This window comes from Cimex lectularius, unplaced genomic scaffold, assembly GCF_000648675.2.
Source record: "Cimex lectularius strain Harlan isolate CLEC.00 unplaced genomic scaffold, Clec_2.1 scaffold102, whole genome shotgun sequence".
Taxonomy (NCBI): domain Eukaryota; kingdom Metazoa; phylum Arthropoda; class Insecta; order Hemiptera; family Cimicidae; genus Cimex; species Cimex lectularius.
Window position 1 is genome coordinate 1,077,092 of NW_019394228.1, and position 71,443 is coordinate 1,148,534.

The following is a 71,443-nucleotide window of genomic DNA, read 5'->3' on the forward strand; positions in this document are numbered from 1 at the left end:
TATTAACTCCATAAATATTAATGATGATTGAGTTTAAAATTTTGCAGATTTTCGCTACGAAAACGTTAAGTTTGGTCGATTAAACATGGTTAAATATGTAACTGCAGTGAAATTTTTGTTGGAATTCCAGATGAGTCGGTTGATTTATTAATGGGGTTCACTGCACTGGGAAAGAGATTTTTCAATGGTCTAAAATCATCAAGAATGCATCACGTTGTCCGAAAGAAAAAATAGTTCAATTTCCCATTCAGCCCTTTTACCTCTCTCTGGATCGAGCTCACATGATCGAATTTAGTTTGGTCTATATTTTATGACGGCCTTTAACTCGGCTGGCCAAAGTTTGTAAATATCGCCTCATCTATTTTAAGGTGGTGCCGTGAATAGCAAACCTGGTATGGCCGGCAGAGGCTAAGAGGAGCGCGTTTATTTTTACACTGAAAATATATTTTAAAAAAATCAATGAATTAAAGGGTCTTCCCTGGCGGACTTGACCTTATTTGAAATTCTGTTCGTGTACAATACTGAAATGATTATTTTATAAATGTCTTCGGTTAAAAAAAACATCAGCTCTCATTAGGTTATCTTTAAAGCTCTAGAACTAAGAATATGAAGAAGGAAAGGAAGGAACCGCGGTATCCCAGTGGTCGGTTTGATTCCCACCGAGGCTCCTGGCTTTTCTGACACCTCCCCAGAAAAAAAATTCTTCACCGTACCATTGTAAACAAATAAAATTGGTAAAAACGTAGGTCCATTAAGAAATTAATGTATTGAAAAAAATTAGCTATATTTGAAAGTAGAACTTGAGCTAAAACATTTGTTTCATTTTTTTAAAATTGAATTCTTTCGAATAAATGTGTGGTATTTATGAACTTGAATAATTTTGAATAAATGTATAAAAAATCTTAGCTCTTATGTTTAACTTTATTAAACTTGTTGCTGATGAAGATATGGTAACTTTTATACTTGTGTAAAATTATTAGCTACTTACAAGACCATATTATTGAAATGGAAAGTTAATTCCAGTTACAGTTTAAAATTATATATAATTAAATTTAAAAAAAAATGATTCTTCTATTTTTTTTTTTTGACTGGGGCTTCCGACATCTAGGTCATTTCTGCCCCCCAACTATGTCTATATTCTATTTACACTTTTAAACATCATCATTCATAAAAATAAATACATTCATACATATAATCCATACTCATTCTATCATATAATAATATAATCCATACACTCATTCTGTTTGATCGGTGGAGGAATATCATGTACTATACTCAAACTAATCTAGATTGAGGTCGATGGAGTACTTTTATAAATATTCGGCCATCGACCCCGAACACACACCCATACGATCTCAACGTTTGAGGGGCGATGATGACGTTAAATTTCACCCTCACCCCTCGCCATTCACGCTAATAAATACATGCACTCAGACAAAACATATAGACACACAACACATAAGACATACTATATNTTTGAAATTACAAAAGTGTACAGAATTTTACTTGTAACAATTTTCCTCAGAGCTAATAATGATATATATAAAATAATTATTCAGAAATCGTGAGATGCGGCCTTTTGTGATGTAGGTTTCAGAAAAACATTTTCTTTATCGTGCCAACGTTTCGATCTTTATTGAGATCATCTTCAGGGCCTGGGATTGCCTGCATTTCAACAAATAATCATTAACAAACGGTCACTAAACATCTCACATTAATTGAAATAATTATAATGCCACCAAACCGCATCTCACGATTTCTGAATAATTATCGACTAACGGTCACTAAACATCTCACATATAAAACAAATATTTTATAGTCCCATTATATTATACTTTAAACAAACTAGACTTTATTTACCAACCCTATGGTTTTACATTTATTAATAAGTACGTTTCAATTTTCATTTTATCATCGCTATTGACCACATTTACGTCATATTTAAAAATAATTCGCAAAATAACTGAAATTTTATGAATGATTCTTCTATATAGAACAACTATTTTATAGGCCAAATATATTATATTTTAAACAAACTAGAATTTATTTAACAACCCTTTGATTTTATATTTATTAGTGTGTCAGTTTTAATTTTCATGTTATCATCGTTAATGACCATATTTATGTCATATTTAAAAATATTTCGCAAATAAGCTGAAATTTTATGAATGATTCTTCTATTATTTTGAGATTTTTCAAAATATAAAACAATTTTTTATAGTCCAATTATATTATACTTTAAACAAAGTAGAGTTTATTTAACAAACCTTTGGTTTTATATTTATTAGTACGTAAGTGTTAATTTCATTTTATCACACATATATTGTTATTGATGACATTTATGTCATATTCAAAAATAATTCGCAGATAAACCGAAATTTTATGAACGATTCTNTAATAACTGAAATCGAAGAGGCTAGTCTAAAACTGCTATCCACAGTTGTACGAAACTCGACGGACACTGCAAATGGTGAGTTAATTTGCTTTAATTAATAATGGCACCGTTGTCCTTATTGACAGGATGACCAGGTGGGAATCAGATCAATAAACTGTAACAAGCAAGTTATCTGATACAGCACAATCTGTACATTGAGAGGCGTGTTCACTGTCCCTTTAATTTCATGGGTAACATGTTTCAGATTATCACCAAACATTAGGCCAACCGTAATATTTATTGAATTAGTTCGGAAATTTTTTTATAAGAGTTCATTTTCACGCCGTTCCGACGTGCTTTGCGGTTGGGGAAGGAGGAAGGGAATATTACTTTATCCTCATGGCTGTTCTTTCTAACAAGTTGACAGTCATGCATAGAAAATGGCCTTAGAGCTCCTGTATGTTCTGCCTGCCCAGTCAGTTATGGTCCCTAAGTCACCCAACTTAACCGGTAAATATTATCCCCCTTATACTTCCCGATTTGCGCGACGGCTACGAATTTGAATCATGTCCGCCGGGATTTCCTGTCGTGGAAAACATTGATTTCCGAAAAAGTTATGACATTACACTTTTTTTGAAAATATATTTAACTGACAATAATTATTTTTAAGTCTATCCTACCCATAAAATTCCAGCAACATAAAAATAAATATTCAGATAACTAACTTTTATCAGTCCTATTAATCGTCTGTAATCAGAATACGAATCGGAGAAAAACAATGCATGAATTTTAAAGCATTTTCAAATTAAAAGGTTTTGTGAAGGAACAGTAAAAGGTTTTTCTTCCTTGGTACTGGGTGAAGAACGTGATGAAAAACTATTAGTGGGTTTGAAATTACAAAAGTGTACAGAATTTTACTTGTAACAATTTTCCTCAGAGCTAATAATGATATATATAAAATAATTATTCAGAAATCGTGAGATGCGGCNTAATCACCACACAGATATATTTAAACAAAAATAACATATACAGAGGACATTCAATTTACATGCCTAAATTTCATACCATTTTGTAAGAGTTTTAATGTTTTAAGGAAGAGTTGATTTGTAATTTAAAATTGTTATTTTGATTTTAAAGACGTTTAGTTTGAAGTTAAAAATGTTTAATTTGAAATTTATTGTCAAAACTAAAGGTAAAGTTTGTTCTTTAAATTGCTTAGTGTCTTGAGACTCCTCTTTACAGCTCATGACCAGCGAGGTCGCTATAAGAAAAACGTTACAACGACCCAGTTGATTAATTTTCTTTGTCTTAATTTCCCCTTAACCTAGCCCTTTATTTTTTCTAAAACAAAGGTTTTTAAGCCGATTTTGTCATATATATAACTCAATTTTGTGTTACGACATTAAGAGTACCTCTCAATTTCTGCACTTATTCGTGGGGTATTTTTTTATTTCACAAACTATAATATATAAAACCTTTTTCTTTTATCACAGTTCACAAACATAAACAATCTAAATAAATGAACAAACATAATAATTACAACCATTTAAATTGTGTTTCAACGGCTTGGTGAAGGGGATTAAAAAGGAACTGAGGGTTTTTCAAACATTTGCCATTTTATTTTTCTAAATTACTCAGACGGCATAGTTTTATTTAATTACGAAAAGCGCTTTAGATTACAGTTACACAGAAATGAAACTGGTATAATAAACTGGGCTCAGCGTACGATAGCTTTTTATCCGTCAAATGAACACATTTTACTTCAAATTAACTTTTTTAAATTTCAAATTACATTTTTAATTTTGAAATCAACCTTTATTCCACTTCAAATTCACCTTTTTTTAAAGTACCTTCGTTTAAAGCATTAAAAACATAGAAAATGATATAAAATAATATACGCAGGTTAAATAAAATTACTGTCTGTTTGCAATTCCTTAAAGGTATAAAAAATCGGACACTGAGAAGACAGTTTTAATAATGTGATTACAATTAAAAATTTTAAAAAACTTTATAAAACGATTCTGTTTATAAATTGAATGAAAAAACTATAAATTGTGTTCTAACTAAAATTTTTGCAAGAAAATTAGTTACAATTAAAATTGAACGTTATATCAAATTAAATATAAAACGAAATGATTCGCTTATTCATTCTAGTTTTTTAATGGAGGAATTGCTTACTTGGAATTACTATATTGTATACTGTATTTTAAGTTTTTTTAAACATTTTTTAGAAAGGGTTAATTTGAAATTAAAAAGGATTATAAAAATTTAAAAATGATTTATTTGAGTTTAAAAAGAGTTAATTTTAAATTTAAATGGTTATTTAAAAGTTATAAGAGGTAATTTGGCAGAAAAAAGCTATATAATTACATTTCTTTGATACATATTAATATCATTTTAAATCAAGCGTTAATCTTATAAATAGGTGGTAAATAGAAATAGGTGGTGGACTAGAATTGTACCTCTGCTTTACACCTATTTATTTACAGAAAAATGGAGCTATACCAACACTTTTAACAATTACCACCGATCTTGTATTGTTATATTGATTTTTTAGTGCTTTCACAAATTACATAAACTCTACCAATAAATATATAAATAATGATATGACTAGCAAAAGGTTCTTGATTTAGCTAACTTTTAATTGACAAGCTTTTGAAATTAGAAAAAATGGTCGATTTTTTAAAACTAGAAACGTTGTTTACTCTTGCCTGAACTATATATTATTTTTACAGGTCCTTAAATATAATTAATCGAAAACATGTACGTAATGAATATGAAATTTTTTTACCAAAATCGGTTCAAACCATTTAGAAGAAAGTGAACTTCATAAAATACATTTTTCAATTCTGCTTTACACGGTTATATTTTATACCATGGCCTAAACTTTTAATGACTTAAAGAAAGGGTTAATTTAAATTGAATATGGTTCATTTGAAATTAAAAAGGCTTAATTTGCAGTAAAAAGGTTTAATTTGAAATTAAAAAGGCTTAATTTGAAGTAAAAAAGGGTTAGTTAGAAGTTAAAATGTTTAATTTGACGGAAAATAGCAACATACCGCATATAGGCAACTCAAGTATTTTACTTTCAACCGTGCCTTCTACTTTTATGTGCTTTAATTTTATCAAGAATTGAATTGATTTATGACTTACCACTTACAAATAGAACTTGCAAAATCCCTCCCAGTTTTTATAAAGATACAACGGTTTTTTAACAATTCAACAAACGCTGATAAAAATCGACATTTGTTAGATATTTAACGTGCGATTTGATAATGTAGAAATAGGAAAGACATTTGTTTTTATATTTAAGTATTAACCTACAGGTTAATTATCTTATTAAAAAAACAACATAAAGAGGACTTAATTGAATCAAGTACAACCCCATATCTGAATCCTATGACAACAATACCCGGTTAAAAGAATTGAATTGTATGTTTGTAACTTAGATCGAAATGGAATATTTTTGTTATTCCTAAAGGAGATTTTAGGAAAATNCGGAACAGCGATCTGTGCCCGCTGCCGTGCCTCAAGACTACGCACAGGTCCGATGATATGAGTATAATTTGTTTATTCAAAAGCTCGGATTAATTTTCGCTTATATAAAAATAATAATTATGATTTAAACTTTTCTTTTTGATTACTCATTTTTAGTGTGCCAAGAAAAAAAATCAAGACTATGATGAAAAAACGTGTATTTTCAATATGGTTAAAAAAAATTTCTGTCAACCCAACTCTCGTTATGGTTTTATAAAATAACGAATTTATGATCCAAACGGTCTATTATTTTCTTTGTGTACTTTAGAAATTAAGACGGTGTCGCCTGTCCCTGGAGAAACGGTTAACAATATTTCGAGATGAAATAAACCACCCGCTTGAGGTTTGCACTTGAAACTTTCGGACCTCGTAAGACGCTAAGAAAAATTAATTACAGCCTGTTAAACTTTGAAGTAAAGGGAATTCCGTGTTAATGGCGGGTTAAGGAAAGGTCAAATGAAAAGTTGGTTAATATTATTAAATCCGACCTCGATGAACACTTGAACACCTTGATAATCAAAATTGTGAAGATTTTAATAGGAAATTAGACTGTGGAGGTTGGGTCGCATCCAAAACCTAGAGATAAAATTTAATTACTGCGATTGGCTACTGACGAAACAAACTGCGTCATGAAAATGATAATTAATGAGAATTTAATATTTTTAAACGTCATATTTGTATTTCCTACATAAAATCGTGTTTTACAACTCCCAATTTATCCTAACATTAAGTTAAATACTGCAAAAGTATAAACTCAAAAATCAAACATAATTTTTCGAATTTTTTCCGCTCTAGAGAACAAATATAATTGTTTGGGTTCGTTCCTGAATGTAGCCCAGGATTTTGAAGCTGTCTGAACCCAAGGGTTTTTTTTTTCGATCGAGGGTTCGCAACAGCAGAGATCATATAAACCCTCGGGGTGCCGGTGTTTTTGAAATAAACCTATCTGCAAGTATGACAGGTTTGAATTAGGGATGAGCATCTATGGTCAGTCTTTAGAAAACATCGATGGTAGGCGATCGATATTCGTTGTTTTCAACATCGATGTTTTTTGACCATCGATGGTAGACTGTCGGTGTTGTATAAACTTTGCTTTTTCAGTTATTCCTATGTTCCACTTTTGTGAATAGGGGATGACGCATATTCTTCTGATATGAAATTGACCTATCCGAGGTCTGGAGATTTCAATTTGTTGCCTTATTGGTACATCTGTTCATCAGGCACGCTGGATTCGAACCCGGGACCTAAACCTNTCGTTATATTAATTACATGTTATTTTAATGTAAACCAAATTAAGCGAGATCAAAAATTCATAAGTTTTTATAAACATTGTTTAATTATGATGGTTTGGAATAACTTTATTTAAAACAATTAAGGTTAACAAACAATTTATTAGATGGTTGTTCTCATAAAATTTAACTAACAATTTATTACAAAGTTTTGCTCAAAATAGTGCATTAAGAACAAAAGATGCGTTGCGATTGTGATAGTGATTATTGTGATAAACGCTTTGGACTGTACGCGACGTGTGCTTGCGTCGGATAGATGTGCACACCCCACCAAAACGTGGCAAGGCGTTGGGTAGCATCGGATAGCGTCGCATGGGATAGCATCGGGTAAGTTCCCGGCTTAAACCGTTGTGGCCACCGTCACCCCGGCAGGTATTATTTTTTTTTTTAAGCTTAAGTGTGGTCTCCCTTAAATTTTTTTTAAAATCCTTCTATCCCGGATTTTAATGCGCACGTTTAATCGTTCATTTTTTATTTTCATCAAAATTCCTTTTGTTTCAAAAAAATAAAAATAAATAAACATGTACAAAAAATTAAGTCTCTACACGCCCATATAAGCTGCTAGTCCTTTACCTCTCTTTAGGCACACATTTACTTTAGGAGACAAAATTTTTAAAGTTATTTTTTCTATAACCAATAGGCTTTGTGAATATCGTGATTATTTACTTTTCCTCGATTTTTTTTCTAGAAAATTTTGACGGACTCATGAACATCTATGAATTGTTTTTCTTTTATCAAATTTAAAATAAACAATGATAATTATTGTCATCTTCATTTCATACCAGAGATGTATTTCGTAAGTCGAAAAAGTGAAAATACAATTAATCAAAAGACGAACTACTCTGAGGATTAATAGCTACTTGGCGATTTTAATCCGCAGCCACCCTCGACCTTTCGGCGAATGTGGTCTTGCCATTAAGTGTCCTTGAACTTCGTCTTAAGCAACTGAATTATTACTTACTCCTCGAGAAGGGACTTTTCGGATGCGAAAGGGACCAAGTTCCGAGAAGCGGATGAGCCGGAAACCCTTGAAATTTTGATGAATTCTGTTTTCGCTTTGATTTATAGCGTCAGGTGTCACCTGTCTTCGAACCCAGGTTTTAATATTATTTATTAATCATTTTATGTGATTTTTGCCTTACCATTTAGTAATGGCATTGGGAAAGCTTTTCAATCTGTTTTAGAACTGGATTTGGTTTTTCTCATGTTATTTTTGATCACAAGCCTGATCCCCTAAAAGAAAACCTGATATAATTTTTATTTATTTAAACCACTAGGGTTTCCTTGAATTATTGAGCTTAATAAAAAAAAAACATTGATAAGAAATAATCTATGTAATAATTTATTTATCGGTAATGTTGATTATATATATTTTTTTCCATAAGACTGACATTTAGGTAATCAAAATCTCTAATAATCTGATCAGAAAATGCTAAAATCCTTTTTGAGAGAAAAACGTCCTACTATCCTTTTTAGAGAGTAAAAGACCGCTCGATAAAGTATAAAAAAGTGTTATGATCAAATCCTTTTGATTTATTTCATCAAATAGTATATTGCAAAATGTCTTCCTTTGGTACACAATCCAATTTTGAAATGAAACCCATTACGAACTATCTGATCAAATTTTTTTGTTTGTTTTTAGAATCTTTGATACTATTGATATCGGTATTACATCTCTTGAAATAGAGGTATTGCTTTTAGGTAGAAAAAAAAGCCAGATCGACGGCAAGGGGGAAAAAGCGAACTTTATTCAAATACGATCCCGTAGAATGTTGCCTTATGCTTTATTAATACGATAAAAATCTTATACTTATGCCTTTAGGAACAGAGGGGTGGCATACAAATAACTAAATGCATATAGAGTAAGTGATACTGAGATCTAACCCTCTTTCCAAACCCCGGACCTTCCCCTGTATATAAAATTCAATCCTGTAAATCGATATCTAGAAGTATTTTCCAAATAGGAGTTTGATATACTGATTAGAATATGAAGTGGAAACTGTTCTTTCTTTCTTTCGACTTTATACGAGTATGTAGGTGAATAAATCTGACTCAATTCGATATTGTGTTCGCTGATAGATATGAAACGATCTAATAAAATTATTGAACTTATTTGATAACACGTCACTCACTATTTGCACTTACAAGACGATGCGAAGAACGATTTTCAAGGTTTTTTTTTTCAGTCAAATTTACCCTTTTTAACTTCACTTAAACTTTGTTTAATTTTAAATTAACCCTTTTTAAATTCAAATAAACATTTTTAACTTCAAATTAATATCTTTCAATTAATTTAGTTGAGATAAAACCTTAGAAAAGTTTAATCAATTGGAAGATATTGATAATATTAATAACAATATTAATTGGTCAAGCAGACCACGAAACTAGTGAATTTAATAAGTTAAATTGAGGTATATCTTCACTAAAGCTAGTTAGGAAGTTAGTGTCCGAGTGGATCGAAGTCACGATAGCTCAAGTGGTAGAGTANATCTTTTAAGCATTAAAAATATTTAGGAGATGGTATGAAATAAAAGTATGCAAACTAAAATTCTTGTGTATTTGTCAATTTTTATAAAATATAATTATTAGCTAAATAGATAAAAATACAAAATAATTTTATATTTAAAAATAAATCACGAATAATATGGTAATGATTTGTTTTTATTTTAAATTTTGTATTTCCTTTAATTTCAATTTTAATTAATTTGCATGTGCGATGTTATGAAGGCAGTTTATATATCGAAAATTTATGGTTTCAAATGTAACAATGTAAAGTAAAATTACTGTATATTTTCTAATTATTTTTAACATAAACTAATTGGGCTCGTAGAAGACCAGATGACAATTAATTACATGTAAAATTAAAAATTATACAACAGTAAATATAGAAACCAATCACTCTTCTTGCAAATTGAAGAATTTTTAAATAAAAAATAATTGAGTTCATGAAATCCATACGAAAATTAATTACAAATGAAATTAATACGTACATAAAATTAAATATGAAAGTAAGTTTCTTCTACTGTTTAATTTTTTAATAAAAAATTATTTCACTCTAGTATAAAGAAAAAATAATGACAAACATGAATGTACGATGTAATACCATCATCATATCTTGACAAAACGACATTAAAAAATGTTTGTAGCAAGAACCAAAGTTGATGTTCTTCTTTGCACCCATAGAAATTTCTGAAAAAAATATTTTGGTAAATTCAAAAAAGTATTTTGTTTTCTAAATATTTTAGCCTTCACCGTCATTTTTTTTCCAATCGCAATAATGGTGAAAACTTTGTAAAGACCACCGATCCGTATGAATTGTTATATTAGTTTAAAACAGTTAAACACACACTGAATGGCATTTTCCTAGCCTTCAAGAATAAATCACAACGGGAAATATAAAGTAAGAGGGTTGAGTAATTTTTGGAATTCCTATTTTTTTTTTACTTGCCTATATTTAAATATATTTATTACATAATAAACAGATCAAAAGAAGAAATACGCTGTTTTCCAATAGTTGTAACAACCCATATATGTTTGAGCTCATAATTGACCTATTTAATTCTTTCAATTAATTATACTTTTTATCTAAAGCATTGGATGAAATGAAAAAATTATTGTCACGAGCGGGATTCGAACCCACGACCTTCGGCTCAATACGCCGCTCCTCCATTTGAGCTATCGTGCCAAAATAGTGGTTAGAGCAGCTGCGTATTGAGCGGAAAATCATGAGTTCGAATCCAGCTCGTGGCAGTAACTTTTTCATCAAAACCAAGACTTTCAGAAAGTATAATTGAATGTTGTAACAATGTTCAATTTAGATAAAATACAGTGCAGTTACGAATTGTTAACTTTGAACTGCCTGACCCCGTAAAATGTCTATTTTTTGTTTGCTATAAAAATTTATATTAAGGGCTTTAAAGGATGCCTAAAATGAATGAAAACTTTTTAGTCATCATTTACTGACATCTGCTTTTGCTTTTAGTCACATTTTATATATTTAATCTCATTTAATACGATACATATTATTGTCTTAACCTAGCTAACATAATAAATCGACCAATATGTAATGGCTTTGAAATATATGCAAACCAAAGGGACAAAACGATATTTGAAAAAACTTTTTAAATTACTAATTATTCAGAAATCGTGAGATGCGGTCTGGTGTGATAGGTTTCAGAAAAACATTTTCTTTATCGTGCCAACGTTTCGATCTTTATTGAGACCATCTTCAGGGCTCAATAAAGATCGAAACGTTGGCACGATAAGGAAAATGTTTTTCTGAAACCTACATCACACTAGACCGCAACTCACGATTTCTAAATAAATATCGATTAACGGTCACTAATCACCACACATGACCAGATAGATGAACGATTCACTAATTATCTTTCATTGAGTTTATCGAGATCCTGCTAATTTTATGTTCGTTTTGAAGGAATCCAAGTCACTGTGATTGATCAACAAATGGACAGATTGATGAACTATGCACCTAATTACTTTCATCGGGTTCATTGCGGATTTCTTGCTGAGTACTTTTGAAGGAGCCCAAGTCACTGTGATTGATCAACTGAGAAACGATTAGTAGGAAATGGCTTTTTGAGCGATCTTTCTCATATCAATCCTTCATTGTTCTTAAGGAACTTTTATCATGTAGTTTTGAAATAAACCTATCTCTGTAAAAGTATTTAATAATAATAATATTTAATACCTATATTTATTAGTAATTAATCCAGAGTCATTTTACGAGATAATTGAATAAAAACAGAGACAACGATCCGATCATAACTTTACAGTTCGTTCGAAATCCTCCAGAGCGGGTCGTTTCCAACTATTGAAATTTGCATGTTCGATCCATCGATTCCAACTCGAACCTGTGCGATACACCAAACGACCGTTAGGATTGAAAGTGTTACTCGGTTGAATTAAACACAACAACAGTCGTTTTGTGAATATGCGTTAAAATTCAATAATCCGCGAACAGTTTTTAATCTTTTCGCACACGTTTTGTTACATTTGATATTTACACGATGGATGATAAAGAGGGATATGGCGAAAACGAGCCTGACGACTGCGATAGCCCGTCGGATCGGTGGTCTTTCGCGTCAAATTGTGATAAATTCATGTCTATCAAATTCAAAAGGTAAATCTTCCTTTTTAACCCTCCTCAAATACGTATTAAAAACCAAAAAAAATCATTGCCACTTTGTCAAAAGTTTGTTTTTGATGTTGATGCAAACATTCCAACTTTTGAAAACAATTCCACATTCAAAGAAAACCCGTCAAAAGATCCCAACGCTATAATGTATAACTATTGCCATTTATATTTTTATGTACATATACATTGTGCCTACTGTTATGCATTCTTTAAATTGTCCTTTATATAAATATACACCGATATTTTTTCAAAAATGAAACCACAAAATGAATTTTCTAATGGTAACTGATTTTAAGATAATGCGTCTGTTTATTATTATTTTTATAACCCTTGCCAATTTCTTACATGTTTACATAGTTTTTTTAGGCAAGAGAAATTGGTTTTTGAATAAATATCTCATATGTAAATTGCTAAATAAAGGCTCAGTGAGGCTCAAATAGAATATTTTATAATTGGAATGTTGGTGGAAAGATTTCAACTCACCACAACTCAAAAATCACTGTTAGCATATTTCAGAACATCACCGCATAACAAAAGCATAATATTAGCCATACCACCTTTGTAGTCCATCACTAATTTTAAGGGGATGAGAGAGTGTAATATTTTTAAGCCTAGCCAGCTTCTTATTTCTCTACTTAGTTTATTTTATTTTTTTTTTTATGAAGGTTCTCAACAGCAGAGTTTGTATCAATCCTTGGAGTGCGAGTGTTTTTTAAAAAGCCCATTTTTAAGTATGTCGGGTTTGAATGCAGGGATGAGCACCATGTTAACATCTAAATAATTCATCTCATTCATTCAATCTAATAATTGTCAGGAGAAATTGGTTTTTGAGCAAAGATCTCAGAAAAGTATAGGCAAAAAAGCGCAGTAAGACTCAAATAAAAATGTTGATAGAAAGATTTCAACTCAGCCACAATTCAAAAATCAGTGTTAGAACAAATCGTTCCCACATTTCACAGAATATCATTGCATAACATAAACATAATATTAGCCATATCTTAGTAGTCCATCACTAATTTTAAAGAGATGAGAGAGTGTTTAATATTTTTTAACCCTAGCCAGCTTCCTACTTGTCTATTTAGTTTATTTTATTTATTTGGGGTGCCGGTTTTTTTTTTTTTTTTTTTTTTTTTATGAAATTTTTAATTTAGCCATGTGACAATGGATTCAAACCCGGGACCTTTACATTGCAGGGATGAGCACCATGTTAACACCTAAACCATTGCTGCCACCGGCGCCCCAACTTAGTTTATTGGCAGAAAAATTGTTTTTTGCGCAAATATCTCCGATAAGTATAGCCACAAAAATGCACTGGGAGACTTAATAAAAAAATTTATGCTTGGAATGTTGGTGTACGGATTTCAGTCAGCTACAACTCAAAATCTCTGTTGGCTTAATTCATTCCCCAGATTTCCATGATATCACCACATAAAAAGTTCAGAATATTATATAATATTAGCTATAGCATTCAATTAATTTGAGTATGTTCAAGTGGTAGAGTAGCGGTGTATCAAGCCGAAGGTCATGGGTTCGAATCCCGCTCGTGACACTGACTTTTTTATCTCAACTAAAAACCATAATTAATTGAATGATATTAATTGACCAAGTGGACCACGAAAAATAGTGAATTTAATTAGCCATAGCTTTGTATTTAGTCAATAATTTTACAAGAGTGAGACAGAATTTAATTTTTTTTAACTATAGCCAATTCTTATATCTATCTAATATGTTTAGTTTATTGGCAGAATAAATTAGTGTGTGAGCAAAAATTTCAAACTTAATATTGTCAAACAAGACTCAGTGAGATTCAATACAACATTCGATGGTTGAAATGTTGGCGAAAAGGTATCGGCTCACCTACAACTAAAAAATCAGTGTTGGTACAAATCATTCATGCTGCAGCAACCACAAAAAAGTTTGAAAATACTACATAATATTAGCCACAGCTTTGTAGTTAGTCATTCATTTTAAAAAGATTAGACAATGTTTAATGTTGCTGTAGCCTTGGCCAGCTTTTTACTTATTTACTTAGTTTATTGGCAGGAGAAATTAGTGTTTGAATAAAGATCTCAGTCATGACATAAAAAAGGCTCAGTGAGATTTAAATAAAACAATTTATGCTTGGAATGTTGTTGGAAAGATTTCATCTCAGTTACAACTAAAAAATCAGTGTTGGCACAATTCATTCCCCAGATTTCCACGATATCACCGCATAAAAAGTTCAACACACTATGTAATATTAGCCTTTGTAGTTAGTCAATAATTTTACAAGGGTGTGTTCGTGCATAATATTTTTTAACCTTAGCCAATTTTTTATATCTATCTTGTTGCTTAGTTTATTAGCTGGAGAAATTCGTTTGAATAATGATTTCAGACATATATCGCCAAAAAAAGACTCAGTGAGACTCAAATGTAGCATTTAACAGTTGGAATGTTGGTGAAAAGATTTCAACTCAGCCATAACTCAAAAAATCAATATTGACACAAATTTACTGACCGACCTTCCTTCAGACTACCTCATTTTATACAATCGAGAACTAAAAACTGAAGCAGAAAATCTTTTTCAATTGAAATCTAAATTCATTATACCTTCAAGTACAATGTTTCCATGAGTTATTTCATAATCAATTAAATTGACAAGTTAAACTTGTATTGTTTTGTAGATTTAAAAAAATAAATAACATTTAAAACAAAAAATGCTTGTTTGGTCATTCAGATCATTTTGGTGTGTCTATTCTCACTGTTCTGTCAGATGTGCTTTGTCTTCTGCCCATATTCAGTGGTGGATCTCACAAAACAAGTTAAAAGGCCAAATGGCCAGAAACAATCATTCATCAACAAAAATTTAAACAAATTAAAGAAGCAAATCTTAGCTAAATTATAAACCAATGCACTTATAATTAGATTTAAAAATGTACTTGGATAATTAGGGGCTTTTACATTGTTTAATATTTTCTTTGTCTATAACTATTTTATAAAGTAATAACATAAAAGTTGATATTATTTTACAAAATTAAGTATGGCATTGTTTAATCACGTATCAAATTGCTTTTTTTTTTTTTTTTTTCTAATTGTTGAATGTGTTTTTTGTTTTAGCCGTTTGGGACGGAGAAGACTTGGTGAAAATCCGTTGAATTCGAATAGAGGATTGAAATCCAGTATTAGGAGTTGGCAAATTAATGCACCCATTCAGTCTATTGAAAATTATCAAACTCCTTCACTGACACATCCTCAGAGTCAGCATAAACAAGATAATGTTTTAGACAATTCATACCAAATGCTCGGTATCCAAAGCAATAAACCAAAAGATGACATTTGTTCAATTTCTGAAAGGCTGACTGATCAGAAAAAATCCAGTTTGCAAAAGTATCTTACAGGAGCTTCGCCTTTCAGATCATTGGATAACTTACAGCTTAATTCAGAATCAGATCATCTCAGTAAGAACAACCATAAATATTTTCCTACAAAAAATGATATGGACATTTCTTACATTAACAATTCTTTCACTAGCTTGAATAAAAACGTTCCAATGAATTCCAGTGTAAAGCAAGATGTAACAAATAATTCTTCATCTTCAGATCTTGGTAACGACTCATTTGTCACCGCACACATTAATGTTAGCCAACCTGTGGACGCCCAAGAAAAACCAAGTGGATTTGATTGTATTGCTATAAAAACACCAGGGAAGCAGTTGGCCTCTTTCAAAATAATGAATTCACCCATAGATCCATTGGCAGGTATATTTCCCGATGATGTAGATAGTGTAAAAGCAGATGAGACGCCAAAGAGACAGACTGAAAATGGAGACTTAAATGGCCAAAAACTATCATCTCTCACTATAAATAATGTTAAAGAGCAGGAATTATCTACAAAAAATAAGGGTATCGAAGGGTATAGATCTAATTCTTTTAAGGAAATTCCAAATCAAATTACCCAAATCAAAACAGACACTTGCACTGATGAAAAGAAACCTGTTCATAACGGTGATTATGTTTTTAAAAGGCCTAATTCTCTTTTTAATGAATGTATGTCAAAAATCCCAACTGAGCAGAAACAGGAGAATTGTTTTAAATCAAATCCAAGTATATTTCAACAAGAAAGAAAAATGCCTATTTATGGTCAATCTGCATCAGATATGTCAAATAAAGACCTTTTAAAAATCAAATCTAATACAGAGATTGATTCTAAGATTCAATCAGTTTCAAGAGAACTCACAGATAATCAAAGCAAAACAGAAAGAAACGGTCCTAAGACGTTAGAACGATCTAACAGTCATTATGACAGTTCAAATCCAAACCATGCAAAACCGCAGTATTGCTATCAAAATTCAACAAACGGGAGCAACCATGCTTCATTTCCAGACGCCAATACACCTCACAAGCTTGATTTTCCTTATCAAAGATTTAATTCTACCCCTAAAACAGTGGTGTCGACGAACATGAACAATACAAATGAAGCGACTGTCATTCATCAAACTCAAGAAGTACAAAAACCTGCAATTCAGCAGACAAGTACCCCTTATCATGCCATGCTTTCCCAAATTAATAAAACAAAAAAGGAAACAAAAGAAGATATTTACATCAATAATATACCTTACAGGGTTCTGACATTATTAGGAAAAGGAGGCTCTAGCAAAGTGTACCAGGTATGATTTTTATTTACAATAATAATGTTAAACACATCCTCCCCTACAGACTACCGTCCCATTTCCATCCTCTCAAACCTGTCTAAGCCCCTAGAAAGATTAGTCCAAGCACAAGTCTCCAGGCACCTTGAACAGTCCCATCTTCTCAACCCCCTCCAATCTGGCTTCCGCCAAGGTTATTGCACCCAATCAGCACTAATAAAAATTACCAGTGACCTCCACTTAGCAATGGACCAACGGAAAGTTACTATACTTGTCCTTCTTGATTTTTCTAAAGCCTTCGATTCTGTCCCTCACTCTTCTCTCCTCTCTAAACTCGAATCTTTTTCCTTCTCCGCCAGCACCATCCGTTGGTTCCACTCCTACCTTACCAATCGCCACCAAGCTGTTTCCCTTCCCAATGGCCTTACCTCTTCCTTCCTCCCTCTAAAATCTGGGGTGCCCCAAGGCTCTAGCATCTCTCCTATCCTTTTTTCCATTTATATCAATGATCTGCCCGACTCCATCCAGTCCTGTAACTACCGATGACTCCCAAATAAACATATCCTTCCACCCTTCTGATCTTCACTCGGCCACCTCAAGATCCAAAAAGACCTAAACTCCATCACCGAATGGGCCCATAAAAATTCCCGTCCTCAATCTGGACTAATCCACAATAAATTTGTTATTTTTGTTTAATATTCTCGTAATTTTTTCTTCTGTCCTGCCTTATTGGTATACATTGTGCCAAGATTTCTTTTTTTTACTTTTAGAAGGAACTTCCTTTATTTATTTCATGTAAATTATTCTTAGGGGACACCAGTCCCAGAATAAAGTTATTTTTCCTCTTCTTCAAAAACACATTTTTTTAATATATTTTTTTTTTAATTTTTAGGTATTAGGACCAAACAGTAATTTACTTGCTATAAAGTGTGTTAACTTGGCTACAGCTGAAGAATTCATAGCTAAAGGATATTTAAATGAAATCGAGCTGCTTTCAAAACTTCAGGGATGCCCCAGTGTGATTCGTATGTTCGATCAGTAAGTGTTTAATTAAAACATAGCTATTCCTAAACGGCATGGATGAATTTTAATTGAAATTTTAGCGAGTTCGTTCAAGTGTCCAAAATGCTCTACGTCGTGATGGAAATAGGCGACATTGATTTTTCAAAGCTTATAAAAAATATTAACGAAACCAAAAAAGTATCGATGCCTATGATATTTTACTATTGGACTGAAATATTGCACGCTGTCAAAGCAATTCACGAACAAGGTAAATTTATCCAACCTTTTTCTTAAATTTTTCTTATAATAAATAAATATAAATTTTTTATGTATTTATTTTAATTTTTTTAAGGAATTATTCACTCGGATTTAAAACCTGCAAATTTCTTACTCGTGAATGGTAGATTGAAACTAATCGATTTTGGAATCGCTTCGTCCCTCCAAGGAGATATGACTAGTGTTTTAAAAGATGTCACTACGGGAACTTTTAACTACATTAGCCCAGAAGCCATAACAACATCTGGCGAAGGGGCGGGTTATAAGGTAACTATTAGATTAATTAGTGATAGATTTTGTCCTTTTACATCTGTGTGTACAAGAATGAAGATTAAGATAATATGGTATGGCCTTAATTATCCTGAGATAATCTAGGTGTTTTTGTTTTTTTCCAACCTACACTCAATATTAGACATTTCATGATATCCAGTGGTTAGCCTATGGGTTATTTGGACACACCTATCACTGAAGGCGGTAATTATCCAGGGATAATTGAGCTATTTATTATTTATGATTTTATGTTCGATGAAAAATTAAAGAAATGTGTAGAAAAAATTATAATAAAAATTCCTTAATTATGTAACATTATAATGCATACATCAAAATTGGATATAAATGTGTGGTGATTAGTGACCGTTAGTCGAGAATTATTCAGAAATCGTGAGATGCGGTCTGGTGTGATGTAGGTTTCAGAAAAACATTTTCTTTATCGTGCCAATGTTTCAATCTTTATTGAGATCTTCAGGGCATGGGATTTACAAACATTGTTTAAATTTAACAAATACATACAGGAAAAAAGTGATTTTATACAATGCAAAAAAATATATTTTTTTATATTCAATCCAAAGTATTTCTACTCACTCAAAGTGTTTGTTTTCTGCATAAGTGTGCCATTCTTGGATGTAAAGTCAAAAATGTCTTCTTTTTTCTTCACGATATTGTGGTTTGCTCACCTATCTCAAACTCAATAGGCAATTTTTTTATAATTTTACATAATTTCTTTTTTGCGACATTTTGGCTGGCAACTCAAAATCAGGTACAAAGCTGGTCACCTAGATTTTTCTTCAATAAAAATCCTGGTGGGATATTCGTTGAAACAAGACTTTAATATCACTGTTGCCTGTGCTACCTTTTATCGCTTGCTCAAACAATAACTAAAAAAAATACAAAACCAAACACAACTCAAGCCTCTTTGGAAAGGTTGGTTAGGCATGGAACAGCAATGCTAACGCCTAAGGAAAAAGTGAGAAGGGGCTCAAGAAAGAGCTCAAATACCTTCAGGCAGTCCACTTTCTAAGGTTGGAAATAAAGAAGGGCCAATTCCACGATTTAACATTTGGGTCGCAGTGAAAGAAAATTTGGACTATAGTTACTAGTAACCCAGGTAAGAGGAAAACATTAAAAACAAGAAAAAAAAAGTTTAATTGGATCCCTGCATCGTGAAGGTTCTACTGTATATAAATTTGTAATAGAGATTGTCAATAAACCATTAAATAAGTTTAGCACAGCTACACAAGGTTACACTTGCTTTTGGGTCATAGCCCGCTTATGTGTTCAGTATTTAAAAAAAGTTTTCTCATTCTTAATTGAATGCTGTCTATCTATGGTTGCCCCACTAGTTAAGTATTAGAGGACTTGAGTGTGAATCAAATCAATGAAGAGAATGTGAACAAGATAGTAAAATAGAAGAAAAACAGAATGGAGAATATTGTAGAGAATTAAATACAGTCGACTCTTGACAATTCGAAACCCAAGAGACCACAAAAATAATTGACTTATAAATAGGTTCGAATTATCAAAAAAAAAAAAAAAACAGCAAATTATTAAAAGTTGACATGCATTTTTACAAGTTATTTATAAGTTTAGTTTGTATTGTAAATGTATAACATGGTAAAAATTTGTGAACCTGTTTGGGTTTCAATGTGGCCTGGTGTCCTTTGTCTAAATGTTTTTCAAAAGTGTTTCAATTTCCAAATACATGACAAACTCTGATTGCTAAACTAACTAGATTAAATTCAAAGAAACTTTAGGTCGTAAGAAAGTAAACAATAAAAGAATTTTGCAAAGAAAAAGTTCAATGTAGTAGTTCAATTTTTATATATACAATCTCTTTCTTCCCCTGATACAAAAAATATTTCGCATTCAAAATGCATAGAATTTTTTTCAATTCACCAAAGTGACCTGCTGAGGAGTTAGTACTATCAAGAAATTCAAATTATCAGGTTTCATATTAACAAGTCGACTAGCTTAAAGCTTAAAAGTAGAAAAACAAAATCATAGAATATGATCCAATTGCGGAACGAAGCAATAAGTGCCTCACAACTGCTAACTCAAGCAAAAGACGCTCTCCAACAAAATTTCCAACAGTTGAAAAACCATACACAGTAGCCTTCTATAACATCTTTCTTTGAGAAAGCTGAATGATCAAACTTCACTGATTCATCACCATCTTCTAACTGAAATTTAGCGAATTTAATTTATTTCATAAATTTTATCTTGTTTAGGCCCCTAATAATTTTATCTCATTTGTTTCAACATGCACAGATGCATACCTGTTGATGTATGTACATATTGTTTTCCTGAACAGTGGAAGTTGTGTGGCACCGTACATTGTATTTTTCTTATTAAAAAAAAAAACCTTGAAATATTTGCATATAAGTTCATATAAAACTTGACGATAGGCACATGTACGGAAATTGTCTGGTATGCTTATAAAAGAAAATGCTTTGAATCCTGAAATTCAAGAAGTTTCTTATTAGCCGCAGTGATATTTGGTACATATCCTCTTGTTCTTTAATGTTATCTTCCTTCTTTAAAGAAATTTATTTAAAAGTAAATAGTTCTTAAAATGTATAAGGTTTATTATTCTTTCTTTCAGATAACTTACAAATCTGACATTTGGTCTCTTGGATGCATTTTGTACAACTTGCTGTACGGCCGGACTCCGTTTTCACATTTAACACAAGCTTGGGCTAAACTTCAAGCGATCGCGGATCCAAACATAAAGATCTCATACCCGAAACTGCCCACAGAACCGCCGCTAACTTTAATGCTGTCTCTTCGACTCTGCCTTTTGAAAGATCCAAAGGCGAGGCCCACCGCAAGTGATCTCTTGCAAATATCCGAATATTCTCCATTTTCTGAGAAATCCCTTGGAAAATACATCCGCCAATCGATGTCCGAACATCTAATGCAGGTAATCTATCACATTTTACTTGTATTTTATATTTTAATCACAATTGATTTACTGAAATCTTTTTTGTCCTTTTGTTAGGTGTTGCCCAATCTAAGCAAGACTATATCGGAGATGGTCCATTTAATCGAAGAAGACAGAACATAACATTATTTTTATGTGGTTCTCTATATAAAAAAATTGTAAATATACCTTGTAAAACTTTTTATTCAAAATTTTAAGGACTGGAAATAGTTCATTAAACTAAACAAATATCTAGGTTTATTATTCACAGTAATAAACTGATAGCCAGGCTTATTATCCACTAGTTATAAGCCGATCAGTTAAATTTGTAGATATATTTATAAACAAATACTTTTATATATATATTCTTTTATATGAGATTCTTGTTAATCAAAAGATTAATTTTATTTTACTTTAATTTGTAGGAATTTATTTTCATATGAAATATTTTTGTTTTCTCCTCCCCAAAACAAAAAATAATTTAATATAAATAAATTCTCAACTGTGATAGTTCTTGTACATTTGAGTTTTATGTAAAAGGGATATTTTTAAAAAGAATTGCTTAACAAAAAAAAATTATATTGCTGTTATTTACAAAAGATATTTTTTAATATTACACTAGCCTTGAAATAATATTAATACAAACATATGTACAAATAACAATTCAATTTTAATTTATACCCATTTGGCGGTTTTAAAAATGATTTCTGCAAATGGGACAAGTTGATTTGTTGCTTGTTGTGAACCATTTGTACTGGAGAAAAAAAATAAATAATGGATTATTGAAACTGAAAAATATTGTTTAAATTTGATAAGAGTACATACCAAGCAGAACGAATGGAATTTCTTTTTGCACGTCTGGCAGCTTAGTTTTGGAAGCTGTTGGGTGGTGTTGTGTAAAATTGAAAAACAAATATAACATTCCTCGATGCCGTCGAATTTTTTATCCAAATTACTTTTCCATAACATCAGCCCATCCCAAATTGAACCGTTCTGCGGATAAAAAATATAAATTAAACTTTTGTATTCGTTTTGATTTGTTTATTTGATACCTGATGAGTGAGAAATATCGAAAGTTGCATTATGAATTTGGTCTGGCTGGAGGCAGTAAGGCCCTTTGGAATATCCACTTTTGGAGGACTTAAAGGATGGTTTGATGCCAATTTTATAACAAGTTCCATAGCAGACTCTTCAACAGTATATACGGCAACAACTTCTTTCGCTGATGGGAAAATCTGAACCTATGAATTTACATACAACTATTTAAATACAATGGCTTTTCTGACAGAATAATTGTTTTTAAACTTCTTAAAACATATTTAGTGGCCTGATTGACCAAATTACTTCTTTCAATTAATTAATTTTTATGTAAAGTATTGGTTGAGATAAAAAAGTCAGTGTCATGAGTGAGATTCGAACCCACGACCTTCGGCTAAATACGCTGCTGCTCCAACCAATTAAGCTGTGACTTCGATCCATTCCATCTCAACCCACCTTTCCAATTTTCCCTCCTTTTTGCCATTCTTCAGTGGATCAAAGTCACGATAGCTCAAGTGGCTATTGAGCCGAAAATCGTGGATTCGAATCCCGCTCATGACACTTTTCATTTCAACCAAAATCTTATATAAAAAGACTTCTTAAAACAGTTTATAATTACTTTGAGGACATACTGAATATTGTCATATTTATGAATACTAAGATTGGATACACAGAAAGGAGCATTGATGATGGTTCGGAGCATTTTACGTTACACAAAGGTAAGATTTTGTCTCAACTTTAAGATGTTACCAAAACTTAATGATTCGCTTTTTTTTTTTTTTAAACTCAGCTACATTCATAGTATACTAAGAAAAATAAAACAAAAATTGTTGTAATAGACCAAATAAATTTTGAGATAATGGCAGAACCTAAAGACAGAATTGTACACGTAGTTAAGAAAAACTACAGATTTTTAAATGGTAGATGGATGACATGGGATAATTCATTAGGTGTTAATGGTTTTGGCATTAGTTCTAGGTTTATATAAAACTGGACTATTCAGATTATGATGAGAAGTGGAGGATAGGCAAATCAGTAGAATTTTTTTCTTCATAGCCTAGTTGCCCCCAAATGTTCAGTGAATAGAATGAACAAATTGATAAGAAAGTTTTCTATCTGTTGCTGTCCAAAGAGATTTGTCCTCTGAAGTCACTCAGATGAGTTTAAATACCGACGATACAATACGGTGGTATTACCTTTAAATTTTCAAAAGCTTTTTGTTGTTCTTTAACAGCTTTCATTTCCTCGCTGCATAATATCGGCGAAACGTACATCGTCGTAAGTTTATCGATAAATGATAAGAATTTCGGCTCTGCCTCGGCGCCCCACTGTCTGACGACAGCTGGCAAAGTACGGAGAAGCTCGCAGTAAAGCCAGCAGCAAAAGTTGCTGAGAGTTTCACTCGTACAGCAATCTATAAAAGCGAGAATACACATTTTTAGTGTTTTATATGAAATCTAAAATAAAGTTTAATAACTAAAGATTATAGATATTCTTGCCATTACCACTCTTGCATTTCACAATGATAAGTAGTGGGTTTAAGAATGTAACGGCTGTTTCGGACCAAAAAAAGCACTTTTTAATATTAAATTACAACCTTTTTTCCACAGAATGAAACCCATGGGACTGAGCTTTAGCAGTGCTTCAAATATATTTGTTTAAAGTTGGGAATCGAGTGTTCTAGTGTGTCCTGACTTGAAGAACTTCAACTGACCAACCCTAACGCTGCTTAAAAACTTGAAACCTCTCGACTTTTATATTATATTTATATTGTACATTCTGTGTCAAATCCCTACTGGAAGAGGAACCGGTAACATTTTTACAGTGTAAATTCAGCTGCAATGGTAAAATCTCATTACCATGAGATACCTTTTTTTTTTTTTTTTTAAGTTCACAAGTTTCAAGTCACACCCAGGACCCCAAGTTTTTTTTTAAGTTCTCAATTTTTTGAACTCATAGCTAAAGATTCATAGGATAGGCTCAGCGGGGACGCTGGTGAGGAGTGGGGTCCGACGGGAGTGAACAAGGAGGCCTTGAGCTGAGACTGGACGGTGTGGACGAGCGAGGCAAAAAAATAAAACGTGACAGTGTATTATTTTATTATTTTTGGGACTTTTCCCATCGTCGTGGAGTGGAGGGTTTGCGTGTGCGAGGGGAGAACTATTCTGGAACAACGAGAAAAAGGACGTACACGAGGTTCGAGCTTTTAAGTTATAAGATTGGTTTCTGGACAGTTTTTTTTTTTTTTTTTTTTTTTTTTTTAATTGTGAAGAGACTTGTTTTACTTCTTCTTTTTTTTACATCTTATTCTTAATACAGAGGACATTAATATTTTATTTTCTTGTTGTTGTTGTTTTTTTTTATTTATTTATTTTTTATATTTTTGATTTGTTATTTTGTTATTTCACCCCGAGGGTTTCACTGTTTGCCTAAAGGAAGAAAATAAAATAAAAACTGTGTGGCGCCAATTATTCCCCTTTTGGAGACGAAGCGGCCACGGGAAAAAAAATATATTTGGAGTGGTCGAGTTTGGACCGGTCGAATATTCGACACAGCTGGGCATGCCAGTTCAGTTTTGCCATTGACGTGGTTTTTGGAACGGGGTCGCTCTATTTGGACTGCTAGGAGTGATCGTGAATGGCCACCTTTTAGTATGGTCGAGAGCCAAATTGTCAAAGAAACAGATGTATTGAAATTGTATAATTTTAGTCTTATCTTTAATTATTTGAAAATATGGTTAAATACTCACCGAACGTTAATGCAGGTGGAGTTGTGAATAGCTCTTGCTTTTTGCTAAAATTGATGTTGAGTAAAACTGACTCTGGCATTAATCTGACAATACTTTCCATAAAATGCCCAAACAATTCTTTCTCTCTGAAGAAGAAAATGCCTTATAATATTTTTTTTAATAAATAATAAATATAATTACCTTATCCAAAGTGTATAAACATAACGTGTTTGAGAATCTCCTCCTTGGCATAATTTTAAAACTAAAGACCACATAAGAAGATATCCCCATGTGTAAGTGAAGCTGTCTGAACAAGGGGATACTGAACAGCTCACCGTAAAACTAAAAGAATGTCTCAGTGAATGTTTACTTAGTTGAAATCTTTATTTAACAAATACCTGTAATCCTGAAAAAGAGTCGTAACAACGCTGTGCGTTTCTGTGAGCTTTATGAGTAACTTTTGACAGGAGAGCTTGTTTAACGTTCTTTCATCGTATGAACTGTCAAGTTTAACAAGTGTAGGAATTATGCTGTAATGTAATAAACATATTACATATTAAATAGTTTTTTTATATACAAATATCCATACTTTGTTATAATACAATAACAAGTGATCTGAACAGGAATATAAGGTGAAGTAATACAGTCAGCTCCGTATTGAAGCCACGTAATTACGTTGTTCTCATCCGTCCAAAATTTCTCACAAGGGATCTTGTGCGTATCCGAGTGGCAAATGAAGCAAATCATTTTACTCAATGTTGTGAGATATTTAAGACTTACATGATCGAAATTTGAATTCAGTGTTTTTTCTAAAAAATAAAAACATTCGTAATTGATGTGACAAGATTTAAAATTTTAGCATTACCGCTAAAGTGTTTCCAGATTTTTCCTACGTATCCGTATGAATCACTGGCAAAAATTTCTTGCCATTCATCTAACACTTTTTCATTCTTTGCTTCGACCAAATGAATTACAAATTCTCGGTGCAAATCACATACTGCAGTGACGTAACGCACAAACTAACAAAGTATAAATTTAGTAATTTTATTAAAGAAAAAAAATAATGTTTAAAGAATTATTTACCTCTTTACTATATTCATGAGTCTGTGTGGTGTTTATACTTTCAATCCAGGTGGCTAAAGAGATCAAAATGAAATCCCAAGTTTCAGCCCTGTCGTTAACGACTTGAGGAGCGTGTTTGATTATGGTACATAAAAACCAAACGATCTCAGAATAAAGGCACAATTGACTTCCATCAAGTTCACTTAGTTGCCTAAAGATTTGAATTTTATAAATACAACAAATAATACAAATTTTACTAAACGTACTTTTTAAGAAAATTATTTTTATATGTTGTAATAACAAGTTCAAGCCCTGAAGTTAATTCTTCCGTGTCGGTTTGATTGCATTCAGCTCGCTTTCTAAGCAAATACAAACTATAAGATGTGAGGTCGTCCAAACTTGTCTTTTCAATCTCTTCCTCTGCACACTTTAAAAAAATAAATAAACTATCTATCAACAAGTAAAATATTCAATAAAACTTCTTTTTTAAATATATATTTACAGATATTTCCAAAAACTCTTCCTTTACAAACTTGAGCGTCCGACTCCAAAGAGATCCTCCGTTTTTACACCTGGTAGCAAAAGGAATTGGTTAGCGTATTAAAGGTAATCATAAGGGAAAATGAATTAACAACTAACCGTTCTTCGCATAATTCTATCAACGCTTTTTGTTGTTCTTCCTGCAGCCTTTGAACCAATTCTTTTAATCCGGGTTTTAATTCAATAAAATGACTGTGTGCTTGATGACACTGCTTAGTCTGTTTGAACAGAAAACAGTTTGTAAACAATTAATTAATTTTTTTTTAACTATGGCCAATTTCTTATATTATATAGTTTATTGGCAGAATAAATTAGTGTGTGAGCAAAAATTTCAAACTTATATTGTCAAACAAGACTCAGTGAGACTCAAATACAACATTTGATGGTTAGAAAGTTGGCGAAAAGGTATCGACTCACCTACAACTAAAAAATCAGTGTTGGTACAAATCATTCATGCTGCAGCAACCACAAAAAAGTTTGAAAATACTACATAATATTAGCCACAGCTTTGTAGTTGGTCATTCGTTTTAAAAAAATTAGACAGTGTTTAATGTTGCTTTAGCCTTGGCCAGCTTTTTACTTATTTACTTAGATTCACTAATTTCGTGGTCCACTTGACCAATTAATATACTACAATTAATTAAGGTTTTTAGTTGAGATAAAAAAGTCAATGGCACGAGCGGGATTCGAACCCACGATCTTCGGCTTGATACGCCACTGCTCTACCACTTGAGCTATCGTGACCTCGATCCCCTCGGACATCAACTTCCTATCTCAACCCCACCTTTTGAATCTTCCCTCCTTTTTGCCATTTTATCTCAACTAAAAACCTTAATTAATTGTAGTTATTTACTTAGTTTATTGGCAGGAGAAATTAGTGTTTGTATAAAGATCTCGGTCATAGCCAAAAAGTACTAGTTGTTCATATATTTCATTTCAATTTCAATTGATACTTATGATTGAAAATGGCATGGATGAAATACTGAAGCACGCCAGACAATCTTGCAAGGATAGACCAAAATGAACTGTAATGACCAAATTACAGGTACATAACCCCACAGACCGCACGGAGAAATTTAACACCACCCTTATCTAAGGAAGAAAGGTTTGCTTTTAACAATTGTTAGCTAGAGATTTTGTTAAGCAAAATTCCTGACATACAAAAACTTACTAAAATGAATAAGATTGAGTTTCTACAGTTCTGTCCTAGCTCCTTTAAACTACTGCTATAAATACAAGTCTAGAAGTAAAATATGAAGTAGATTTTTTTTTTTATTAATATCTAAGGACGTTAGCTTCTGGATGACATACAAACAAGTACATTTATTACATTATATATTAAACTGAATAAATTGTTAAAGAATATTTTAAGTTAAACCATCAAATAATTTGCGTCTTGTTCTAGTTAATCATCAGAATATGGCAATTGCTTGTAGTTCTGTCTTCACAGCCACCTTCCCAACCAGTGGGACGAACCAGCAGGCGGGTCATTGTAATGACTCAGCTTTTTAAATGTCTTGAGCTTTAAGGTGGCAGACGCTTCACATATCTTTGTTTCTTTTTCAGTAAAGCCTTAGCATTTGGCTTGGGATATTCATTATTAATTATAAAGCATAAAACATCCCATTGCAATAGTAATTAATTTGAGAAATGTAAGTTTATTTTCATATTTTGAAATAATGTTTCTAATGTTTTCCATTACTACTTTTCCTACAGGTCATGGCAGAGATTTTTTTTATTTACCACCCAGGAGATTGAAAAACAGAATTTCTAGATTATGACCCAGCCTCAACCAATTCTCTTTGGCTGTGGATCTGAAAGTGAAACTCGTAAGAATCCAGGATATTTTTTTACAAATTGTTTTAATGTATGGTGTAGTTTGTCGGGGATAATTTTTAAAATTCATTGACTTAGGATTTTCCTCAAAGAAGTCAACACTTTAAAATCCTTATTCTCTGTGACTTTTGCAAGTATGCGAGATAAGGAGGGTATTTCAGAGTTTTTTAAAGTGCATTGTGGTGTGCGTCAGGATTGCCAGTTGAGGCCAATCTTATTCACTCTCTTTTTACATGACCGCCCAAATGTCCTGGAATGTAGAATTTGTATAGGTAATACGACAATTAAAATATTAATGTATGATGACGATATAGTTATCCTATCGGATAGTGCAACTGGCTTAAAAAGAAATATCAAACTCTTTGAANTTCATTTTATTGCCTAGGCTATAACTTTTATCTTATTTTATTGTGTATTTTTTCGTTTCTGATTGTTTAATCAACGACCTCTCCAAGATCCATGTCCTTAAATGCTTTGAAATCAAAATTGTCTTTTTTCCTTTCTCAAGTTCAATAAAGCATTATTATTATTATTATTATTAATGTATGTATGCTATTTGGCAACCTCAGTACCACAGGCTTTGTCCCTGTAATGTTAAAACATGTCAATCTTTGTAATACTTTAAAATGATTTTGTGTCTTATTTTCCAAGGTTTTTGGGCCATCATACGGTTCGATATGTGAACAGAGATTGATTCGTGTGAATTGTTCTATGTAAAAATACGTACCAGGGGGGCCACACATAATTTCTTTCACCATATGCTATTTCCTTGTATAAATTTTAGTTGGAAATATTAGCTTACATTGAATGTGTTATATATAATTAAGATATTTTAAGTAAATAATAAAAACAACTTACATTGACAAAGTTATCAATTATTGTGTTGCACAGACGTAGTCCGTGGCACATGTCCAGCAAGTGTTGAACCAATTCACTGTACTGCTCGCTGTTCAGCTGAATGTGCAAATGCTCGAATACTTGTTCGTCGTCTGTATTTTCTTCTCCATACTGGGCGTCCATCAAAATTGTCAGGTATTTGAGACAATAGAGCAGCGACCAGACGTATGACAGGAAGTTAACTTTGCAAAAAGGATCCCATTTTCCTTTTTCGATGTACAGACCGTTTTTCAAATTTTTCTCGTCGTAAGGCAATAACCCGTCTAAAAACTCAACGGTGAAACTAATGTTTTCAACTTCGGATTGCCACTTTTCTGTTGACTCGGTAAGTATAGTTGTCAAAAATAATTTGCATATATTAGCCCCTTTTAAATTCATGACTTCTTTATCACCCTGGACAACTGCGTTTAAAAGCATAAATGATGTTTTTACAGCACCGTTTACATCGACTTCTTCTTCATTGTTCCTAAAAAAATTTACATAACCAAGACATACTTCAGATTTGATATTAATTCAATGAAAAAACTTACAATTCATTTAAATATTCTGCAACAATTTTAGCACAATTATAAATATGGTCTGTAAATGGTTTTTCCATATTTGGTAAAGTAGAAAACAGCATGACACCAGTTAACCACACTTGACCATTATTGTAATTCTTCGTTGTCACTATCACCCAGAACAACAATTCAAGGATATGAAGAATTTTCTCGCTGAACTGTTCCAGATTTTTTTTATTTCTTGAATTGAACAATGGATTCAAAATTGTATTGACATTTTCAAGGGAGATAGTTCCAGTCTTCAACATTTCTGTTAGTATATCAAATAATGACGATACTGTGTCATTGCCCAAAATGAACTCTAAAAATAATAAAAATGTATGTTAATAATTATTCAGAAATCGTGAGATGCGGTCTGGTGAATTAACAACATACATAAATAATAATTTTTAAAAAATTTTACACCCATCACAAAGATATATACAATGTCCACTTTGACCAAATTAAAAACAAACACTTCAAAAAAATTCAATAACTTAATCAACAAACACCTGTTAACACAAATAAATGGTTCCTAAACCTAACAAAAACTAACATTCCTCCAGAAGTCCAGAACTTCCTATCACTTGGTCCCAAACATTCCATTCCTTACAACAAAACAGATTTTCGAACAGCTAAATTAATTACGGATGTAGACTATGCAATCCAAAAATCCACAAAAACAGAGGAAGAAAAATACATAACACGATCAAAATGCATTAACACAATAGCAAATCACCTACAACACCTCACTACAAATCAACACAACATATCTCAACAAACATATACCAAAACCAAAAATTTTCTCAAAAATAATCCTGTCATACTCATTCTTTCTGCTGATAAAACAAAACAAACAGTAGCAATCAGCAAAAAAGAGTACAGGGAAAAAATTAACAAAATTAACACTGACACAAACACATTCAGCATAATCAAATCAGACCCTACCCCTTCTCTCATCAAACAGACAAACAAAAAACACCAGACTGCATCTCACGATTTCTGAATAATTATCGATTAAAGGTCACTAATCACCACACATTTATGCTAATGATGAGTAATAAGAAGTTAAAGCCATTAAGTTAGAATTAATGTAGGCGATAGTTTATAAATAAATGTACTATTTATGCTAGGCTGTGACAGCTTGCCAACCTAGTAGGAACCAAAGGAATTTTTCCAAAAAACTTGGATGGTGTAAACAAGAAAAAAGATTGAGTTATTTATTAAGGGAAAGTTCTCATACAACACATACAGATAAAGTTAGGGGTTACGATGGTTAGGGATGGGTTGCGATAAATTTAGACTTGTGTTAACCAGATGGTGTTTGTGACCTTACAGGACTATTGACGATAGGGCAAGGGGCAACATGACAGTAGCTCCAATGAATTGCAGGGTGTTGCATGTATATTCGAACAGCAGGGGTCATGACCAGCAAAGCCTTAGAAATTTTTTTTCGCCCCTTTCACCCTTCTTTTGGACATAAAAGGGAAAATTGGAAAATCAAACCATTCAGTAGTCACAAAACGTACTTGAGGGGAGAAATTAATCAAGTTGACTGATGAGAGAATCCTGAGGTAAGGAGAGTCGAGATCCGAGCAAAGGGCAGACAAGAATCAAATAGAGTTAACTGATGAGGAGAGCCCCGAGGCAAGGAAAGAAGAGACTGTGAAGAGTTGAGAACCAAGTAAAGGGCAGGAAGAGTTTAATAGAGTCAATTAATGAGGAAAGTCCTGAGGCCAGGAAGTCTAGACCTGCATAAAAGGCAGAAAGCATCAAAAAGTCATCTAATGAGGGAGAATCTCATAGCGAGGAGCGTCGGGACCCGAGTAGAGGGCAAAGAAGAGCCAAGTTAACTGACCAGGAGAGCCGCGAGACCAGAGTTGGGCATAATCGATTAATTTTTTTAATCACAATTAACAATTAATTAATTGCCAAACTATTCACGATTAAAAAGTTAAACATTAATCGAACTTTTGATTAATGATTAATCCAATTAACCATTATTCCAATGTGTGATTAAATGATTAATTTATTGATTAATTAAATTGTCATTCAACATAATTATTTAAATAACGATGCCGCACCACGCTTTTACTCATATAATTTTTGACAACAAAAAAGTACAATATTCGCCACGTAAAGGCTAGATACATTTGTTAAATATTTACGATCTATATAGTTAATCATGATTAAATATAAATGGTTTTCCTAGATAAACCCTTAATAGTTTGATATTTTAATAATAATAATAATACTAAGGAATAATGTTTAGCGGAGAGTAAGGATTCTGATTTGACTTATGTTTTAATTATGATAGAATAATACTTTATTCGTCATACAATGCACGACTAAATATTATTCATATCACAATACGAGCCTTCTTCGGATTTCAAGCCAATCCTTGATCTTCTAACTGTAAATTTTGGCATTAAATGTTATTTTTTTTTTTTTTTTTGCCTTATGATCTTGCATATTAGCCATAGTACGAATTCTTGTGTGTTCAAATTGGGGGTTATCGGGAAAAAAGGGCCAGAGGCGACGGTGGGAATCGAACCCACGACCGCGGCGTGAGAGTCTCTCATGCTAACCACTCGGCTACCGCGGTCCCCAAATGTTAAATGTTAATGATTTATCATTAGTTAAATCAATCTCAAATTTGACTAATGATTAATGATTAGATTTAATTAAATTAATCATTAATCAAATTTGAGATTGGAATTTGCCCAACTCTGCCCGAGACCAAGAGAGTCCATAAGCCAGAGACCAGGAACAGTAGAAAGGAAATGGACGAATGTCGACTTGAGTAAGTGCATTTTGTGAATAAGTTCATTATTAGAGTTGTGGCTGACCTCTGTTAAATTGATAATATAATTATCAAGATGGTCCAGACAAATGTTGAATAAATATGAATTTTATCTCCTGGTTTTTTATATATATTTTTTTTTAACTTTACCTTAGCAAGTTAAAAATAGAGAGTAAATAAGCCCATATGCTAAATGGTCAAAAAATTGTTTTGTGCTCACCGCCATTTTTGTTAGTCATGAGGTAATATTCCAAAATCTGGGAATTTTCTTTTGTTATATTTCCCACATCGCAAACTTCTGCTTTTACAGAGTCTGACTTGAGCCACCTGCTTAATCCTGGTTTTGTACTTAAATCATAAATAGCCATTTTAATCGCTTCATACAATGTTTCATCGGGTCGACTCTAAAAACATTAAATGACATCATTATATTGCATTTTACTATAATTACTTTATTAAAATAATTCCTACCTTCAATAATTCGGCTAGCACTGAAGATTTCTTCTCTTCTGTCCCAATAAAATCGATCGAGTTAAAAATAAAACCTACCAAATAAACTGTGGAAATATTGTGATTCATAAGCCAGCCAGTTAATATGTCAGATATATCTTGACCGGCACTCTGAATTAGTATTTCCATTTGATCGTTAGGCAGAACTTTAGAAATATTCCAAAGATGTTCTATAGTTGTTAATTTGAAGTCGTTATTAGTGTCATCCAAAACTGAGTTGAAATATTTCTTTCCAAGCTTGTCAATCAGTAATGATACATTTCTCTTTATTTCTGTTTGATTTGAATCATTAAGAACTGTAGTCGTTTCAGCTTCTGGTCTCTTCGAAACTTCCTTGCTATCAACATCTGTTACAAATTGGACCTAAAATGTACAAATTCTTTTAAAATTGTCTCATTTCAAACAAAATCAACAAACCTTCATTTTCTTTTTTTTCTTTGCGCACGGTTCATTCAATATAACAAACAAGTTGTACTGGCAATTATAAACAAAGTTAAGAATCGTTTTGTCATGAATGTTATTGTCGATGCTATCAATACACAATTTGGTCATTTCCTTCCAGAAATATTCTCCCAGCTCTTTATAATTTTCATTCGTTGCTTCGTTTTTCTTCCAGTGTAGCAATGTTTGAGTTAACGATGTATAAAGCGACGTTATTAGATGTCGGTACAACGGGTCAACCATGGTGGTAGCAACCGCTTTTAAAATCTAGAGTAAAATACTTATTTTTATAAAATCCCAGTCTGAAGAAAATCAGTCTTCTTACATTTTCGGTTAAGGCAAGACAAAAGTCTAATTCTTCAATATGTTGCAGAATAATGTAACGAATACACTCGTTGAAAGATGTCGCGATAGCCTCACTTTCAGTATGACTTTGTGCAACACTCTGCTGCTTAAACCTATACAAATAAGTAAACTATTTTAATACTACAGCTATTTTTTATCAAATTATTGAATGACTTACCCTGTTATAAAACTAGAGAAAATCTTGACATAAAATTCTTGTTTGTTGTTTATTATTGAATCAGGAATGCGACTTAGAAGTGGGAGTACATTAGGGCAAATAAAAGATGCATTGCCTTGTCCTCCATGGCTAAAAATATTCACTAACTTCGGTAGAAGAAATTTTTCCATGTTAATATGCTGCCAACAATCCTTAAAAAGAAAAGTACTTTTAAATTAATAAGTCCAAAGATTAAATAATCATGCATTTTTACTTGAAAATTGGTAATAATTTGCAAGGATGCTTCCCATGCAGCAGGTAAAACAACTGGGTCATAATCGTTGATATGTATGAGCGTACTGTTAATTGCCCTTTTTTGTTCACTTTCTAGAAAGTGCGGGGCGTGTTGACACATTGTAGACAACAAGGAGAACCAAGCAGCCCTCACCTGTAATATATGTCAAGTGAATCATTTTTCATTATTTATTTCATGGTTTGAAATTACCGATCCGGCCTTATATTTGGAAAACTTCCAAAAGTTAGCATTTGAAATAATTTTATCGTTCATTTCTTTAATCGAATCAAATCGATCGCTGGGTATCTTTGTCAAGAAAAGAGCATATCCATTCAAACAACAAACCACTATCCTGGCATATTTGGCTTCCATCTCTTCTAACTGTTTATTTCTGAAAACCAGATTCAATATATAATTTTAAAAAAATTAAATTACAATGAGTTTTTTTATCAACTAACTCTGTTTTTCCATATATGATTGGAGCTTGTGATAAAAGATTTTCCGAAATGTACTGCAAAATTTCATTTTGGCAGAATGTAATTACATCCACAATTTTATGCGGAGGAAATGCTTCCTATATAACAAAGAAAAATAGTACACAGAATAAAACGAAGTTAAAGTTAAATACGAACCTTGAATGCAAGAGATGCGGCTGATGCTGCAGGAGCATGGGTGTCGTATTGCGATATGAACCATAGTGGGGCGACCTGTTTTATAAAGGGTGCCAAATTTCGGCCGACTTTAGAAACAATGGCCCTATGAGCGTGTTGAGCTGCTTCTCTTATTCTATGCTCTACATCAACAACCAAGCTGGAGTATATGCGAACCCATGATGGAAGAGCATTTGTGACAATGTCCGTTTCACTTGCCTTACACAATGCAATAAATTCTAGCAGAGCCTAAAATTTTTATAATAAACAATAAATCATTCAGACATAACTCGAATAATTTCCCATTTCTTACTTTATGACGTGTAGTGGCATCCTTTTTGTTCATCTTTTTAAACACCATCTGAAAACTTGGATCCATACTGGGATCAATGACGTCAGGAAGGGTTCCCGCATATTTCAAAGTTTGGTTCGTCTTAAAACTGGAAAAGCCAGGCGTTGCAGGTATGTTTGTAATGTGTTCAGCAGACCTCCCACTGCTAGAAGGCTAAAATAAACAAGAAATTTGAGTCATGTTGGACTCTTATCCCAATTTTTCTTCGGTTTGGTCTAACATCCCTTGGTAGTGCCACTGACTTCAAACAGCAAAAATTGGCAAACCAGGATGATCAAGGTCACTAAGAAAAAACACAAAAACAACCACCTTGTGTATAAATGGACAAAATATTTAACTACAGTTTAGTCGTTTACGATCATCCTAGTCTGCCTCATGGTTTCTGTCAGATTTCAACATTTTACCAGTGCTTGTTCTGTGTTATTTTTTCACCAAATATAGCAAATAGTGAAACGGCAATCAAATAGCAAGAATGAAGACCAGGCATATACATTTATCGGCCCACAGACCTCAAGGAGATATCTCACAAAATAAATCATTTCATTATATTTTTGAAGATTTTAAAAGGTTTTTGTCTTCTATAAAAACTACAAGCATAGGCCTTTAAAAGAAATCGTTAACCATTTCACATAGCTGAACTGTTTTGTTCAGTCAGGTGAATTTCAGCATTTCGCCAGTGGTTCACCATATGCTATTTCCTTGTATAAATTTTAGTTGGAGATATTATCAATTGATACCCAGGTATATTTTACACTGTTGGTTTGAAACATCATTGATGATTTGAGTAAAAATGCTGCCTACAATATTGGGATAAGGTAAAGTAGTGGTCCAAAGAAGCTGCCTTGTAAAGCCAGAATGCTAAACATTGGCAATAAAAACTTTTACTTAATGAAATTCCAAATTGTTAATCAATAATAATTTGTTACAAGTCAAAAACAAACAAAACCCTCATTTTTTTATTGAAATACCTCTGAAGCCAATTTGACATAAAAATCCGGAAATGATTCCAATGCGACATAAGTCCAATCTGAAAATGACAACACTTCTAGGCAAAACATAACAACATAAAAATTCAATTGTTAATTAAAAATTTGCATATATACAATGGAAATATAGTATATATTCAAAAACTTATCAGAACTCCATATATTTATAAAAGATGATGGTTTGATCGCAAAACATCCAAATTTTTTCTTGTAGGGTGCTTAAAATAAATAAATTTAAATATAACTTAAAACAGAAATGCAATAATATATTGAAAAAAATACGGTCTCATTGAATATTGAATTTTTCTCAAAACATATTTTCACTCTACCTTCGTGTTATTCTTAGACCTCTGAGCCTGCTGCTTCTTGCCACCCATTCTTGAAAGGGAATCTAGCAATACTTGTGAAATATCTACTTTTTATATTGTTGTTTAAAAAAAAAATAATAATTTCAACGAGGGTCGACTAAAACCTCATGGTGACGGTTACATACTACAAGTACAGGTCACATCATTTGTTGTAACCACCAATAGAGGTGGAACTGTAAAGTTACTCCCAACTAGAACAAAGAGGTCGTTAATGTGCTCTACAAAACATTCCAACTTCTGTTCATGCAGTGTTTTATAAAGAAATCAAATTAAAAAGAAAAAGAATAATTAATAGTATTAGTACTAGTAGAATAATTAATAATAATATAAACCCATAATTAATGCATGTACTGCACTGAATATTTTTAAATCAGAAAAACTTGTACAAATCTAAATTTTAATCTTTTGATTGAAAAAAAAACAAAAAAAAACTGTTAAATGTTAAAATAAAACAAAAGAAGAAAAACCAGAGGAGACCGAGAAATACATCATATCCTATGCAACTGCCCTGCAATAGCTACGAAAAAGCTATGGTACCTAGGAAAGTCATTCTTGAACAATAGAGACCCAGATATTATTCCCCTGAGAATAATTAATATTTTATTATAGAAATTAACATTTTCCAGGAAAACCATCGGACGATGAAAGTTTTATGTGTTAAATGGGATTTTAATCTTCTTTTACCTTTTTGATGATGAATTATGCCTTGATATAATGTATCTTAAAACTAACTTCTGAAACATAAAATGACTGAATGAAAATAATTTTAAGTGATTTTTTATGCAAACTTCAAACATTAATTTACTAGGGGAGACTTGTATTAAACATTTCCAAACATTAAGGCAATAAAACACTGTGAGATGTTTGTTTTAAAATTACCAATAGCAATTCCAGTCTAAATTTTATCGGAAATAGAAAAATAATTATTTCATTTATTTATGAATGTATACAACCTTGTGAACAAATTGAAATTTAGTGAAACAATAAAGAACATTTTCTTTTCTTAACATAGCTGATTTATGTTTTGAAGTATATCACAGTTTTTATATACAAGCTTATTTCTTTATAATAAAACAGTTACAGACAATAAAGTCATTTAATCAATTTATTTCAGATCCTCTATTCACTATACAAAGAGTTATGCATAAAACATTCCGATTTGATGACTGTTCATACATTAAAAAATAAATAAAAAAATAACAATCAAGTCTAAAAATGATCAAAAAATGAAAACTTTCATCAAAAAATGAAAAAAATTCATAAATCTGCAAAACTGAAATTTGTCCCATAAAGGAAAGTTTCTTCTCATAATATAAGGAGTTATGTTTCAATGTATATTGATACTTTTATATAAATGCTTATTTCTCTATAATAAAAAAGTTACAGACAATAAAGTCATTTAATGAACATATTTCAGATCCTACTACTCACTGTACAAACAGTTATGCATAAAAAATTCCAATTTGGTTATCTGTTCCTACATTAAAAAAATTAAATTAATTAACCATCCAGTCAAAAATGATCAAATATTGAAAAATAATGGTTGTATTTATCCATAAATGTGTAAACTGAAATTTGCCTCATAAAGGAAAGTTTCTTCTCATAATGTAAGGATTTATGTTTCAAAGTATATTGATACTTTTATATAAATACTTCTTTTTCTATAATAAAAAAGTTACAGACAATAGTCACTTAATAAAAAAATTTCAGATCATACTACTCACTGTGCAAACAGTTATGCATAAAACATTCCGATTTGATATCTGTTCATACATTAAAAAAATTAATTAATTAACCATCCATTATAAAAATGATGAAATATTGAAAACTAATAGTTTTATTTGTGTGTAAATGTGTACTGATTCATGAGGAAACTGAAATCTGCCACATGAAGGAAAGTCGCTTTCATAAAACATATAGTTTGAAATAAACAACAAAATACAAGTGTCTGGTTTATTTGTCTTTGAGTATATAGTTGAATGATGAAACCAGGTGTATAGTCCAAGAGAAATCAAAACAATGACGTGCCAAGCTTTCAGTTTATTGTAAAACTTTTATTATAGCAGACAGCACATTGTTATTTTATGTTATCGGATTCTTTTAAACCATGCCAACATTCAAAAATAAACCTCAACTGGTTGATCAGCATATTCATATATTTTCAGTATATAGTTACATATTTTAATTTTAGAATATTTCTAATGTTTTCTTATATTTCGACCTCAACAGATTAACTTATGATTTTTATGATATTTATGATTTTTTAGGTCATAATGACCTATTATCCCACCTTCGAGAAGGAAAAATCATAAGATATTTCTAATTCAATTTTTTTTTTAAATTGAATATCTACAACTAAATATGGACACAATTCTCCTTTTTATCTAATAATGGACATGGCCAATAAATTATCCTAACTGAATTTTTTTATTATCATTTAATAGTTTTGTTAAACAGCTTCCCTCTATTAATTATTAACTTACATTCCAATAAGCAATAATTTTGTTATATCATTTATTTTATTTTTTATATATATACTGTATCTGAAAATACATATCTATAAATAATATCTATAAATAAATATCTGAAATTTTTGCTAATTTTTAATTTTTCCTTGGTTTTGTTATTTTTGTTTTACACAATTTTGTTTGCATGCTTATATTTTATATACTGTTGCATTTTATATATTTAAACATTTTTGTAAATTGGATTTATTCCATAAAATGTATATATTATTATAATGATAAAAATTCTTGAAGAACTAGGATTGTGGCCTCTGGTAACCAAACAGAGGGGGGGGGCAACCAAATGACCACTCTAGTTACGTCTATGTTCACTGGGTTCAACATTCAACCGGCTTGGAATGTTGATAGCGCTTAGAATCAAACATCCTCGCATAGTCGCATCCAACATCGCTTCCAATTCGATCGTTTTCCTTAAACCTATTTCCCTTGGAAAAATTTCTTCCTTAATACAAAGCAACAGGTGAATTTACTATCAAGTTTGATTAGTACGAGCAAGGCCAAACCGTTTGAGTTCAGAAAGAAAAGATGTCGACTGCCGGTCAGGTAATAGTTTTTTTGTTTTTTTTAAATTCGATATTTGATAAATTATTACACGATCTATTACAACGACATTAGTGTAAATTAATTTAAAAAGTGACATCAATTATATTGACACATATCAATTGTCATAATTTAAATACTGACAGTAATTTGACTTGAATGTTTCAATTATATTTCATTTTTGTAATGATAATGCAGTTTTATTATATCAAAGCAATTCATTTTTTAATTTTTTTTTAAATTTTACAAAAAAAAATCATTAACTATCTGAATTGTAACAAAACTGACCTATTCTTGTAAATGACGTATTTATTGCCAAAATTAACAATTTTAATGTTTTTCTAATTAATGTAATTTAATTATCAGCTTGGAATGTTGATAACGCCAGAAACAGACTTTCTCGCATCCAACTTCACTTCCAATTCAGTCATTTTCATTAGCTTTTTGTTGGAAACTTTTGGTTTTAACACTGCAATTGTTATATTTTTCATGTAATTTTATTTTCTGGTTTTACTTAAAAAAATCCTTAACTATCTTAATCATAACAAAACTGGCCTATTTAAATAAATTATGTTGCATTTATTGTCTAAAGTAATAATGTTAATGTTTTTCTAATTATGTAATTTAATCTTTCTTGATAGAGATCCAAGGTGTATTAATAGCCCAGAGGTTTTTTAAATAATTATAAACCAACTTAATGAATAAAAGTACTTAATTTTTTCCAACTATAGTAAGTAACAAGTTTTAAATAATATAATAGTGATACTTGGCGTATGAGCATGGGATTCACCATAGCCAGCTTGGAATGTTGATAACGCTCAGAAACAGACTTTCTCGCATCCAACATCACTTCCAATTCAGTCATTTTCATTAGTTCACTTTTTAACACTGCACAACAAGGCAACGGATATAATTATTGTAACAATTCTAATTTCAATCAGTTTTGTCAAAAATCACCTAAATACACAAAATACGACTAAACCGAGGATGTATTAGGGAAAAAATGATATTAGGACTGCTGACTGAAGATTCATATTTTCATTCAGCATATTTTGGAGTAGCAGATACATGTGTAGAAATGGCCTGGAAGGAGAATAAATGGTGGAATGGTCCTTTGGTCGATAGAAAGCAATCTTAAGAGATATTCCTATTGACCTTATGGTCTTCTTAGCTTTCAAAACACTTTTCACTTTTTCCAATATTGTTATTGATCCTCGTTGGGATGCTAGGAATGACTCTTTCCAGATGTGTTCTCAAAGAAACGCAAGATGACGTTTTAAACTCTAGAACAAGCCCCTATAAGAAAATTATTTTAACTGATCGTTTCAAGTCTGCAGAATAAACTATTCTAGCAGTGCTTGGTTCAATGGGATTTTATTCCAGAATAGAGGCATGTAAAAAAATTGCATAAAAAGGACTATAACAGAATCTAACGGCAAAACTGATAAACTTATGACATCATCGCAAACTTTAGATGCATGTTAGACTCAGCGCAGCAGAAACAGCAGACATTGCCAGGAAGAAGAAGAAACAGCTAAATCGTCTGTTGGTGCGAAGGCCTATGCAGGCTGAGATTCCTACTCCTCGAAGAGGAAAAGCCAAGGCCTTAAGGATATGATGGGCTTTTATAAAGCTTTGGTATCTCATAAAAAGCCTCTTAAGCTTAACGCTAAATAATAAGATTGCACAATAGACCAATATTGTTCGCAAGGTTGTAAAGAGGCCAACTCCTAGTGGACTACATAAATATTTTACTTGTTGCATATTATCCCCACCAACAAATAAGTGCCTAGGTAATTATTAATTAATTCCATTATTAAACTAAAAGTTTTACTAAATTAGAAATAGTGCGTATTATTATCCACTGGTGGATATCTTAAATATCTAGGTATTTGATTTGTTGGTCATTTAATATCTAAAAGATAAAATTTCTAATACTAAGGGTGATAATAATTTTTTTATGACATTTTGATAATTTTATTTGAAAATAGCTTTTTTTTCTTAATAAATACTCCTTAAACCCTGAAAGATTTAATTTTAATATATCATATTACTACATCAAATTTTAAAATATTTTGTTTAAATTTTTCAAGCGACTTTCATAGCTCGAGTAAGTTTTTGGTTATTTATGATATATTTTATAGACCATTAAATGCAGAGCTGCAGTCGCTTGGGCTCCCAAGCAACCACTTAGCATTGAAACTGTTGAAGTCGCGCCGCCGAAAGCAGGCGAAGTCAGGGTTCAAATAATAACCACCGCCATATGTCATACCGACGCTTATACCTTGGATGGACACGATCCAGAAGGATTATTTCCCTGCATCCTTGGGCACGAAGGGGCAGGTGTTGTCGAAAGCGTTGGAGACGGTGTGACATCTGTTCAGCCTGGTAATATAATTTTTTTTTTTTAATTCATAATTTTACATTTTATAAAACAGATTTTCTGCTGTTTAGGTGACCATGTCATTCCACTTTACATCCCTCAGTGCAAAGAATGTAAGTTTTGCAAATCTCAAAAAACAAACCTTTGCAGCAAAATCCGAACCACACAGGTATTTGTAATACATTTTAGTTTATAAAAAAATAAATGAAATTAATTTTTACATATATTAAGGGAAAAGGTTTAATGCCTGACAGTACTTCAAGATTTTCTTGTAATGGAAAACAGCTTTTCCATTTCATGGGTTGTTCCACATTCTCAGAGTACACTGTCGTCGCAGAAATATCAATTGCAAAGGTGAAAAACAAATAAATTTTTATACTGTTGTATTTTAGTGTAATTTTTTGATAGGTTAATGAAAAAGCAGCGATGAATAAAGTCTGCTTGTTGGGTTGTGGAGTTTCCACTGGTTACGGTGCCGCTTTGAACACAGCTAAAGTGGAAAGTGGTTCAAACTGTGCGATCTGGGGTTTGGGAGCAGTTGGTCTTGCTGTTGCAATGGGATGTAAAGCTGCAGGCGCGTCTAGAATCATAGGTGTTGACACAAACCCAGATAAATTCGCTGCAGGTGAAAAATACTGTTAAATTTAACTAATTTATCGTTATAATTATTTTAGTTAAATATACTTTTTATATAAGGTCTTGGTTGAGATGAAAAAGCTAGTGTCATGAAAAGGATTCGAACCAACGACCTTCGGCTCAATATGCCACTGCTCTAACCGCTTGAGCTATTGTGACTTCGATCCACTCGGACACCAATTCCTCATCTCAACCTACAACCTTTCAAATTTTCACTCTTTCTGTCGTATTTTCAAAGTCCGTGTGGATCGAAGTCTCGCTTGTGACCCTAACTTTTTCATCTCAACAAAGACCTTAAATAAAAAGTATAATTAATTAAAATAATTAATATGGTCAATTATGACTACTAAATACACATGGATTATTACGATTATTTTTAAGGCAAGAAATTAGGTTGTACAGAATGTATCAACCCCAAAGATTTTGATAAACCGATCCACGAGGTCCTTATTGACATGACTGACGGAGGTTTAGACTTTACATTTGAATGCGTCGGAAACGTCATGACGATGGTAGGTCAGATCAGTCTGCTCTGTATTTGATATTAATTAATTAAGCTTTTAGAGGAGCGCTCTTGAAGCCTGTCATAAAGGATGGGGCACATCTGTAATTATCGGTGTCGCAGCAGCAGGACAGGAAATTTCAACAAGACCTTTTCAACTTGTCACTGGCCGTACATGGAAGGGATCTGCATTTGGAGGTAATTAAAAATTTATTTGAAACAGAAAATAATTTGATAATTTAGAAAAAAATATGTTTTTTTTTCTTGTTTTAATAAAAATAGATTAAAAAATCTACTTACATTGCACATTTTTATTGATATTTTAGTTATCATTAGGGAGCAGATTTTTCTGTTTAAAACTGAAAAAATATGAACATAATTATTTAACAAATATTTTATTTTGGGTAAAATAGGTATTTATTTTTTGTAAAACATGTACTATAAAACAAGAAAATATTAAAAATAATAATCATAATAAGTAATTTCATTCTTTATTGGGAATGGCTTGTTAGTTTAAATGTTCAAAATTGAAACATTTACGATCAGGTCTTAAAATCGATTTGTATGTACTAAACACTGATTTTACACATCAACTGATTTTAATCGGCCAAATTTAAAACTTGAAATTTATTTAGGGTGTAAATTAATTACTGGTCTTGAAGTTTTTCCTACAAGTTGTCAGAGGTGTTCTTTAGCTCTTGGAATCGAGGATGCCCTCGGGGTGCCAGTATTTTCAGGGTGAAAAAAAATTTGTATTTACGTTTATTACTTTCAAATGCAGGGCCACTGTATTTGAACCTAGGACCCTTGTAGTGATGAGTGATGATTGGCTATGTCCTCCTAAACCATTGCGTCCAGCTTTCCTTTCCAGAATTTATAAGCAGCAGCACCTTCTTTCTTATTTTATTGCCTTAGTGTTTTAATACATTCATACTCTAAATAACTGATCCCCCTCCCCTGATATATAATAAATTATTACATGAACTATTACATCATTGGTGTAAATTAATTTAAAAAACAATATCAATCACATTGTCGTGCCTTAATTGTCATAAGTTAAATATTGACAGTAATTTGAGCTTAATGTTTCAATTCTATTGCATTTTTGTAATAGTAATGAAGTTTTATTACATCAAAGCATTTATTTTTTCACATATTTTTTTCAGTTTTGACAAACTATCTAAATTGTAATAAAACTGACCTACTTGTATAAATCATATTGTATTGGCCTTATGAACTTGCATGATAGAGTCAAAGGTGTACAAAGGTAGCGTGAAAAAAAAGCCAAGGGGAATCAAAGCCGTCTACGAGCCATTCTTTAAGCCTAGTATGCACAGGGATTCTTTGTTCGGACTCTGTCGTGGAGTTGCATCTGGGATTCATTTTCTCGTGTCCTGGTATGTTGTGTTTTAGTATTTTTTGAATCCCGTCTTAAATGGGATTCTTTACTCGATGTCAGTACGAACATGAATCAAACTGAGTGGACAACCATTCTCACATTTTTTTTTTTTTCTTCGCTTTTGTTATAATGTGGAAAGCAGATTCAAAATTTCGGAAACCCATTCCATCTTCCAACCTTAGTGTGTCAAGAAGATCCTTGAATATCCCACGAATTCACCAATGTGGTGGTTTTTTGTTAGCACTTTTTTACGTAAAGTACGACTGCAACCCTGAGAATGCAGCCTCATTCACCATGGCTCAGACTCAAACTTGACGGGGACATGATTTCCGGAGCGACACTGTTGTTAGGCAAAGAGTCAGAACAAAGAATTCCAGTGCATATTAAGCTTTAACTTTTAACGGTGTTTGCAGCCAGATTTCTGCAAAAAGATGTTTTTACTTTTTAATATGTACAAATCACAAATTGTTAGATGAATGTTAAAAAGACGATAATATACTAAAATATGTTATTAAAAAAATGTTTTAAATTGCTTCAAAGTGTCATAAAACATCACTAGAAAGTTGTAATATGTCATATTTTTGTTGGTCCTCTTAACAGAAGTAATTTTTTATTTACAAGTAATTGATTAATTAATTTTATACAAAGTGTGGTTGGGATAAAAATTAGTGTCACAAGCGGGATTTGAACCCACAACATTCGCGTTAGAACCCTGGTGCTCCACCACTTGAACTCTCGTGACTTCAGGTCCCCAAAACACCAACTCGTCTCAACCTAGATTTTTTTAATTTTCGCACTTTTTTTGATAATATTCAATTGTATCATATGCATTCTTGGCGATTGAAGGGAAAGTTTATTTTTATAAGTTCTTGTTGGACTTCTTAACCCAAATATTTTTTATTTTCAAATAGTTAAAGTAATATCAATTTTTTTTTTATAACTGATTCGTACAAATAATAGTGAATTGTTTCAACCAATCTGGCTCCTTTCTTCAGTGCTTGTTGTTATAATAACAAACTGAATATTTGTCTTAAAATTGTCAATATTGGCTTTTTAAAAATACGTAAACCCAAAAAAATATCTGTTCCCTAGTCAGGACATCTTTGAAAACTTTTATATCTATGATTTTCTACTGCTTTAGACACATGTTGTGATACAATTGTAATAATTGTTTAGGATGGAAGAGCAGAGATAGTGTACCAAAGCTTGTAGAAGATTATTTACAAGGGAAGATAGATCTAGATTCCTTTGTCACCCATGAATTAAAATTTGAAGAAATCAACGAAGGCTTTGATTTGCTACATTCTGGGAAGAGGTAAACAATTAATTCGACAATTAACTTTGGGTAAAAATTTTATATAATTATTAAAACGTTATTTTGCAGCTTACGTACTGTGCTTACATACTTTTAATGGACCATGAAGACAGTGACAAAAATACAGTAATAATACTACCTATATTTATATATATATATATTTTCCACTTGAAAAGAGCCTCTTCTAAAAGTATATTTTTCCAATTTTACAAACATTTGCTGTTTAGTAATAAATTAATGCTTGTTTTTTGTTTACTTATAAAATTTATGTAAGGTTACTCAAATTTAAGAAACAATTCACCCTGATTAAGGTTTTTATGCTAAACATTCAGTACTCACAGTTGAAAATTCATTAAGTTAGGTGATTGTTGGTCTTACAATCTAATTCTTAAGATTTTAAAATTTAAAAAAATTGTTTTATATAAATTAGTCAATGTACAAAATTTACAATGTAAAACATTTAAGACTAGGTTGTTCAAAATTTAATTTACTTTTTCTTTTTGAAAAAGACACTATATGAACCAAATACAAAATATTTAACTAGTGTTAAATAATGAGAACACGTGTAACCTAATAAAGCACCAAATGAACAAGGCACAGGCCATACTTGCCATGGTCGGTCCCAGTCCAGTGGTATTAAAAACGCACCTAACCAAGCACCAGTAAGCGTAAAAACCACGTTTTGATAAAGCATCGTTTGAAACATATTCTGCGGTGGATTACGTAGGAGGAAGGCTTTCACAAACGGCCTTCCGATGTGTAGGCATATCGGGAAAAACGTAAGTATGCTCATAAGAGCGGCGAACATCAATGTCTGCTCATGGTACTGGACAAGACTAGCTCCGTACAGGATGGCAATTACAAAAAAGACGACAGTACCGACGAATACGTTGAGCGCAATTTTTGTGTACTCCGGCACGTCGAATCGTTTCAGGAAGCCATCTTTGGACGTGTTTCTTCTGTTGACAACAGTGAAATCCTTCTCGTACACAAAATGGTGGAACCACCTCTTGAGGACTTCGATGACGACGATTATCATCATGACTGGCAAAAATGTCCTTTTTCCAAAATTCATATACAATTCGGAAAAGTATAATATAGCACAGAATATCGGTAGCAAAATACATGAAAACACACTGTAGAAAAGCGTCACTTCTTTTATTGCTTGACCATCACTCGTTGTCAGCAGCATCTTCCTCACTGCCTCATACGCCAGTTGAAAAAAATTATTTTTTACCTTGAAACCTGGAAAAAATTTAACATTAAATATATTTAAAAATTTTCATTACTAACTATAAGACATAAGAATTTTTATAATAAATGGAGTGAATGGGACTATATTCTGTGTGGTACTCAGTTTGGTACTGGATGTTGATTTTACCCCACACCATAACTTTTTTTAAAAAGGCTGTGACACACATGGCACATGCAGCAAAGTGTTTTCCATACATGGTCATCTGATATCCACAAATCAAATCAGCACTCGTCTATACAGAGAACTCCCATTCTTCAATCATCCAAGAGAGCTGGTGATTTGCAAATAATTATCTTCCTACTCGATGCCTCTCCAATAGTGAAAAACCTGATGCAGGATGTCGAGATTTAGTGTATGGACAGATTGGAGCAATGCAGCAGAAAAAAAACACTTGCTTTGTAGGGTAGGCATACAGAGTGCAGCATGTTTCCAATATCGAGCAAAGGGATGAAATCAACTAAGTTTGATTTCGCCACTCACTTTTCTATCCGGCCCACAATAGTTACGAAAATGTGTAATTTTGGAAACAATGATTCAGGAGAAATGTTCTGCAGTTTTCTAGATATGATGTGAGATTAAAAATATTCTTAATAGAACTACACAGTTTTATTTAATGTTTCATTAAAATGAATAATAAATTTTTTTTTATAGTTTTATATATCATATAATTATCCATCAGCTTTACATTTATTTAATGTTCATACAAACTTTAAAGTTACTGCAAGACATTTAGCAAGTGTGATTGGTTTTTTTTTAATAAAATTTGTCCACTTCTTGGTCAACTTTTGTTGAATTTTGTCAAGCAAATAATCGAATGTATACATGGTCATCAGAAAATATTTCCTTGAACTTGACAGGATCTTCTGTGAGCTCATAAAATAAATTCACCGTAGACACTATGCGATCGGTTAATTGTGTTAATTCCTTCATTTTTTTTCCTGCACGTCAGGAAATATCACATCCTCAATGTGGGGTTTTCAATTAAAAACAGCTAATTATTAGGATTCATCATCTAAAACTGGAAACTTTTGAATGTCCCAGAGGGTGAGAGACCTGAACTTTTGCTTGCTTGCTTGGCAATATCCTTGCTCTCACTCATGCTCTTTCCAATGAGGAATATCGCCGCTCTCCTCTTCCATTCTGTCCGTACACTAAGCTATTCTCGCCTTCTAATGACCGTTTTAGAGCTCACCCTGATAATATGAACCATCTGGACTCAACTACTTATCAATGAAACCGTTAAATAATGGTTCTGTAGTGTGTAAAGAGAGTAAATCAATCGTCTCTAGCAATACATCACAGTAGACCTCTACCTCCAGCCATAAACTGCTGTAGATTGCAGATGGTAGGCCGCAGCATACCCATAACTTGGACTGTGTAACGGTTACTACGTGGCCCGAACTCGACTTAAAACCACGATTTTTTTAAAGAAAATTTTAAAAAACCAATTAACTCGCTTGACAAGTTAGCTATGGAAAGGATGAAATTGAGCAGATAATTTTTAATCTAAAGAGTTGGGATGACCAAAAATAATCTATCATTCCCAACATAGCAAGAATTTTCCGATACCTAGACCCTCCATCTCACTTCTATTGTAACTACCTCAATGTTGGGAAACCCAAATCCATCAAACATATATTTCTCTACTTACTCAAACTTAGTTTAATAAACGAGTATTTTTTAGAAGGCAATTTTTAGTTGTTTAAAAAAATCTTATTTCTAGAAATCATGCTTTGTCTGTGTCCATATCAGGTTTATTAGCAGACAATCTTCTAGTAAAAACAAAAAAAAATGCTACTAGCTAAATTATTTTTTTATCAGTTTACCTCGAAAAAATGATTTATTTGCGTTTATCATCAAAATGGACCCCAAGACCGCGAGTAACTGTCTCAACTCGGCCAGATGCACTGTTATTAAACAACAGGAGAACCAGTAAAGTCACCAAAAGGGGCTCCCTGGGCCTTCTCTACGGCTCGGCAAAAGATCTGCAAAGGTGTTCGGTCGACACCCCAGTGGAATGTGGAATAGCACCCTTCGAGGCGTTAAAGCCGTAGAGAAAATTTCAAAACTTTATTATTTATACTTTTATTAACCTGGCCGAAGGGTCCCTAATTAAATATCGATCCGATTTTTACTCTCTGATGTCTCTTTCCATGACAATCGATCCATTGACAAAGTTTAAAGCGCTTAACTTTCAAATGGTTTCCTTTTTTTGAAACTACAAAAACTGAAGAAGGAAAATATAGACTGTTTAATAAATACATAACAATTAAAATCCATTAAGAAAACTTACTAGACGTCAAAATTTCAGTACAAAAATAAAATTCTTAGCTGCAAAAGTAAAGATATAACTTAACTTATATTGAAAATTATTATTCAGAAATCGTGAGATGCGGTCTGGTGTGATGTAGGTTTCAGAAAAACATTTTCTTTATCGTGCCAACGTTTCGATCTTTATTGAGATCAGGCCTGGGATTTACAAACATTATTTACATTTAACAAATACATTTAGGATGTGGAAAAGTGAATTTATACAATGCAAAATATATTTTTTATATTCAATCAAAGTATTTATATTGAAAACTTCATATTTTCAAGCATGTGCTCACCAATAGGCTAAAAAATATGCACCAATTTCTAGCTAATTTTTTAAATAAACAAAACAAAAAATGTGCACCAGTTGGCTAAAAAAATGGAAAATATGAATGACTAGATATTTCCAGTATTAGTTCAGTTGTAATTCTACTAATGAAGCAAAGGATGTTTTTTCTAACCAAGTGTTCATAACTGCAGAGGTCATATCAACCCTCGGGGTATTGTTAAATAAATAAAATAGGCATGCCATTCAATTTGAGAATTGTTTTTGGGCACAGCAGTAAGTTTCTTCGTCTCCTCTTATGTTGTTTGATGTACGTACTCACAATTTCAGATTTTGTTCCACGCTGGCAGTATCCGGTTTGAAAATTAAGTGAGAATGAGGTAAAAGGTTTTATTTTTACACCAGCAGGAAAAGCTTCTCAAAAGAAGATTGAAAAAGGCAGTCATAGTACGGGATTATAAAGATAAAAAATGTATCCTCTACAATTGTAAAGGCTAATGGCTTGAGAGATTGGGCAATATCATTTGAAAAAATTAAGAAAAGTAAAGGGCGAGGATAGAACTTTATATTTTCAAGTATGTATTCACCAATAAGCTAAACAATGTGCACCAGTTTCTGGCTATTTTTTCATTTATTTATTTTTTAAATAAACAAAACAAAAAATATGCACCAGTTGACTAAAATTAATAATAAAGTGGAAAATAGGATGTTTTTTCTAACCGAGTGTTTGCAACTGCAGAGGACATATCCCCAGAGGTCATCAGGGTATTTTTAAATAAATAAAAGTACGGGGTATTAGTTGGTGTTAAAAAAATTTCATTTGTATGTCGGCTTTGAATGAAGGATCGCTGGATTCGAAACTAGGACCTTAAGGATTAATTTTGTGTGATTTTTGTAAGTGTCAGCAACACAGACCCTGTTTTCCACACCATTAGTAGTCCACGTAAACTTATATTTAGAATATAAAATTATATTTTGTACATGATGTAACTAACATACCACCATGTCTGGGTTAAATAATAATAATAATGTCTAAATCATCTACTTTTGTTTTTATTTATTTATTTTATTTTTAGCAAAATGGGTCTTAGAAGTAGAAAAATTGACATTTTAACTGTTTAGTAAAACCTAGTTTTTTACAAAAGAACAAAACCACTCATAAAATTAGAAAGTTAAATCTTTATGATGAAAGGTTTTACAGTTAGAAAGGCCCTTTTCAATAGTTTATTAACTTTCCAATTTACGACCTTTTCAATGTTCAAAATGATGTATTTTCTATATATCCATTATATTTTAGTGAGAAAGGAAACAAACCTATCCGAGTTTCAAATAGTTTTCATTGCTAAAAATACACAAAGACTAGATTTTGAAAATCTAATTTGAAAAAGGCAATCATTGTACGAGATTATAAAGATAAAAAATTGTATATCCTCTGCAATTATAAAGGCTAATGGCTTGAGAGAATGGGCAATATCATTTAAGAAAAGTAAAGGGCTGAGGATTGAACCTTGAATTGTACCTCTTGAAGCTAAGAAAAGGGCAGAAAATATACCACAAACTTTTTCTCATTTAATATTCATTCAAATAACTTTTGCAGCAATTAAGTAATAAGCCATGAAAACCCTATAAATTAAGTTTATGAATTAATAAGAAATGGTCCCCCTTATCAAGAACTCTCTGAAAGTCTTAGCAAAACCATGCTGTATTATGAATTAGGGAAAAAAATAATGTTTGAATGACTTACTACTAAATTTACTCATATTAAAGTAATAGTCTTGGACAAATTATGGGACTGACAAAGGTGAATTATGAGGGAAAATTTAATAATAAATAAAATGCATGCCATTCGATGTAAGAATTGTTTATGAGAACAGCAGTAAGTCAGTATGTACTCTGTTATGCTATGTGATGTATGTTTGCACAATTTTAGATTCTTTCCTACCCGGGCAGTATCCAGTTTGAAAATTAAGTAGGAAAGAAGTATTTTTTTTTAACACCAGCAGGAAAGTTTGTCACGAGAGGATTAAAAAATGCAATTACTGTACAAGATAAAAAAAATTAAAAAATTAATGTTCTCTTTAAAGATAAAGGTCATTTCTCAAGAACCTTGAGGAACTCCTAATGAAGCTAAAAAAAGGGTAAAAAAGTATATCACAAAATCACTATTTTTCGTGAAGTCACGTTAGTTCAAGTGGTAGAGTAGCGGCATATCAAGCCAAAGGTAGTGGGTTCGAATCCCGCTCGTGACCTGACTTTTTTATCTCAACTTAAAACCTTAAATTAATTGAAGTATATCACAAACTTTTGTTCATTGGTAGTGTTTATCAAATAGCTTTTGAATTTTAAGGAATGAACCATTAAAATCATGTAAGTTAAGATTATGAATTAATAATTGTCAGTATTTAGGATGGTAATAATAATAATACTTTACAGTTTTAAAAAAAAATATTCAAAGAAAATTTTTTTTTTTTTTTTATTGTTCTTTATTCCCACTTATTTTTCTTGTATATACATTTCAACAGTTATACAGTATACTGAAACGTCCAGCCGTTTTTCGTTCGAATTTAGTTGCGGATAATTCCACAATTCCACATTGATTCTTGAAGAATGGAGTAGAGAGCGCATCCAGGTCCCGCCCCACTGACCGTAGCGAAGCGAATGTGGAAGAGAAGGAGATCTGATAAACCCCGACGCCGTAAACAAATTCCAGCGACTCTTTTGATCGGGAAAACCGAGGCGAATCGCTTTTTCCACTTTTCACCGAGAGAGTTAGAGCTTAATAAGATCTTGTGAACAGTTTCGAAGAAAGGCAGAAACAGGTATTTGATCGTTTAATTATCTCTAATAAATGAAAATACATACGCCTACTTCCGAGCTTGCGCGTTTACTTAGGCTTCTTACTGCCATTGATTTTTCTTCCATTTACTTTCCCATTTTATAGCCCATTAAATTTTCTTTCAGCCTTGTTCAAGAGAGATTTTACTAACTCCACCTTTACTTACAATGTTTATTTTATTTTTTATTTTTATTTTTATTTATTTTTTTTTAATTTACCACGCTTTTACAATTAGATATAAAACATTCAATTATATATTTAGTTTTTAATAGCCATTTCAGGTTAGTGAGCATTTTGAAGCTTAAGGCATTTTTCTCTCCTATATTAAGGGTTGTTTATTGACCAAGCTAGGTTCAGAACAATTATAACAATTTTTTTAATCTTTAATTTTTTATTTATTTCTTAACTACAAAAATAAATACAATAAGCAAAAATGATGAATAGATACATACACTCAGCAAAAAAAAACTGCTTTGTCTAAAATGTGAACTCCATGTTGTAAGTCATTGAACATAAAATCATAATTTTTGTAATATATGTACATTTTAGGTGGTCCTATTAACCAAAATAGTTGTTATAATTGGTTTATTATTTTTATGTGAAGTATGGTTGAGTCGCACGGGTGCTGGAGTCTTTTAAGCCTAGTTAGTACACACTGATTTTCTTTGAATCGATTCATGCTGCAGGGCAGAGTGGGGGCTGCGTAGATTCATTGATGCGGGGCAGAGTCGGGGCTGCGTAGATTCATTGTTGTGACGCAGCCCTGACTCTGCTCCGCGACAAAGAATCATGTCCAGACCAAGATTCACATTCATCAGTGCCTGCAAAAATGACGGGGAACTAGCTCTCAGGAATTTCCCTTGCTCTTTTTGCATTGTACGTAGTGCATCCAATCAGAAGTGCATTGAAAAACTGTCATTTTAAAGTGTGCATTTTTTCTCAATTTCGGCGACGGAAACACTGAATTTTTGGGTTAAACCGTTCAATGTTTGGCTTCTCAATTCCCAATTCTGTATTCCGTGAATGATACATCCCACAATAGACTGTAAAGTCAACTCGGTACTCCACAACATACCTTTGTACAAGACAGTATCAAAATCTTCAAGAAAACACTCACTAGCACGTCAACTAAACAAATGAAACACGAGCACTTGTTCCGATTCACGTCCGCACTGGCAAATGTGCAACATTGAGTCAAAGAATCCCACATCGGATGGGATTAAAAAAAGTCTGAAAATGCTAGCCTGCACACACCGGATTCATCGCAACGATGAGTCAGGCAGCCCGGACTCTCCAGAGATTCAAAGAGACGACTCAAAGAATCCCAGTGCGTACTAGGCCTTAGGGATGAATCCAAAGACTGAAATGACTTTAAACTTAGGTAAATATGCTACATTTTCGAGTCTGAAATCATAGCAATTGAACACTGCGCCAGGGAAAGAAAAAGGCTAGGAATACATTCCCGGAATATAGCGATCTTCTCTGGGAAAAGACTCAAGGAAGATCGTACCCTAAGAAGCCGCTGGCAAGGCTCTTTGGAGGTTGATTAACAACCTGAAGCTGGACAGTGAGTTTTAAAAAAACAAAGGAGCACTACAAATCTACTCAGGTTGAGGTGCAGAAGGCCTTGTGGCCATCTCATTTATCCCCAAGTTTAAGTTGAAAAACTAAAAATTAGTGTCACAAGTGTGACTCGAACCCACGATCTCCAGATCCACACCCTGGCACTTCTACACATGAGCTATAAACCTATAGCTATAACTAAAGTGCTCTTTTTCCTTTAAGACTAAACACTTTGACCGGTGTTTCTTTGCACACCTCTTTTGGTGAGTGAATTTCCTCACCGAGGCTTGAGAACTTAGCAAATGTACTGAATCCTTTTATTGATCTACAGTAGGCTTTTGTTATCTGGCTTTCACTCATCTGTGGTTGCCCTGGTAGTTAAGTTCTCGACGAGATCGACTACTGAAGAGGATGAAAAAGAAGTAAAAAGAAATAGAAGTAAAACAGGAATGGACAATAACGATTTTTGGAGAAATCTTTCAATTAGTTCAAAAGTTGAAAGGCAAAAACAGAATAGTATAAAAGTGGAAGAAAGCAACGAATGCTCTCCAATAAAATTTCCAGGAGTTGAAAAGCCAGACAAAGCAGCCTCAAATAACAATATTTAGAAAGCGAACTTTGCTAATTCATCACCATCATCTTCTATTGTCATCAACATGTTTAATCATGTTCTAACTGTTGAATCTTTTTTTGGCCCCTAATAATTTTTTTTCTCATTGGTATCGTCGTCGTACATAGGTGCTGTTGATATCTGTATGTACATACCGTTTTCCTGCATGGAATAAACTTTATGCACGTTACCATATGTTGTATTTTTCTTTTTGTAAAAAAACCCTGAAATATGTGTACAATTTTTTATTTATTTATTTACTTTTTTACAATGGATACCAGGAACTGGAGGAGTTCCTTCCTGAGCACTGCAGCTGTACAGCTTATTGTACTTTATCCCTGGCTCCTTTTTTTTGGGGGGGGGGGGCTTGCAACACAAGTGTGAATTTGAGCCCCCGGTGTGCCCGGTGTTCTTCCATCGAAGAAACTCATTTTTGAAGGGGGTTGAGACCAAATTCAGGGTCGCTGAGATCTGATCCCGCTCCTTCTATTGATGAGTGCTATGTCAATTTCTTTCAATTGCGGGCACCGGTCCCTTTAGGCGTCAGAAAAAGTCCAGAGGTGACGGTGGGGATCGAACCCATGACCGCAGGATCTACTAGCGAGATTCTGGCGCCTTAACCACTCGGCTACCGCGGCCCCCAATATGTGTACATATATTTATATATAACATTGACGATAGGACATGCTATACAAAAAATGTCTGATTGGTCAGATACAAGACAATGATTCAAAGTCTGAAATTTGAGGTGTTTCCTATTATTTGCAGTGATGCTTGGCACTTTTCTCTNGTCAGTAGAACGAGTGCTGTCCATGGACTATGCATTCCAAATAATTTTTTATTAAAAAGTTGATCTAATTTCTCCCACAAAGTTGTTACATTAGGTGAAACTCATTGTAATGTTAAATATATTTCACCTATAAAATTTACAATAATTAATTATTAAAAAGTATAATTTTTTTAAATCAGATTAATTTTTTTTTAAATTTTAACAGTGAAAATGTTTAACATTGTTATAAGAAATTTGTCCTTACTTGAAGATGTCCCATTGTCACTTAACTGTGACAGTTTTCCTGCAATATTGTTCATATTGTTTTAAGTAATAAAGCATTACTTAGATATTAATTATTCTTGTATATTTTAGGAATAAACATGTCGAGGTACAGGGATTCAAATCCAGACTGCAAGATATATATCGGCGATTTAGGTAAGTTTGAATTTATTTTACACATCATATTGTTTTTTAATGTTTTCTTATTATTATTACAGGTAGTTCTGCCAATAAGCAAGATTTAGAAGATGCGTTCGCTTATTATGGACCAATTAGGAGTGTTTGGATAGCAAGGAATCCGCCAGGTTTTGCTTTTGTTGAGTTTGAGGATGCGAGGGATGCTGAAGATGCTGTCCGAGGGCTTGACGGGCGGTTAGCATGATGAATTCATCAATTTAAAATATTTGAAACGTTATTAATATCTCTGTATCTCTTTATACAGGAATGTTTGCGGAAGGAGGGTAAGAGTTGAAATGTCAAATGGAGCGAGAAGGAGAGGGGCAATGAGAAGAGGAAGGCCCTTCCACCCTGAGGATAAATGCTATGAATGTGGCGAGAGAGGGCATTATGCTCGCGATTGCTCAAAATACAATAAAAGGAGTAGACGCAGGTAAAGTGTTATACAGATTCCCTTAATAATCCTTTTCTTTTTGTTCTTTTTTTAGGTTTTAATCAAAATTCTACGATTTATATTTTTTTAAATATTATTTTAATTTTTAAACTTTCTCGCATATTTTGAGTAGTAGAATTTTGAATATTACCCGCAAAAATAAATTCCTGAAATTTTTTGATGAATATTCAAACTTCTACAGCTAATTATTACAAAAAAATTTGTTTTTGGAGAGTTAAAAGAAAAAATAGGAGAAATGATTTTTATTTTGAAAAAAGTTCATATAAAAACGATAATATGGTTTGTAGGACTAGCGGCTGAGCTGCCTCGTGTATACACATATGTCTCTCACATCGTAGAAATTGATTGGTCTCTTCCTCCTTCACTTCCCGGGTGTTTATGGGTTTGAACACTCTTCTCTCAGTTTTTTGAAAAAATCATAATGAGTAGCATGAAAGGAAACCGGGTCTACTACATACTTCTGCTCTCCTCGTCTCTACGTCTCCAATTTGCCTAGCTGCTATCTTTCCTGTGCTTTCTCCGATTATCAGGACAAAGTTTTTCTTAGGATTGTCGGCGGATCGCGTTCGTTTGGGAATTTGAGGTAATGTAATCGTTCGTCGTGTTCGATGATGGCGGGAAAGCACAGGATAAGACAATTTTGACTGATCGTAAGAACAAGACTGCGTGGAACGAAAGGACAAAATGCTTCGCATTTCTCTACCACGTCTGTACGTCACACACGCTGAATTAAAGACAATGAGTACCCACACATCTTTTCATAAATAAGTGAGTTTTGAAAATCACATGACAATATTATTGTTTTCTTTTACAATAATTTATAAATCATAATAATAATTAATTTGGTTAATAAAGTTTTATCCAAACAAAGGAAGAGCAGTTAAAATCGCATTAATCCTTAAGAGTAGTGAAAGTAATGGAGAGAAGTTTTTTTTTATCGAGCAGTTAAGAAATACTGATTTTTAAAAGTAGGAAAATTGGTATTTTAATCATTCATTTTACTCTGTAGCTAACTGATTCCTTTTCATTGTTATAGGACAATTTCAAGAAGTAGATCTCGTTCCAGGTCTCGTGACAGGAGGAGCCGCTCTAGGAGCCACTCAAGATCAAGATCAAGGAATAGGACCAGGAGCCGTTCCATCTCTCGCTCTAGAAGCAGGTAATTTAAAAACCAAACAATATCAGGTACAAATTTACTTAAGCAAAATTCGAATATTAATGACAATTGTTTCAAATTTTAGGAATCATGATTCAAAGGACAGGAATGGCAATTAAAACATCTTGGAAGGCGCATTGATTTGTAAAATATCTGTGCCATTTAGGCTTTCTTGTATTAAACATGTATTGAATTATAATTACGTATTTTATGGATATGTAGCTGTTGTTAGAAAATTACGATTGATTTGTCGTATTCAAGCTAATAGTTTCAGCTAGTGCAGTCTTAATTTTTAATTGAATGGTTTATTAAAAGGTTGACTGAATTTAGTTTTATTTGGTATTTTATTAAGTGTGTTGCTTTGATTTAAATTGGTCTTGTTTTTGCAAACAAGACAACGTTGACGAAGTTCATGCATAAAAAGGTAAAAATTGCTTATAACTAATTTTTAAAATATCTTTTCTTTTTTTTAGACATAGTCCTTATGTTTTAAGATAAACCAAATAAACATTTTATATCAATACATATCTGCTAATTATATAGTTGGTTAATTATTGCACCCTGGGTGTTTCCATCATCTTAAAATTAAACTTTTATTTTTATTGTTTTAAGTGGGCACTGATACTCTAAGTGCTTTCACTAGGTGATAAGAAGACATTCAGCATATATGCTTAACTTGTTTTTGTATGGGCTTGTTAGGCTTAAAAAATCAATAAATCAAAGATATATTTGTAAATGTTTATACTGATGCATTTTAATGTGGTAACAAACAAACAATAAAGGCAAATGAGCCACAACTCTAAGGCCTGCCACAAATTGAACCCAGCCCTCGGACAGCACACCCAGCCCACACGTGGGTTCTGTGAAATGCAGTTCCAGGTGGTGTATGCAAATTGAACCCACTCCACAGCCAGCTCAGTTTGACTTCAACCACGCGTGGTTCGTTTGCGAGAGCCGCACAGATTTTGTGTCCTTCACATTGTGGGTTTGCCGTAATGATGGAACATGACGAAAGTTTAATTGAAATTGTGCGGGACAATCCTGTATTGTATGACACAGTTGCATTAGATCATGGATCTTTACAAGAAACTTAGCCCTCGAGATCGTTACGGCCCCTGTAGATAAAACTGATGTCATGCAGCGGTTAATAAACTAGTAATGATAAATCAAGTAGTGTAATATCTCTTTGTGCAGGGCCTGGGAGATATTTTCTTAGGGTTGATAACCATTGTCACAACATTTAGGGTGTTTAGCATCCGATTCGACAGAATGTCATGAAATTTTCCCTTTATGATTGCTACCAGGTGATCTGCTTGAAATTGGTGGGGAGCCACTTGAGACAGAGAACAACAGAGAATTCTTGAGGCATCCAGGACCCAATAACTTGAGGATGATGATGACCAGGTCATCTGAATAATGTATGGTATTGTATCCTATTCAATGGGCTGTGCCAGGATTTGAATGCAGAACCAATAATTGTAACAGTAAATACGAGTCAGACGCCCTAATCACTTGGCCCCTGCAGTCTCTAATTATAATTATTAGAGGAGAAAATACAAAACAATGACAATAATAATTCTTTTAATTTCATCAATTCTTGATGAATCACATACATACAATAAATTAATAACAATAATATGCTAAATACATATTATATAATTAAATAATTTAAATTTTTTCGTTCTAACATTTTAACATAATTTTGTGAATAATTTACCACGGAATCATTTTAGCATAGATATACAGGTACAAAGGTTTAAAAAAACAATGATTTTCGGCAATCTTTACTTCCTGATGTATCAATAAAGAAAATAAATAACAATAATATGCTATATACATATTATTCATTAAAAATATTTTGGTTAATGTTGATTTTTTTTTTGGTACGGAAAAAATACAACTGGTTCGCTTTCACATACTTGTACACGTGTCACTAATTTGTTCCTAATTTTTATTCGGGTCAGTCCGTTTTGTTGAAAACGTGGTTTTTGAGTAAGGAGTAAACAACACCGATGGCAAGAGTGCCGATAATTGTCCCTTGAGCACCAACTCGTAACTGCATCAGATACACGCTTGTGGACATCTTCCCTTTGTTTTTAAATTGGTAAGCTCCAAAGCCACAGGCAAGGATCAGCCCTGCGATACCTGAAAAAATACAAATTCAAAATGCATTGTGTGTTAATTAAATATTACCTATCTAAAAATATAATGCAACTTCTTTTATTCTGTCCATTTGTAAAATCAAAGAAGCCATGCACAAGAATGTTTTACTGTATTATTTTACCAAACCTTTATACTTTAATGTAATTCTATAATACTTTTACATTAATTACTCTAATAAAATATTAAATATAAAACAATCTCTAACAAAATGGGTAGTGTATAAGCAACACTATTGTAAAAATCATTTAGATAAAGTGCTTAATTTTGACTATTACAAATAAAAGCAGGGTCCAAGATTGAAAGGAACAGAAAAATGGATGGAACAACCTGACATCTTTCTCCTTTTGCCCCTACAATTCTTGTCATTCATGCCTGATGACGTACTAAAAGGTTGTCTTCAACCTTATGTGAAATAATAGTTTGATCGAATAACATCCAAAATATTCTTCAGCATGTCATTTATCGTAACCACCCATTTACATACCCCAAGAAAATCCTCTTCCATCCATATTATAACAATCTTATAAAACAAACTAACAATGTTTCCTCGTACTGTCCTATGCACCTATCCTCGGTAAAATACTTGAGAAGCTAACCCTATCTGTCCAGGAAGAAATCCTATCCACAACCAACATTTTCCTGAACACAGTTTGGCGTCCATAATCACCACACCACAATCTACCAGTTCTACCCTGGAGTTTTTCTATACATCTCCCCAGAATTTGACCTCGGTGGGAAGAGCTTACTACTGAAACTTAAATCCTTCTTTCATACCATTTCATTCTAAAATCCTACCTATATGATCATTTCTTCCAAGTAACCTACGAAACCTCAACCTCTTTGATGCATTCTATCCTCCTGGTATTCCTCAAGGAAGCATCCAAGGTTCATTACTTTTCAGATTTATACTGCAGACTTCCCTCAACTCCAACAAACTACTCTTACCTTTGCTGACGATACAGCAATCCTCTCTGCAAACCTCGATCCTGTGCTAGTAGGTTCAATCCCTCCAAGACCATCTCCTGACCTTTGAACCATGGCTTCATAAATAGAGAATAAAAATAAATGAAAACAAATCACAATATTTGATTTTTATTCTCAAACTCAAAATGCTCACTCATTTATCTGGATCAAATACAACTTCCAGAGCCGTGTCAAATACTTGGGACTGTACAAAGACAAAAGGGTGACATAAAAGCCACTAAACGATTTAAAACAGCAGAACTGAACTACAGGTACACAATGACTTAAAAAAGGTAGACATTTAAGACTTTAAAAAAAACTTAATTCAGCTCTTCCAGCTTCTACATGAACTTATGAATAACATATTGTTAAATAAACAAAATTTAACATGATCCAATCCCTCGAGTAAAAAATTCTTCATATCATCACTGATGCTCCAATGTTAAAAGTACCTAAAGTGCCAATGCAGAACCTGATTTAGTTTACAATTTGGCCCTTTTCTAAAAAATTTGTCGACTGATGCACTAGATAATCATACTACTCTGATATTTTATCTCATCCTTTAATGATCTTATATAAAATCAATTACTAGAAAATTTTTCCATTTACTTGCACCAAATAAAATCCAAGCAAGATATACATACTGCATGTGTACAAACTTAATTTTTTAGCAAGTGTTTAATTTTGACGACTAGATTTGACAAGAATTAGATATTCACTCATTAACAAACTTAATTTTTTAGTGAATGTTTAATTTTGACAAATGAATTTGAGAAAATTAATAACTTGCAATTTCCTTTTCATCTACCTACACCAAATAAAATCCAAGCAAGATGTATGCTGTCACATTTTACTGAATCTTTCTCATTCGTTAGTAACTATTGGCGCATTTAAATCTTATTTAACACTAATTAACAAACTTAATTTTTTACCAAGTGTTTAGTTTGTCAATTAGATTTGAGAAGATTCTATAACCAGCAATCTTTCATCTACTTGCGCTAAATAAAATCCAAGCAAGACATACAATGTTTGTTTTTAATACTGTACTATTTTCCTGCTTTTCTCATTTGTTAGAAAATATTGGCTCATCTTAACCTAATTTAACAATAATTAACAAAAAGTTCTTTTCAGAGGATCTTCGGAAGAGGTACCTCCTCCGAAGATCCTCTGAAAAGAACTTCTTGTATCCAGCAGGTCGATAATCTATTTTCATCGTTAAATAATTAACAAACTTAATTTCTAATAAAAAGGTTTAATTTTGTTGAAATTTGAATTGAATTGAATTTGAGAAAATTAATAACTAGCTCTTTCCTTTTCATCTACCTGTGCCAAATAAATTCCATGCAATATATATGCTGTATGTGTGTAATGCTGTAATACTTTACTGAACCTTTCTTATTTATAACTAACTAAAAAAAAGGTGATTTTTCATCCACTTGCACCAAATAAAATCCAAACAATATGTATGCTCTATGTGTGTAATACTGTAATACCTTACTGAACTTTTTCATTTAGAACAAACTTATAAAAAAAGTGATTTTTCATCCACTTGCACGAAATAAAATCCAAGCAATATGTATGCTGTATGTGTGTAATACTGTAATACTTTATTGAACTTTCTCATGTGTAACCTAACTAAAAATAACTAGTGATTTTTCCTCGACTTGCACCAAATAAAACCTAAGCAATACTTATGCTGTATGTGTGAACTGAAAATTCTTTGTACATTCTAGGAAAAAGGCTTGGTTTTTTCAACTGGATTTGAGAAAAATCAATAACTAGCAATTTTTCATCTACTTGCACCAAATAAAATCCAAGCAATATGTATGCTGTATGTGTATAATGCTGTGATACTTTATTGAACCTTTCTCATTTGTTAAAAACTGATTATTCATAGTACTTTATAGCAAAATGGTTTAGTTTTTTCAACTGGATTTAAGAAAAATCAATAACTAGCTATTTTTCACCTACTCGTCCCCAATAAAACCCAAGCAAGAGATTTTATGGAATCATTCTCATTTGTTCAAAACTGTTAGTTCATCGCACTTTCTAGCAAATAATAAATGAACAACACCAAAGCTAATTATTGACCACCGCACTCTGACTCAATGTAGGTGGGTTCACAGAAATTTTAAATGTATATTACTAGCTTAATATTTTGTATAAAATTGGTTTCTTTACAAAAAATTAAAAATTGTTATTAACACAATCATGAGTAAAATATATATATATATATATATGAAATATAAAAATGTTCTCATTTGACGGTACAAAAATAAAAATTGAGAAATTATTGTTATGTAGAAATCATTTTAAAGAATTTTCTTTGTTTACACAAAGAATTGATGAAGACGGACGATTTGTTAATGACCCAGAAGTTTTATTTCTAAATATAATTTTATCCCACTTACCAACTGGCATGAATGGGTTTTCATGAATTTTCCTCGACAGTTTCGACGAGTGTGAATCGTCGTATTCCGATCCCATGGTTGTGTTCGTTTCTGTCGTTTGGTGTCGATTCAAAATTCGCAGATCGACGAGTTCTGAACTTCCGATGTCGGCGGTCTTGGTCTTTCGGTTTCGGCCGGTCGGTCAGAAATCGGCCTAGTTGTGTAAAGTTGCAAAATTTTTCAAGGGTAGTTCGCAAACGTCACGTTTCCAACCATTCTAACAGTTACAGAACCTACTGGTACAAACCGCGAACTTTCAAGGTCAACTGATCTACAATTTAAATTATAGGATAAATCTTTATCATCTATAGTATCAAATTATCAATTATAACTACCAAAATATAAACTACCTGAATAAATATGATAGTCAATCCAATGACTTTTAATGTTGCACATTGTCAGCCAAAATAACCAATAGAATTTTTGGTTTTATTCATTAATTGGTACAAATGATATTGTTCATACGCAGAACTTATGCAAAAGAAAATTACTATGAAATTTCTCATAATCTGGGGTACAGTGATAATAATGAATAATGAGAGAAAATTCAATACTAAAACATGGCACCTTATAGGGAGCGAGTTGGATATATGACCCTAGGTCATATATTTGAATTGTTCTTGAGAGGAGGATTGTTTCTAGGTAGTTATTTAGTGGAAATTAGGAGTTTAAGTATATATAGTTGCTTTTTTTTAATCTACCTATCTTATACTTAAGTTTCTTTCTCCAGAGTGATAAAGACAGATTTATCTATCAAATGATTGAAACATTAAAATGAGACAATAAATGCTTGGATTATAATTTGCATCAGGGAACTGATAAGACCAACTGTCGATAATTCTGATTCTCGTGGTTTACTCTTAATAGCAGTTGAAATAAAAGAACAAAATTATTATTTTTTCATTGTTGTAATCATATTTATTGCTTGTGAAATGGTTAGGAACTTTAGTTTCTGAAATATTATTTGGAATATTCAAGAGAATATTTAATATAAATTTTTATCTTTGGGTGCCAAATTATAACTACTAAGATATACATTCACTAGATTAGATATGATGTCGAAATTCAGTTTTGCAAATTGTCAATCAAATAACCAACAGACTTTTTGGTTGTATTCATTAATTAGTTCAAATTGGTATTAATTGGAACATAGAACTTACTCATACTAAAGAAATAATACTATGAAATTACTTATACATGGACTTTGCATGTATACATAGAAGCCATATAAACATGGCACCTTATAGGAAGCAAGTTTGATTTGTGGCCCTAAAGTTCATATATTTGAATTGTTCTTAAGAGCAGGATTGTTTCTAGGTAGGTATTTAGAGGAAATTAGGATTTTATGTGTGTACAGTTGCATGTTTTTTATGCACCTATCTTATACTTAAGTTTCTTTCTCCAGGGTGATAAAGGCATTTTTATTCATCAAATGGTTTAAACATTAAAATTAACTAATTCAATTGATTATTCTTTTTATGTAAGGTCTTGGTTGAGATGAAAAAGTAGTGTCACGAGTGGGATTCGAACCCACAACCTTTGGCTCAATACGCTGCTGCTCAAACCACTTGAGCTATCGTGACTTCGATCCACTTGGACACTAATCCCCCCCCCCTCGTGGGTTCGAATCCCTCTCGTGGCACTAACTTTTTCACCTCAACCAAGACCTTACACAAAAAGAATAATTACTTAAAATAATTAATATGGTCAATTAGACCACAAAACATAAATAAATTAAAATTAATGAGACAATAAATGCTTGGATTACAATTTGTATCAGGGAACTGATAAGACTGATAATTCGATTCTCTAGGTTTACTCTTAATAGTAGTTGAAATAAAAGAACAAATTTTTTAAATTGTTGTAATCATATTTATTGTTTGTGAAATGGTTAGGGACTTTAGTTTCTAAAAACAGTTTTGGAATTTTCCTGAGAATCTTTAATCTAAATCTTTATCTTCTAGTGCTAAATTAGATTAGATGTGATGACCAATTTCAGTTTTGCACAGTCAGTCAAAATAACCAACTGACTTTTTGGTTTTATTTGATTTTGAATTCATTTCATTAATTGGTACATTTATTCATACTGAACCGGCATTGCGTCACTTATTGGGTCTGTCTTTACTCATGGGGTATAGTTTGTTAGTTTTGTGTATCTTTCACGTAATGTAGTCTGACTTGATATAGTTGATGCTGGAGTTCGTATTTAAGCCTGTGAATTCATGCTGAACCGATGTTGGGTCTCTTATTGGTTCCATTTTCACCTGCAAGTGACCCAGTTCAGCTCGGGTTCAACGACTCACAGACCAACACCCAGCATCACACAAACTATACTAATAACATGAAAAACCTACTCATACTAAAAAAATTCTTGGACATCGTGCGTTTTTTTGAGACTGGTTGTTCAGTAATAAGGCGTGGTCAAGGTCGGTTGAAATTATAACAATGAATACTAAGGAAAAATTTAATTATACAAACTTGGTACTTTACAGGGAGCGAATTACTTCCTATATGTGAATTGTTCTTGACCACAGCAGCATACTGACCATGTACTAACTAGCACAAAAAGGGACATCACTATCACCCATAGGGACCAAAACCACAACTAGGTGCACTGTAGTTGCAGTAAGTTGGAACTGGAAAAATGGCTTGAGAAAGAAAAACTAAAAAAGCACAGTATGGGGCAAGCTAAGAGATTTATAAATCTTTCAAAAAGAAAGGAGAGAGGAACTCCTCTCTCTCTCTCTCTCAGGCAAGGAAAATTATTAAACATTAGCCTGGTTATGGTAAGCCATTTCGGTAAGGCAATTTTCATACCAGAAGAAATGCACAAAGAGACATCGAGGAAAGTTATAATAAAAAGTGCACTTTACAGGGTATGGTGAAAATTTGTAGGGATTCCACAATAGAGAGGTCGCAGTGGAGGAAAGAATTTTTTAAATTTTTATTCAACCCCAAAATGTGGGACATGTCCTCATCTCTCAAATAGGATGAAGTAGGGCTGGTAGATTCAGGAGGACCACTGGGCAGTATTCAGGTCGTTGTAAAAAAGCAACCTTGCAAGATAATTTTTAATAAAAAAATTAAACAAGAATAGTTGATGTATAGCCAAGAAAGACTTTAATAGTTCAAAAATTTATAAATTGATAAATTGGTCCTGTATAGGCTTTTTTACAAGGTATGAAACGTTCTGAAGCAAGGCAAAGCCTGCTGATATGAAAAATTATAAAATTATGAATATTATATTAAATGAAATTGAATGAAACATGAAAAATATTGGCTGGAACAATTAAAAATAGGGCCAAAAAGCAACTTTCTCCTTGATATATGTGCGATTTCGTGTTTCTCCTCTCATTTAAAGCTTAGCCAAATAAAAATTAATATTATAAAAATAATCGTATAAAAGTTCGGAAATACAGTAAGAGTAAAGTTGGGGCGATCGTGGCAGCGCTGTGTGGGAGGACGAAATACAAAATCAATAATTGTATGCCAGTTATCTCGGTTGAATATTCTCCCGAATGCACATAACGTTTTCCCCGTCGATTTTATCGCCACGGTCCAGCATAATTATGCCTGATTTGTCGTGTTGATCCTTTACAGAATACCGTACGCGTGTGAAATTATTCCCGGTGGGCTTAAGTTTCTTTTTTTGGTTTCTTTCTGTTATGAGTCTGAGGCAGAATCAATTATTTTCGACCACTGGAAAAGAATCCTCTTGATAATCGCATAAAAAAAAGAAAAGAAATTATTGATATCGTTGTGATATGCACCTTCATTTTGAAAAGAATACCAATACGAAATGTGACTGTACGATCCTTAGCTTGTCATGGATGGGAAAAGTACCTGATGAACTGCCAGAAGTAAGTCATTCCTTTTAACATGATTTATTACTTTTTTTAAATGATACAAGTAGTTTTAAGAGAAAAGTTTTCTTTATAACAATGTCTCGTAATAATGAAGAAAATACGTCTATCGTTTGATTGCAGTTATCTTTAAGAAAACAAGGTCGAACCAATTTTTCTTTAAGACTTTATATTATTTACTTTATAACTTTATAATTATAAGGACATACTTTTTGCTTTCTAGTTCAAATTATATAATTAATTATTAAAAAAAGAACAGTCGCTTTATACGACATTTTGTTTAGTATAGTTAGATGTATAGTTGTAATGTTTCACTCTGTGTGTGTGTGTGTGTTTTATAAAAATAAATATATACAATAGTATCGATGTTTTATTCAGCAATTTCATATATAATATAAAAAATAGATAGTATTAATTTCAAACACAGTATCTCTATTTTCTCTCGCTCCATTTTGCTGTTTCTCTATCATTTATTTATCTACCACGCATGTTTACATATTATATAGGAATAAATTTTATTCATAGATCAATACACGTCTTCGTCGATCATGTCAAATATTATTATTTAGTTAGAATAGCAAATTCGATTCTATTGAATAATGTATGAATTTCGTGTTAGTATCGTTTTGAGGGATCTGATCGATTTTTTGTCATAAGTTAATTGTTGCTTATTACGCGAAATTTTGTAGAATTATCGACTAAAAGGGGGTGCAAATTTCAGTACAGGAGTGGTAACTCTTTACGAAAAAACCCGTTCAATCGGGTAATTTCCTTTAGTTTGTACCCCAAGTGTTACGCTACTTGTACGCAAAGTTCGTCGGGTGCTTTTACACCTCAAATGCAACGAAAAAGTTCGTATGAACCATGGTACGATTCTCAACCCTTTCGCAGATAAGCAACGTGTTTTTTTCTCGTTCAAAAAATAAAAAACAAACATTGAAAAGCGCTTTAAATTACTTTTAAGAATGCATTCTTCTAGAACTTTCAATGTATTTTTTTTTTCAATAACTGCTAAATTTAAAATGTGTAAAAAATTAAATATACAACCTAAGTGGAAACACTCACGATAGAGCCTGGCAAATTTCATAACGATTTAATAAGCAGAATACCCTTTTCTTTAATTACATCTTCAATTACAAAATAAAGAAATTTTTTGCTGTGGGTGGTGTCGGTGTGATAAAGGGGGAATGGGGTTAATCTAGTAATTCGACTTTTTGTCTTAGGCAAAATTTATTTCCCAACTACAACTTTAAAAAAAGACGAAAACGCACCATAAAAAGAAAGAAGAATGAAATAAAACACGAACAAGAGACTATAAACATAGTGAACAACCAGTGCAGAAAAATTAGATAAAATATCCTCACTAAACATGGATAAAAGAAAAAAAAAGAACAAAAAAGGAGAAAAAATCAACTTAATTTGGTTGTTAGCTATGTGATTCTCTTTTTTACGTGTTTTGTTCGATTTTTACATTGAAATTTCCTTTTTTGGTGCTTTTTTTTATTGAGTTAAAGTTGGGTTTTACAACTTCTATATTGTTTTCTTTTTTCTCCTCTTTTGTCTGTGTTGTGTAGTTATTTTATCCAATTTTTCTGATTTGGTTCGCTATTTTTACCGTCGTTTATTATGTTTTGTTTCATTTTTCTTTATTTTTGTGCTTTTTTTTTAATAAATTGGGAAATACATTCTGTCAAAAAATTGAATTACCAGATTAACCCCCGCTACCCCTCTCTCACACCGACACCACCTTTTTTCCCATTTAGCATACAATGTTTGCATTTTGGTTCCAAGTAATTAACGAAAAGGGTATACCGCTAGAAATTTAATTAAACGAAAAATTGTTAAGAAATTTGCCAAGCACTACCGTGAATTTTCCCAATAGGGTTGAAAATATAGTTTTTTTTGCAAATTTTAAATTTAGCAATTTTTGAAAGGTTCAGTGTTTTTTTAACAAAAATTAAATCGAAAGTTGGAGAGGGGTGCCTTATTAAAGGAAATTTAATGCTCTTTTCAATGCGTTTTTTGTATTTCCCCCAAAACGAACAGTATAAGAGCTGCTAGTGGATTTATGACGAAAACCGTAGATAGTTGAAAAAAAAAAAAATCATAAAATGTTGAGTATCTGCTTAGGGTTGAGAATCGGAAAATGGGTCGAACTTTTTTGTTGCATTGGTTGTACAAATGTTGTTGTAGTATGTTGGGGGGTAGAAGGAGCCCCTGACGTATTTGTCGTACGAATACGAATCACCCATACAATAATAATAATATCCTGTGTAATTTGGAAATATCTATTTGTACTTTTTTCGACAAATTGGTTAAAGTTGTTAAATAAAAATAAGATTTTTTTCTTCTGTAACTTTTAAACCGAGCCTCCATTTCTTATTTATAGCCGCGATTTTTTGAAATTTTTTTGTTGACTTATAGGAAAACGACGTTCGGAAGTCGGGTTTTTTAAGGAGGTCAAATCTTCTTCTTCCTGTTATATCGACCTCTTATATTTGCCAAAGGTCAAAGATTTAGTTTAAAAAGACTGCACCTTGAAAACAGTTAGATTTTGTTTAAAAAGCTCAATAATTAACTTATAGACGTTTGAACTTTACTTTCCAATCTACAGACGTACAAAACAACAAACACATGACCAGAGCACCATTTTATATATAATCTTCATTTTATAAAAATCTTCAAATATGCCATATAGTATGCAGTAAAAAATCCTTCAATACGCAACGTTATATCACTAAAACCCTCATGCCATAATTTATACTAAAAACATTAAAATACGCACTATGAATGTCATAGGCATCACTTGAATAAAAAATTAGCTAGAACAAAATTTCAGACAAAATATTAAACAAAATAAATAATTAAGGTTAATTAACATCATAATCTGAATTAAAATTGGCATTGAAATATATTTCAAAATTAGATTCTGTAAAACTACGCTTTCATTCAAAAAATATTTGTACGTATTTGGAAAAAGACTTTCAACATCAACAGAGGTGATGGGAGCAGCCTTGTAAGCACTTAAAATTATGCACAATGAATGTCATATACATCACTTGATTTAAAAAATTAATAATTTTTTTAACCTAGAATTATTTTTAGCCTAGTATAATATATTCATTTTGAAAGGAAGTAGAACAGAAAATTCAAAGTATTAAATAAATACATAATTAAGCTTAATTAAGTTCATGATCTGAATTAAAACTGACAATGGAATACATTTAAAAATTAGTTATTGAAAAACTTTAGTGTTTATCACTCAAAAAATATTTGTACGTACTTGTAAAAATACTTTTCAACATCAACAGAGGTGATGGGAGTATTCTTGTAAGAACTTAAAATAATTGGATTGTCAATTCCCTATACTTCTTAATTGTTTTCATTTAAGATTTCATCCATTTTTCCCAGTTCAGTCAAGGGACTGAATGTCCCAGTCAAGTCAAGGATGTTTTTTAAACTTTTTTTTTTGTAATATAATCACCGGGGATTTTACTTAATTTCTGTTTTGTACCGAAAGAAAAAATCCAGCCTGCTATTTTAGAAGTGAAGTCCCACTATGGCATTTTTTTAGGTTTAATAAGTTGAAAATACAAAAGAGGTCTGAGACTGACTATTATTGTTTCAAATGAGGCCCCTATTTACACAACCCAACTATGTTAGAAAGGACTAATTTTTCAGGGGGAAAAACTGCACCCAGCAGTTTTGGAAATAGGTACCTCAAATAATATGCCGATTATTTCAAAAAGTTAACTAAAATCTAAATCACATTTTACGCTCTTGTCTTTTTTGTGTTCTTGGTTGCCTAGTTTTTTCTGCTGGAAATGTATGAAGAATAAAATTTGAACTTTCCTACCAAGGAATTGTGATTCAGATAGATATCTGATCATAGTTGTGTCACGGTCTGTTCTCGATTCAAGATGGGCCCAACTCTGAATCCTTTTTATTAGAAACAGAGCCCCAGAGGTTTTGATCGAACCTGAATGCAACCGATCAGGTG

The 71,443-nt window shown here is 32.2% G+C and overlaps 7 protein-coding genes across 9 annotated transcripts in view; 4 read left to right on the forward strand and 3 right to left on the reverse strand.

The window, feature by feature from the left end:
- The first annotated feature begins 12,077 nt into the window (after positions 1-12,077).
- On the forward strand, positions 12,078-21,855 carry LOC106665446 (dual specificity protein kinase TTK). The gene is made up of 7 exons (XM_024230357.1): positions 12,078-12,340; positions 15,452-17,000; positions 17,875-18,020; positions 18,086-18,252; positions 18,337-18,527; positions 21,139-21,456; positions 21,535-21,855. Exons 1-7 carry the CDS (start codon positions 12,228-12,230, stop codon positions 21,598-21,600), a joined length of 2,550 nt encoding a protein of 849 aa, XP_024086125.1. The 5' UTR covers positions 12,078-12,227; the 3' UTR covers positions 21,601-21,855.
- Positions 21,856-21,904: 49 nt separating this feature from the next.
- Positions 21,905-37,139, reverse strand: LOC106665501 (E3 ubiquitin-protein ligase listerin). Its single transcript, XM_014391952.2, has 26 exons — positions 36,965-37,139; positions 35,611-35,802; positions 35,280-35,546; positions 35,106-35,221; positions 34,858-35,038; positions 34,627-34,800; positions 34,374-34,564; positions 34,176-34,308; positions 33,827-34,117; positions 33,371-33,772; positions 33,120-33,303; positions 30,088-30,418; positions 29,519-30,023; positions 26,924-27,042; positions 26,787-26,856; positions 26,551-26,711; positions 26,306-26,495; positions 26,088-26,241; positions 25,812-26,031; positions 25,621-25,752; positions 25,424-25,564; positions 25,244-25,368; positions 23,691-23,908; positions 22,509-22,697; positions 22,282-22,449; positions 21,905-22,210 (listed from the first exon to the last, which is right to left on the reverse strand). The coding sequence occupies exons 1-26, from the start codon at positions 37,010-37,012 to the stop codon at positions 22,151-22,153; spliced, it is 4,962 nt and encodes a 1,653-aa protein (XP_014247438.1). The 5' UTR covers positions 37,013-37,139; the 3' UTR covers positions 21,905-22,150.
- A 2,688-nt stretch (positions 37,140-39,827) lies between these two features.
- Positions 39,828-46,610, forward strand: LOC106665551 (alcohol dehydrogenase class-3). Its single transcript, XM_014392041.2, has 9 exons — positions 39,828-40,071; positions 42,213-42,456; positions 42,523-42,620; positions 42,683-42,805; positions 42,860-43,076; positions 43,469-43,599; positions 43,652-43,787; positions 46,165-46,303; positions 46,373-46,610. Exons 1-9 carry the CDS (start codon positions 40,054-40,056, stop codon positions 46,398-46,400), a joined length of 1,134 nt encoding a protein of 377 aa, XP_014247527.1. The 5' UTR covers positions 39,828-40,053; the 3' UTR covers positions 46,401-46,610.
- A 116-nt stretch (positions 46,611-46,726) lies between these two features.
- On the reverse strand, positions 46,727-49,677 carry LOC106665552 (phosphatidylinositol-glycan biosynthesis class F protein). Its single transcript, XM_014392042.2, has 2 exons — positions 49,385-49,677; positions 46,727-47,548 (listed from the first exon to the last, which is right to left on the reverse strand). The coding sequence occupies exons 1-2, from the start codon at positions 49,413-49,415 to the stop codon at positions 46,791-46,793; spliced, it is 789 nt and encodes a 262-aa protein (XP_014247528.1). The 5' UTR covers positions 49,416-49,677; the 3' UTR covers positions 46,727-46,790.
- A 3,070-nt stretch (positions 49,678-52,747) lies between these two features.
- On the forward strand, positions 52,748-58,544 carry LOC106665570 (serine/arginine-rich splicing factor 7-like). 2 transcript variants are annotated; one of them, XM_014392065.2, is made up of 6 exons: positions 52,748-52,976; positions 56,311-56,373; positions 56,436-56,589; positions 56,660-56,827; positions 57,915-58,007; positions 58,090-58,544. In XM_014392065.2, the coding sequence occupies exons 2-6, from the start codon at positions 56,319-56,321 to the stop codon at positions 58,121-58,123; spliced, it is 504 nt and encodes a 167-aa protein (XP_014247551.1). In that variant the 5' UTR covers positions 52,748-52,976; positions 56,311-56,318; the 3' UTR covers positions 58,124-58,544. The 2 variants fall into 2 exon arrangements, with proteins under 2 accessions (XP_014247551.1, XP_014247550.1); XM_014392064.2 differs by having other exon boundaries at positions 57,885-58,007; positions 58,090-58,542.
- Positions 58,545-59,772: 1,228 nt separating this feature from the next.
- Positions 59,773-63,851, reverse strand: LOC106665577 (HIG1 domain family member 1A, mitochondrial-like). Its single transcript, XM_014392075.2, has 2 exons — positions 63,542-63,851; positions 59,773-60,149 (listed from the first exon to the last, which is right to left on the reverse strand). Exons 1-2 carry the CDS (start codon positions 63,615-63,617, stop codon positions 59,965-59,967), a joined length of 261 nt encoding a protein of 86 aa, XP_014247561.1. The 5' UTR covers positions 63,618-63,851; the 3' UTR covers positions 59,773-59,964.
- Positions 63,852-66,952: 3,101 nt separating this feature from the next.
- The window catches only part of LOC106665574 (tubby-related protein 4), an 11,376-nt gene continuing 6,885 nt past the window's right edge, over positions 66,953-71,443 (forward strand). Inside the window, exon 1 of one of the 2 annotated variants that reach the window (XM_014392069.2) lies at positions 66,953-67,440. In XM_014392069.2, coding sequence (XP_014247555.1) covers positions 67,345-67,440 — 96 coding nt within the window. In that variant the 5' untranslated portion in view covers positions 66,953-67,344. The remainder of the gene's footprint in view (positions 67,441-71,443) is intronic. The other variant, XM_014392070.2, reaches the window with a different exon arrangement.

Excerpts from the sequence above, each read along its gene's own strand:
- LOC106665552 (XM_014392042.2), bottom strand. The coding sequence starts at position 49,415 with ATGATAAACGCAAATAAATCATTTTTTCGAG. Across the intron at positions 47,549-49,384 it reads AAATAAATCATTTTTTCGAG|GTTTCAAGGTAAAAAATAAT; the intron begins GTAAACTGATAA and ends AATTTTTTCCAG.
- LOC106665446 (XM_024230357.1), top strand. The coding sequence starts at position 12,228 with ATGGATGATAAAGAGGGATATGGCGAAAACGAGCCTGACGACTGCGAT. Across the intron at positions 18,021-18,085 it reads GTGATTCGTATGTTCGATCA|CGAGTTCGTTCAAGTGTCCA; the intron begins GTAAGTGTTTAA and ends TTGAAATTTTAG. Across the intron at positions 18,253-18,336 it reads CAAAGCAATTCACGAACAAG|GAATTATTCACTCGGATTTA; the intron begins GTAAATTTATCC and ends AATTTTTTTAAG.
- LOC106665551 (XM_014392041.2), top strand. Across the intron at positions 42,806-42,859 it reads CAGAAATATCAATTGCAAAG|GTTAATGAAAAAGCAGCGAT; the intron begins GTGAAAAACAAA and ends ATTTTTTGATAG. Across the intron at positions 43,600-43,651 it reads TCGGAAACGTCATGACGATG|AGGAGCGCTCTTGAAGCCTG; the intron begins GTAGGTCAGATC and ends TTAAGCTTTTAG.
- LOC106665577 (XM_014392075.2), bottom strand. The coding sequence starts at position 63,617 with ATGGGATCGGAATACGACGATTCACACTCGTCGAAACTGTCGAGGAAA. Across the intron at positions 60,150-63,541 it reads AAACCCATTCATGCCAGTTG|GTATCGCAGGGCTGATCCTT; the intron begins GTAAGTGGGATA and ends GTATTTTTTCAG.
- LOC106665501 (XM_014391952.2), bottom strand. The coding sequence starts at position 37,012 with ATGGGTGGCAAGAAGCAGCAGGCTCAGAGGTCTAAGAATAACACGAAG. Across the intron at positions 34,118-34,175 it reads GTCTTGCCTTAACCGAAAAT|ATTTTAAAAGCGGTTGCTAC; the intron begins GTAAGAAGACTG and ends ATTTTACTCTAG. Across the intron at positions 23,909-25,243 it reads TCCACCTGCATTAACGTTCG|ATTGCTGTACGAGTGAAACT; the intron begins GTGAGTATTTAA and ends TCGCTTTTATAG.
- LOC106665570 (XM_014392064.2), top strand. The coding sequence starts at position 56,319 with ATGTCGAGGTACAGGGATTCAAATCCAGACTGCAAGATATATATCGGC. Across the intron at positions 56,374-56,435 it reads GATATATATCGGCGATTTAG|GTAGTTCTGCCAATAAGCAA; the intron begins GTAAGTTTGAAT and ends TTATTATTACAG. Across the intron at positions 56,590-56,659 it reads GTCCGAGGGCTTGACGGGCG|GAATGTTTGCGGAAGGAGGG; the intron begins GTTAGCATGATG and ends CTCTTTATACAG.